Source organism: Spinacia oleracea, chromosome 1, assembly GCF_020520425.1.
Source record: "Spinacia oleracea cultivar Varoflay chromosome 1, BTI_SOV_V1, whole genome shotgun sequence".
Taxonomy (NCBI): Eukaryota; Viridiplantae; Streptophyta; class Magnoliopsida; order Caryophyllales; family Amaranthaceae; genus Spinacia; species Spinacia oleracea.
The window spans coordinates 94,899,668-94,971,756 of NC_079487.1; the positions used below are offsets into that span (position 1 = coordinate 94,899,668).

At 37.9% G+C, this 72,089-nt stretch overlaps 4 protein-coding genes across 8 annotated transcripts; all 4 read right to left on the reverse strand.

Annotated features, from left to right (window-relative positions):
- Positions 1-20,003: 20,003 nt before the first annotated feature.
- Positions 20,004-26,472, reverse strand: LOC130467804 (uncharacterized). Of its 2 annotated transcripts, XM_056836629.1 has the most exons (6): positions 26,344-26,472; positions 26,169-26,261; positions 23,212-23,313; positions 22,656-23,084; positions 22,487-22,561; positions 20,004-20,142 (listed from the first exon to the last, which is right to left on the reverse strand). In XM_056836629.1, exons 1-5 carry the CDS (start codon positions 26,344-26,346, stop codon positions 22,514-22,516), a joined length of 675 nt encoding a protein of 224 aa, XP_056692607.1. In that variant the 5' UTR covers positions 26,347-26,472; the 3' UTR covers positions 20,004-20,142; positions 22,487-22,513. The 2 variants fall into 2 exon arrangements, with proteins under 2 accessions (XP_056692607.1, XP_056692611.1); XM_056836633.1 differs by lacking the exon at positions 23,212-23,313.
- Positions 26,473-26,684: 212 nt separating this feature from the next.
- Positions 26,685-39,159, reverse strand: LOC130467808 (extensin-like). Of its 4 annotated transcripts, none has more exons than XM_056836657.1 (6): positions 38,584-39,159; positions 38,241-38,310; positions 35,046-35,216; positions 29,589-29,646; positions 27,204-28,213; positions 26,685-27,120 (listed from the first exon to the last, which is right to left on the reverse strand). In XM_056836657.1, the coding sequence occupies exons 5-6, from the start codon at positions 28,201-28,203 to the stop codon at positions 26,807-26,809; spliced, it is 1,314 nt and encodes a 437-aa protein (XP_056692635.1). In that variant the 5' UTR covers positions 28,204-28,213; positions 29,589-29,646; positions 35,046-35,216; positions 38,241-38,310; positions 38,584-39,159; the 3' UTR covers positions 26,685-26,806. The 4 variants fall into 4 exon arrangements, with proteins under 4 accessions (XP_056692635.1, XP_056692620.1, XP_056692629.1 ...); XM_056836642.1 differs by having other exon boundaries at positions 38,237-38,310; XM_056836651.1 differs by having other exon boundaries at positions 38,237-38,323; positions 38,584-38,716.
- LOC130467812 (uncharacterized) lies at positions 30,318-31,919 on the reverse strand. The gene is made up of 3 exons (XM_056836675.1): positions 31,428-31,919; positions 31,243-31,348; positions 30,318-31,165 (listed from the first exon to the last, which is right to left on the reverse strand). Exons 1-3 carry the CDS (start codon positions 31,895-31,897, stop codon positions 30,656-30,658), a joined length of 1,086 nt encoding a protein of 361 aa, XP_056692653.1. The 5' UTR covers positions 31,898-31,919; the 3' UTR covers positions 30,318-30,655.
- LOC130465526 (uncharacterized) lies at positions 31,972-34,189 on the reverse strand. The gene is made up of 2 exons (XM_056834322.1): positions 32,048-34,189; positions 31,972-31,980 (listed from the first exon to the last, which is right to left on the reverse strand). The coding sequence occupies exons 1-2, from the start codon at positions 34,187-34,189 to the stop codon at positions 31,972-31,974; spliced, it is 2,151 nt and encodes a 716-aa protein (XP_056690300.1).
- Positions 39,160-72,089: the final 32,930 nt, after the last annotated feature.

A 72,089-nucleotide genomic window follows, 5' to 3' on the forward strand; every position in this document is an offset into this window, starting at 1 on the left:
GACGATGAGGAACAACCAAATGAAGAAACTGCAAATCTCTGCCTTATGGCTAGAACAGAAGGAACTGATCAAGTTCCATCAGAAGAAGTAAGTTCCTCCACTCTTCAGTGTCTCTCAAAGTCAAAACTAATTGAACTGTTGCTAGAAACTCTAGATGATTACAAAAAGCTAAGTATATTAAAAGCACAAAGTGATAGAGCCTTGGAACTCAGTAAAGACCACATAAATTATCTGAACAATATTAGATCTGATGTCCAAGGCAGGTTCTTTGAATTACTAGATAGAAATACCTCTATTAATGAGTCATTCGAAAAAATTAGAAATGAAAACATCCTTCTACAAGTTCAACTCAGTCAATATAAGATGTTTAATTTAAGTTTAGATCCTACAAAATCCTTGGAAATCAACATGGGAATTTTTAACATCGACTTAGAAAATTTAAACAAAGATCTGATCACCACAAAGGAACAAAAAGAGAAACTGGAAAGGGAACTATCCATGGCCAGGGCACAGAGACAACCACCTAAAGTTCCTCCCAAATGGATTGAGAATGCTCAATCTAAGAGAACAGAAGGATTGGGCTTTAACCATAAAAATAGTCATAAGAAGAAGTATGTGGATCTTCCTAGTGTAAAAGTCTGCTTCTCATGTGGAAGTGGAAGTCACATAAGTACTGAGTGTTCCAAGATGAAGGAACAGGATCAAAGAAACATAAATTATGTAAAACAAAAATGGGTTAAGAAGTCTGAAGTTATAGTTGAAAAGGAACTCGAGGAAACCCGAGTTCCTGTAACTAACCTTTGATCTCTTTACAGATTCTAGTGAAGGGGAACAGCTCGTGGTATCTCGACAGCGGGTGTTCCAAACACATGACAGGAGACAAATCTAAATTCCTCTCACTAGAAGCCTACAATGGAGGAACTGTGACCTTTGGAGACAACATGAAAGGAGAAATTATTGGAATTGGAAAAGTTGGAAGGTCAAGTTCCTACGCCATTGAAAATGTATTTTTAGTCGAGGGTTTGATGCACAGTCTACTAAGCATCTCTCAATTCTGTGACAAAGGAAACTCTGTAAGTTTTACTTCTGAAAACTGTCAAATCATAAACAATAACACTGGGAAGGTTATTTTGGAAGGAACTCGTAAAGGGAACACATATTCTGTGGATCTCAATACAGTTCCCAGGAACAATCTAACCTGCCTCAGTGCCCTTGAAGAAAATTCCCTACTATGGCACAGGAGGTTTGGACATGCTAGTTTCTCGCTGCTTGACAAACTAAGATCAAAGGAACTGGTTCGAGGACTCCCCTCAATCAAGTTCCTAACTGATAAAGTGTGTGATGCATGTGCAAAAGGCAAGCATGTCCGAAGTTCCTTTAAATCTAAGAAATTGGTAAGCACCACAAAACCATTGGAACTCATCCATATGGACTTATGTGGACCAATGAGAATTCAAAGCAGAAGTGGAAAAAAATATGTATTAGTTATTGTTGATGATTACTCTCGCTTTACTTGGGTCATATTTCTAACAAGCAAGGATGAAACGTTTGATGAGTTTGTTACATTTTCAAAGAAAATCCAGAAAACCACAGGTCACCAACTGATCCATATAAGATCAGATCATGGAACAGAATTTGAAAACTACAAATTCGATGAATACTGCAAGGAACAAGGTATGGACCACAATTTCTCAGCTCCCAGAACTCCACAACAAAATGGAGTTGTTGAGAGGAAAAATAGAACCCTAGAGGACATGGCAAGAACCATGCTAATAGCCAGTTCCTTGCCTAGGAACTTCTGGGCTGAAGCAGTCAATACTGCTTGTTACATTATAAATAGAGTTATGATTCGAGCAATCCTAAACAAAACCCCCTATGAGCTACTAAAAGGTATAAAACCCAACATCTCTTACTTTAGAGCCTTTGGGAGCAAATGTTTTGTCCACAACAATGGAAAAAGGAACTTGGGGAAGTTTGATGAAAGAAGCGACGAGGCAGTGTTCCTAGGATATGCCTTAAATAGCAAGGCTTATAGAGTTTATAACAAAAGATCTATGTGTGTTGAGGAAAGTGTACATATAATATTTGATGAATCTAACAAAACTGACATAGTACAGGAACAAGAATTTTTCGAGATTGGTTTATCTCGTGCTGCAGAAAATGATGAGGAGTTCCAAATAAGCAAACACACAGCAAGAGGAACTGCTCAACAAAATCAAGAAGTTCCCGTACTAGAGGAACAAGCAGAAAACCAAGAAGATCCAGAAACAACACCAGAGGAACCCCAACAGGGAACTCAGGTCATAGAAGGAACTGACGAAAATGCCACAACACCAGTAGCTCAATTTCAACCTAAACCTTGGAAGCATCTAAAGTCCCACCCAATGGAACTCATTGTGAGTGACATCAGAAAAGGAACTCAGACAAGGTCACAACTAAGGAACTTTTGCGCATTCCACGCGTTCCTCTCCATATTTGAGCCAAGAAATCACACTGAGGCTCTGGAAGATGCTGACTGGATCATTGCCATGCAAGAAGAATTAAATGAATTCAAAAGAAACAAGGTATGGCACTTGGAACCCAAACCAAAGCACCAGAAGGTGATAGGGCTAAAATGGGTGTTCCGGAACAAGAAAGATGAACATGCAACAATCATAAGGAACAAAGCAAGGTTAGTGGTCAAAGGTTATAATCAACAGGAAGGCATTGACTTTGAAGAAACATTTGCACCTGTTGCTAGATTAGAAGCCATTAGAATCTTAATTGCTTTTGCTGCTTTCATGGGTTTTAAACTTTATCAAATGGATGTTAAATGTGCTTTCTTAAACGGTTTCTTAGAGGAAGATGTTTATGTGGAACAGCCCCCTGGATTTGAAAATCCCGAATTTCCAAATCACATTTACAAATTAGATAAGGCTCTCTATGGACTAAAACAAGCCCCTAGATCTTGGTACGAGAGATTATCAAAGTTCCTCCTTCAAAATGATTTTAAAAGAGGTAGAATAGACAAAACCTTATTCTTAAAATCTAGAGGAACTGACTTGTTAGTAGTTCAAATTTATGTTGATGATATATTATTTGGAGCAACTAATGAAAATTTGTGCAAGGATTTTGCAAGCTTGATGAGCAGTGAATTTGAAATGAGTATGATGGGGGAACTCAACTTCTTCCTTGGTTTACAAATCAAGCAAACCGAGGAGGGAATCATGATACACCAACAAAAGTATGTGAAGGAACTCCTAAAGAAATATGAGCTAGAATCAGCCAAAGTAAATCACACTCCCATGGGAACTGCTACCAGATTAGACACTGATCCAAATGGGAAAAGTGTGAATCAAACAAAATACAGAGGTATGATTGGATCTCTATTATATTTAACAGCCAGTAGACCTGACATTTCTTTTAGTGTAGGACTATGTGCAAGATTTCAATCAAATCCAAAGGAGTCCCATCTAACTGCGGTGAAAAGAATACTAAGATATCTCAAAGGAACTGATGACCTATGCCTTTACTATCCAAGAAGTGGATCCTTCGAGCTAAGAGGATATGCAGATGCTGATTATGCAGGTGACTTAGTGAATAGAAAAAGCACATCAGGTATGGTACAGTTCCTAGGTCCATGCATGGTTTCTTGGGGTTCCAAGAAACAGAATACTGTTGCTCTATCCACAGCTGAAGCTGAGTATGTAGCTGCTGCAGCTTGTTGCTCACAAATTCTATGGATAAAACAACAGCTAAGAGATTTTGGTATTATCTATGATTGTGTTCCTATCTATTGTGATAACACTAGTGCTATTTGTATTTCAAAAGATCCGGTTCATCATTCCCGAGTCAAACACATCCACATCAGACACCATTTCCTTAAAGATAATGTTGAGAAAGGTTTGATCAAATTAGACTTTTGCCAAACTGATCACCAAATTGCTGATATTTTAACTAAGCCTTTGAACAGAGAGAAACATGAGAAAATGAGAATGGAACTCGGAATGATCAAGCTAAGGTAATTGCCAAATTGGAGTTCCTCTAAGGCAAAAGCAAAAATCATGGTACATATAGACTATTACAAACACAAAATCTTGTGTGCAAACATAGTTGAAGCTTACCATCGTGGCAAATTCACTCACACTTCAAATGAGCAAGGTAAGCAGTTCCTTTCAAACTAGTTAAGTCAGAGATACGAAATTAAGCAAGTCAAAGTCAAACACAATTTTTTTTCATTTTCCTTTTATTTTTATCTATTTATTTTTTTAATTAAAAACCGAATACCCATATTCAAAGAATGTTTGGAACGGTTCCATTGGCAATAAATAGGAGAAACTCTTCACTTTCCACAATCAATCCATGCAACCCCCTTTCTCTCTCTCACACGCCTTCTCCACTGACATCACCTCTCCTTCCACCTATAAAAAAAAAAAAAAAAAAACCTCAACCATGGTTCTCACAAGCAACAACACTGATCTCACATCCCTCAAACGAAAGAGAAACCCTTCATCTCCTGTTCCCATGGATACCTCACCCATTCAATCGCCAATTCCTCTTCGATCCCACAATCCAATGCTCGCAATCACTCAGGGGGAACAAACCAACACTGACATCGAAATGAAATCCCCAATCTCAAACCCTAGATCCTCCACAAGAAAATCCAAAAAACGACGAGTGGAAGCTTCTGGTGAAAACATCGAGGAAACAGAGGAGAATGCTCACACTCAGGGGGAAGCAAAAGGGTCCAAGAAACTCACTGCAAAGGAAAACAATCTGGTCGAGGGGTTCGCAATCAACTCAACATGGTGTGAAGCCACGAAATTTAAAGAGTTGATGGAAATCCTTGAACAACAAAAGTGGGTAAGTCTGTTGAGTACCTATGCCAAATCCCCCTTAATTCCTGAAGCTATGAAAGAATTCTGCAAGAACTTTGCATGTGTTGATAATGTATGTTCAAGTAAAGTGAATGGAACTCGCATCGAATTTGATGCCTCTTATCTGGAACAGCTGTTTGGTACACCCAATAGGGGTTTTGATATGTGGCTCAAAGGTCAAATCACAGTGACCATAGATAATGTAGATGAGAAAGATATAGTTGGTTCCATTGGAGGAGATTCTAAAGTATCCACCTCCACCTCACACAACTGCTTTTCACCTCTTCAAAAATTACTGTTTAATATTGTGTGGAGAGGTGTAGTTCCTCGAACTCAGAAAAGGAACATAGCAAGTCTGTTTGATGCATGTCTCATGTATTGTCTTGAAAGGAAAATTCCCATAAACTTTCCTGCAATCATGATCAAACACTTATCCACCTGTATCCCCAAATTCAAAATTCCATACTCCTCCCTTCTTACAGAAATCTTCAAAAGCTTCTCAGTTGACCTTAGCCCATACTTTGTGATTCCCTTAAAATCCACCCAAATCCTTCAACTTGAAATGCTCCATCTATTAAATCTTAAAGTGGTTCAGGGTAAAGTCATTAGGGCTGGAAAGGAAGAGAAACAAGATGAGGAAGATCAGGAAGGAATTGCAGTTAAAGAAGAAGTGGAGGAGGAGGAGGAACTCGAACAAATAGAGGTCCCTTTACCTCGAGGGAACAGGAAGAGTGTAGGAAAAAGAAAGAGCATGAGGGTAGCAATGAAGGAGAACAAGAAAAGAGGGCCTGTCTTCATGGAAATAAATGAGGAAGGGGATGTCAAGGAGATGCCCATAGAGGAGGATGCTGTTCCACTGAATCAAGAGGAACTGCCTGAAACTGTTAGGCCAAGAAAAAGGACACCCAGATCCTCCAAAAAGTCCAAAGCTCGTCGTGTTCCATCTGAACAGGAACATGTTCAAGATCATGGGGGTGCCTGGAACACAAAGGATGATCAGATATTGGAGCTAAAGGCAACAGTTGCTCGTCTGGTGGAACTACAGGAGGGAACAGATCACAGGATTAGCTCAATGCAGGCCCACATAGGTGCATTGGTTACAAGTGTCAAGACTCTCCAAAACGATCTTCACCACTACTCAGAACAAGCCAATGCAACTCGTGCCACAATCCTCACCAAGATCAACAATCTGGAATCTTTTGAGGAGACTGTGATAGAAGAAACTGCTGGTTCTGGTTCCCCATCCCAAGCCTAAATCACCCTATCCCATGTTTCTTTTATCTTTTGCCATGGAAAAATCTTTTTAATTTGCTTTCGGTTTGTATAATTTTTAAACTTGGGTATTTGTTCCATCTTATTTTGACTTGCTTGGTTACACATATCTATGCTTTCTAGTCTTGATCATTACTGCTTGCTTTCAATTTATTGTATGAGTTAGTTTAATACTTTGAGGCTAGCTTAACTTGCCAAACGTTGATCGTGGGGCACTGTGTTTGGAATGGCTATATTTCGTGCTATGCTTTTTGTTGATGTCAACAGGGGGAAGTCATGGGTGCAAACTTCCAAGGCACACTCAATCCAGTTCCTGAATCAATCTCTCTGAATCTCTCTGTAAGCCAAGGGTGCTCCTCTTTCTTCTCTCTAATCTTTCTCTTTTGTTTTTCAATTTTTATGTTCTGTTTCACAATAGTCTGTATAAGTTCTTGTTTGTTTGTACTTACTCTCTTTGTAAAAAGTTTGCAAGTGTTGTCATCACCAAAAAGGGGGAATATTGTTGTTCCTAAGTTTTGGTTGATGACACACACATATTGCAAACTTCCTGATTATGGTTGCTAAATGACTTTGAACAGGCATATGCCCAAGTTTCTATTAGGATAGGAACTTGAATAAACTGGTGAAGTTCCTGAGGTACACTTGGAACAGTCAATGGAGTTTCAGAGCTGGAAGTTGTATCTGTTCCAGTTTGAAGTCACAAGAGGAGCAACACAGTTACATATCAAGAGTTCCGAATATCCACAAGAACTATTACAGACTCATAGCCAAGAGTTCCTGTGTTAGCTAGAGAGGAACTCATCAATGTTCCTTGGCTGGAACGTCTGAAGCTTCTGAGTTGCAAGTTCCAGACAAAGGGAAGACATGAAGTCTAGGTAGTCCACTGTACTTAGAATTTTATGTAAATATTAATTATGCTAATGGTATATAGAGTACTCAAGGAACTTATGATTTAATTAGGCCATTTATTTTATTGGAAGCGATTTTTATGGAAAACATTTTCATAAATAAAAACAAGTTTTGCATATTTAATATAAAATAGATTTACGTTTTATTTTATTTAAACAAAACTTATTTTCCTAAAAATTCTCCTAAGTTTTTGTAGATAAATAAAATCTGTTTTAAAGAAATATTTTAGGGTTTGATTGAGTCAAATCACTAACTGCTTTATGGCTGAACGTGGGAAGTGGTCTTCCCCTTGTTCCTCAAGTCAAGGGACGTGGAGACCAAAGTGCTGGCAGTTAGCAGTTGAGGTTTTGAAGGGAACTAACCCTAAGGATAAACACTATAAAAGGGAAATCGTTTTTGGTTTAAAGTACACAAACATTCTGAGAGTTCTTGCTTTCCTAAAAACGTTTTGTCTAAGATTTTCTAAAACATTTTGTGTCCTAGTTAATTCAAAGTTCCTAAGTTCCTTATATCCACACAAAAGCATTATTAATATCTAGAGTTATCCAAACACGAATTATATTTTGTATTAGTAAGGATAAAGTTATCCTGTTTAGACTTAGAGTTTAAGTCTGAGAGAGAGAAGTTAAGGAGTTTTAATCGAAGTAGATTACTGTGAGGAACGCGAGTTTGAGAGGAACTTGTGTTGGAGAGATTATTGTAATCGAGGCATTACCATAATAAAAGAATTCTCTTCTTGATTAGTATCAAGAAGTTTTCACAATTGTTGTTATTGTCTTCTCTATTCTCAGTTTCTTGATTGTTTCTTAAGTTCCGCAAGAAACTTTATCAAAGTTCTAATTACAATTCACCCCCCCCCTCTTGTGCGTGTTCCTACTGGAATAACAATACATGATAAATTCTTTTGCAGAATAATTCCCAATTGAATTATATTCATGTAACTTTAGCTCATCTAGTCTCAGTAGATACTAAATCCAGCTAAATTCTTTGACATATAATATAGGTTTAAGAATCTTACTTAGATTCTTTGATGTTTAACTTAGTAAATGCTTATACATAGTTCAAACATCCTTTACTTAGATTTATTCATATGGGTCGAATATCTCCAATGGAGTCTTTCGTGTTTGATTTAGTAAATGCCATTACTTAATCCAAAACAATATCATAAGATCTTTGTAAATAGATCTTAATACCCAGTATGTACTAAGTTTCGCCATGGTCCATCATTGATGAATAATTTCAAATCTAAGTCATTAGCATTTGAATGTTATTTCACAATAGAGAGATATGTGTGTGATACACATAGGACCAATTAAGTTTTACGTACTCCTACTAAACTTCTTATATATCTATAAGAATCATGTATATTTTATGAAACTAGAATGCTTATTAGCTTCACTTAAAATACAGTTCCAATTCCCAATTGCTTGTTTAAATCTGTACTTAGATTTTATAAGCTAGCTTTCTCTTTCAAGCATTTATTTGGATCCACAAATCCTATGACATACCATGTACATAGTTTATTCCAACATTTGATTGAGGAATACGTTTTGTCATCCAATTGCTATATGTACCAATATGCAATCATTGCTTGAATTATAGACTTGAGCATTACGATTATGCATGAGGTTTCAACACAATTCACACCATGAATTTGCTTGTAACCTTTAGCAACTAATCTATCTTTGTGTGTGAACACAATTCCATGTTTGATGGTTTTTATCCTTAAACCAAACTTGCAACCAATAGGTGTGAAACTATTCTTGCAAATCAACAAAATTTCAATTTTGTCATCAAAACATTGAGTATGTTTTATGGCCTTTAACCAATTAAACATATAGTCTATATATGGCCTCTAACCATTTTAGGGAATCTATATTTCGTCATAGCTTTCTTACAAGTCACAAACTCATTAATCTATATGATAATAGTTTGACTGCAAGTTGTAGGTTTCTTCACTATTTAATAGAAGAATCTCATAGTTTCATTGACCTGATCTCTATATTTCTTCACTATCTAATAGAAGAATCTCATAGTTTCAGTGACTTGAATTCTATGCCTACTTGGGTATAGAACATCAAACAATAGAATATCAACAGGCACTTTGAGAGTCCTTTGAATATTCTATTCTCTTTGAAGCACTTGTAAAGTCTTCTAAGAGATGTCTATTCTTTAAAGCCACTTCTAAAGTCCTTAAAGAATAAGTTCGGATTTTCTGAAGCACTTCGAAAAGCCTCCGGAAATGTCCGTTTATGTTTGTTGTTCGCCTCGAAGACTTTCGAGGTCTATTTTCTCCCACTTGTCATTTTGGAAACGAATTTCCAAAAGGACATTATTTCGAGCAAACAAACATTATGTTCTCAAAAATTCGTGGTAGAAACAATACCCTTGTGTTTCATTTGAATAAATCATAATGAAACATATATCTATACTTGAGCCTTAGTTTGTCGAATGACAAACACTAAGCTCCCACTGAGTTTTGCAACTCTCTAGATATATTTTATGAAACGTTATTCTGAAATTACTTTTCAATAGCTTTGACGAATTTGGTTTAGTTTGGTGGTAGTTGAGCATTTTGTTTTAGAAATTATAGGAAAAGTCTTTATGATTCATCATTAATCGAATCAAGTACTAATTGACTTCGATTATTCCAACTAAGATATGCCATATCTTATGGACCTAGATTGTGAAATTGCAACACACAATCATTGATGATCATATTTGGTCTCAAGTAATCATCAACATGATCTAACCTAGATCTTTATGATTTCTTGCCAAGTGGATTTTATACTTCTGAATCTTTGAACTAGCCAAACAGATTCAACTTATATCACATTTGAGTAAATAAACCTATATTCACTCAAATCCATGTGAAATAATAAAGTCATAAAATCTTTCTTTAGCTTTGAACTCTATTGTCTAGGCGTTCTAACAATAGTTCATATCTTTTGTTACTTTCAACAAGTAAGACTAGCTTGTCTTGAATTGATCTAGAAATCAATCATCTTTCAAAATTCCATTAAAATAGAGCTTATGAATGTTAACTTGTTGATATGGTCTAAGCAACAATGCCAAAGATTAGTGGAACTCAAATCAAGGGGTTGATTTGAACCTAGTAAAGTTCTTTAAAGAGTTGTTTGTTTTAATCAAGCATATTGACTCAACCTGTAATTGACCATTTCATTCAAATAAACAAACAAACATTGTTTTTGTTTTTCTTGAATGTGAGTCTTTCTGTGTTTGAAAAATAGAAATTTAGGTATGCTGATTATGGAACAAAATAGCCATTAAGTTCCAGCCTTTGAAAGGACTTAAAACAAACTAGATGATCCTACAACTAATGTAGCATTTCCATGCTTCATTTCCCACTTGTAGGTCATTAGTGTAGCCTAGCTTCCATTGTTTGAGTCATTACCGAAGTAAGAACCTCAAGCGGTATATGATACCAAGGAAGTTCGATTGCTAGGTCACTTCTCTTTAAACATAAACTTACAGGTAGAAACGGAATCGTAAATTCCTTTCATATGTTCCTTGTTTTCCTATTTCTTGTACCATTTCTTATAGTCTTAAGAATTGAATTCTATAGTGTTGACTTTTATACTTTGTTAGACATGTCCGATGTCATTCTAACAGAGTTCTTACCATTATGTTGAATATTCTGTTTCAACTAGATGATCTTACCAGAAGCTTGTAAAGTTCTCTAAGCATCGATCTATTCGAATGTCTAGGGACTAGACTCATTCGAGAATTAAATGGACAAAGATATTAGGTTGTTAACCATTGGTAAGGCTGAGCGTTTAAACTCAATGCTTCATGATTTCAAAACTACATTGTATTTTGATTTCACAAGCACCAATTGGTTCGCCATTCGATTTTGATACTCGAAAACAACCATAAAAGTCGATATAAGAAACGTACATTTTAAATTGCTCACTTTCTCTTATTTCCGTGAATCGTTCTTGGATTCATTACCAATCGAGGAAATTTACTGTTACCTTTCTAAAAGGATTTACCGCAGTGCAAGATATTTAATTATAAACAATAATTAAAACATTCATTGAAGCATGCAAAGTCTATACATTTATCATAAATAATAACTTAAAAATGAAAGCAATCATGCAATTTAAACAAGTCATTAGCATTTTATTCGAATTATGTGTTCCGGCAGGTGTGAATAAAATTATTCCAAGACCCTAAAACCATTGAAGAATTAAGCACAGTTTGTCGACTCAATTCTAAAACATTTTAGGTAAGCAAAAGCCTTTTTGCTAATAGTCTAGAAACTACTCTTGGTTGATAGGTACGTCTAAGAACTTATTAGGTAAACCTATCAATTTTTCCACGACATAAATGGACTCCTTACTTATATCGTTGAGTTTCACCAAAACTAACATGTACTCACAATTATTTGTGTACCTTGCCCCTTTAGGACCAATAAGTAACACCTCGCTGAGCGAAAACTATTACTAGATTGATGTAAAGGATATCCAAGCAAGTGTATATTTTGGCATGACACCTTTTAACTCAATTTTTAAGTTTGGAACTTAAGGCTCTTACTATGTTGGTTAGATTTTAAGTGAACTAAAATCCTTAATCATGCAACATAATCAAGCCGCGATCTCATGCATAATTAAGACATATTTAAAGCAATAAATAACTTAAAGCATGCATAAGATAAATGTGATCTAGTATGGCCCGACTTCATCTTGAAGTTTTAACTTCAAAGTCCGTCTTGAAAATCTCCGTGGGAGGCACCATTTTCTTCAAATAGGATAAGCTATAATTAAAACTAATTACAACTATTTGATGGTACGCAGACCATATTTGAATTGAAAAACAACTTTGGTACTTTAGACCAATTACATTCAAATTAATGGTACGCAGACCATATTTTCTATCCTATTTGGGCCATACTAGTCACTTCATAACCCGCAAAACAGTACATATACAATATATACCATTCACCCATTCATTATCACGAATGGCCCACATAGCTGGTTAGTAAAACACATTATGCATCACGTAAACATTTGTAGCAATTAATCAAGGGCACCAATAATCTACCAATTATTCAGTCCTTATTAATTCTAATCAAGTTGTTTTAACCTTAAGGATTTGTAGACCTAATCAAGAGTTTATGACTAAAAAGGGCTCCCACTTAAACCAATAAATTCATATGCTTTACTAATTTTAAACATAAAAATGTATTTCTAGTCTAACCGAAAACATACAAATTTAATTAAAATTTAAAGCTCATATAAATTTATAATTGAATCCAAAAGTTTAATTTAATTTCAGTCGTATTTAAATTAATTCATGATTTTAATTTTAGTAAAATCATTAGAATAAATAAAATTTATTATAATTACAATATTCAAAATTAAAATCCAAGAAAATAATTTAAATTATTAATTTTAAAATTAATTAAAATTACGTAAACTGAAAATTTCAAATTAAAATTTCAAAACGATCTAATCGCAACGCAACAACCCCACGCAACGCACGCCCATGGGCCACACGCACACAGCCATCGCTGGCCATGTGCGCGCAGCCCATGCGCTGCGTCGCATCGCTGTTGCTGCTTTCCTTCGCAAGCCATCACGCGAGCTGGTGCTCGGTGTGCGCGCGCCAGCGCTCGATGCACGCGAGCCATCGCTCGCTGCGTTCGCTCGCCATCGCTCGCTGCATGCGAGCCAGCGCTCGCTGCGCGCGCTCGCCAGCGCTCGTTGCGCGCGCTCGCCAGCGCTCGCTTTATGCGAGCCAGCGCTCGCTGCGCGCGTTTGCCAGCGCTCGCTGCGCGCGCTTGCTTGCGCTCGATCCTGCGAGCCATCGCTCGCTGCGCGCGCTCGCCAGCGCTCGCTGTGCGCGCTTGCCAGCGCTCGATCCTGCGAGCCATCGCTCGCTGCGCGAGGCATCGACGCTGGGCGTAGCGCTCGTGGCACGTGAGCTTGCGCTCGCTGCGCGCGAGGCTCCGCACGCTTGCGCGAGGCAGTGCGCGTTGTGGCGCAGCTCGCTTGCTGCCCACACGCGACTGCTGTGCCTTGCTTTCGCCCTCGCCCATTCGTCCATTGCTCACAGCCCACGACACAAGGCAGGGCGGCTGCCTTGTGCTCGTGCACCATGGCCTTGCTCATTGCATTCGTGCCGCATGGGCGACGAGCTCCCTTGCTCGTCGTCACATGCCCGCACTATACAACACCCCTTAAGGGTAACACGTAGCGTCCATTGCTTTGTGCGTGCAAGTTATATGAACGAATCGCATAAAATTTTAAAAAATTTATATTTAAAATTAATGACAAATTAATAAATAATATTAATTTCATAATTTTAGGGCGAAAAATCGAAAATTTATTATTCAATTGATTTCCGATTAACATGGATTCAAGACTAGGTCATAAAAATTTAAAATTTATCATAAATTTACAATTTTTATGGTGTTTTTTAATCATAGGTATCTAATTAAATTATAATTAATTATGAAAATCAAATTAATTCTAAATTATTCTAATTTTCAACAAATTAATCATAATTACAAATTAGATTGCATAATTAACAAGGCTAGGCATTCAAACTTGTTAAACATATACAGTAGGTCAATCAAAAATTCAAGATTTATCAACAAGAATCGCAAATATTTAATTTAACATCTTAAATTTACGAAATTTTGCATTCGAAAAACTAAAACCTCCGAAAAGTCATAGTTAGGCTTCGAATTTGAGAATTCTGGGTTCGGCAGAAAAAAATTACTTTTGTCAAAATTTTAGAATGTCTTTTACATGCGAAATCGACACAAAAATCACTCGATTTGGATGAGTAACGAAGAAACTGCCGAAAAACTGCGTACGTATAATTAAATAAACGCAATTTGAAATTAATTAACAATCACGAAAATTAATCACCCCTTTAATTCTTGCAAATTTGTAGTATTTAACCATGTTCATGCAATTTAGATTATGAAAATAATAAGAGGCTCGTGATACCACTGTTAGGTTATGATACATATGACAATTCATAAATCATACGGAAACAACCATTAAGCCAGGAATACATATTATTTACACATAATCATTTAGCATAGTTTAGATGCATACTCTTTGTTGCGTGCCTTCCCTAGCTGCGCCCGAACCGAACAAGAACAAGTCTTTAGGACTCCAAGTGTCGTCCCTCCGTAGATAGTCCACAGCACGTCCTGATCCGCCTTAAGATTGACCAACTAGAATCACCCTTAAGGTACTATTATTTTCGGCACTCTATAGGCAAGTGTATGACTGAATTTTGCTCTCAAAAACTCAATTTGAATACTTGAATAATCTCTGTAAATATGTGACCCTAGGCACCTATTTATAGAGTTATGGAAAAGGATTTGGAATCCTATTAGGATACTAATTTATTTAATTATAACCCTACTAGGACTCTAATTAAATAATCATTATCTAATAGTTTTAGGATTTAATCATATTTCGAATCCAGATTGCTTTAGGATTCCCGCACAAGCATTGCACGAGCACCGTACACCCGCGCAAGCCTTGCGGCCCACGCTAGGCGCACAGCGCTCGGCCCACTGCTGCTGTGCTCTCGCGCGCGCGCCCCAGGCCTTGGCTGGGCCTGGCCTTGCGCTGGGCCTGGTCGAGGCTTGGCACGCGATGGTGCGTGTTGGCTCGCTGGGCGATGGCCTGGCTTCATGCTGGGCCTTCGTCTAGCGGGCCTCGTCCGATGCTAATTCGTACGATACGCTTCCGATTAAATTCCCGTTTCCGGAATTCATTTCCGATTCCGGAATCAATTTCCGTTTCGAACAAATATTTAATATTTCCGTTTCCGGAATTATTTTCCGATTCCGATAATATTTCCGATTCTGACAATATTTCCGTTTCCGGCAATATTTTCGATTCCGGCAATATTTCCATTTCCGATAATATTTTCCGATACGTACCATGTTTCCGTTTCCGGCAACATCTACGACTTGGATAATATTTATATTTCCGATACAATCCATATTTCCGTTTCCGGCAATATCATCGTTTCCGGAGTATTCATTTCTTGCCTGTGACGATCTCAGCTCCCACTGAAACCAAGATCCGTCGATTCCGAATATCCATAGATGGAGTATTTAATGCCATTAAATACTTGATCCGTTTACGTACTATTTGTGTGACCCTACGGGTCCAGTCAAGAGTAAGCTGTGGATTAATATCATTAATTCCACTTGAACTGAAGCGGCCTCTAGCTAGGCATTCAGCTCACTTGATCTCACTGAATTATTAACTTGTTAATTAATACTGAACCGCATTTATTAGAATTAACATTGAATGCATACTTGGACCAAGGGCATTATTTCCTTCACTTATGTTCTTAGACTCCTTCGCTCCGGGGCCCCTGTTCAGCTCATTTAACCCCTCCATGTTCTCATTGCCATAACCCAAGAAACCATTACCTCGATTCTTGTTCTTGAACTTGTTGTCAACTGCAAACCATGTACGGCCATTGACACGTGCGTCATACCCATTATTTCCAAAGCCCAAACCTTCTCTTACACCACCATTAGTATAATGACCATATAACTTATTTGGATACATCCTTGAGCCGTCCCCATACTACTCATTGGCCTAGGTTGATGTAAACTCATGACACTAGCACGAGGCTGCAAATTGTGAGTCCTAGCAGATGTAATCCTCATGCTTGACTAATACCTATACAAATTATCCTATCTCATTCGACCCGTCTTCCAAGCCGTCTTGAGTCACGAATAAAAAAAAAAACAAATGAAGAGTACGCACTACGCTTAACGTAAAAAAACAAAAAAAATAAATTAAATAATAATAATAATAATAATAAATAATAATAATAAAAAAACTTTGCAAAGCGCACAAAAAAAAAGCATTTAAAAAAGGAAAAGAAGCATTTAGCGCACAAAAAAGATTCGCAAATATTTGGCACGAAACGAAAAGGAGCAGCGCAAAAAGGCAGCCCAGAACACGCTTTCAACGCCCAGACCTGGGCGCCGAAAATAATAGAGCCCAGCCCTGGGCGCCGTTCTTGCTTCCAACTCCCAATTCCTAAAAGTGTTCGTATATTTTCCTAAATACATGCGGAAGAATAACGAACACTTGGGGGGTAAAAGATCGTATAAAATACGCAAAATACACGCGCTCCAAAATTTTCGTACACTTATTTCACCCTTTTTCAAACATTACGAGTCCACTCGAACGTACTTGTTTAAAATCGGCATTCTAAAAAACCATTTTCTGGCTAAGAACTACGCAAGACCTGATTCCAAATTAAATCTATTTAAGGCGGATACGTAGGCAATCCATGATTCGGTCCAACCAATTTGCAAAAATATTAAAGCGTATAGAATAACAAGAATAAAAAAATAAAGTCCCTTATTGAAATTTAATTACTTGCAATCCAAGTCGAAAGAAAAATTTAAGTCAAAAAAAAAAAAAATCCAAGTTATCAAGATGCCAAAATTAATGAGCACACATCAAAAAATAATAAGGGCACGTACCCTGGCCAGAAGGAGCACTCACACTCCTAGGCACTTAGCCAATACTCAAAAGATCGCCTTGCCTCAATTGAATGGGGGCCAGCGCGAGCGTCCATGACATCTAAAACACTCGACTTGACCCTCCCTAAAGCAAAGTAACTCACTTAAAGACCTTCTTTTACCACTAGACATAGTCATAATCGCCAACAAGTAGTAAAGGCAGTAAGCTTGCAATAAAGAGGATAGTTCTACGGCATCGCCCCATCGTTCCTTCGAACTCAGGGCACACGTTCATGGTAATTCAAATGCTTGCGAATCCCCTTTGAAAAAAAATCAGATTTGTCAATAGGACTTGGCACTTAACCAAGGCTCACCCTACTCAGACATATGACACGGGCATCTAAAATCGAAATCTGAAAGCATCATTAATGGGAAGACATAATAGCAACTGGGCGCTAAAAAATTGAAATGAAAGAGCTAGGGAAAGAACTAAGCATACCTTGACCTTTTGTGCAGACATACACCAAGTAAATCTAAGTCAATTTGAAAACGGTTTATATTCCCGCAATTCTGGAAAAGATGGCCCTAAAAGCCTAAAGCATATGCCAAACGGGCACAAGTATATATTGACGCCTGCACCCTGGCTTCCAGCAAATCCTTAGACAACATTCAAAAAATCGTAACAGTATTTTGATTCACTCATGTAATCCTGTACGAACCCTTCAATAAGTTAACCTACTTAGGACACCTCGGATTGTACACAGTAGGACTCGGATTTCAAATAATTTTCAAAGACTTCTTCGAACCTAATAAAGTATCGTTGGTTTAATCTAAGTACGCGTTTATCTCAATGTTGCAAGTGAGTCAAAAAAGATTTCTACATATAATTATGGGTAAAGAAAGGCACCTAGCTTTTGGTCAAAGCATACTTCAACATGTGACTACCTTGACCATGGCAATATCGCACAATACGACATTTACAAGAGAAGTAGAAAATCACTACTCGAACGTACCTCGCACTAAACGAGTCTGGTTCAAACTGTTCATGATCCATGTCACCATGAATGCCTAAAAGCGTATGCCAAGCATTATAGCACCAAACCAATCCCGTAGCTACAATTGGGGGCTTGAGAAAAACACTCTAAAAATGCTCGAAATGACGATTTTATCGCAAATTCTCGACGCTAATGCTATACATACATCATAGGGGCACAATCCTAAGGTTTGATCGTGTAAAACGAACCTTAGAATGGCTACAACCCCTCCCAAATTCTAAGCGCTACTTAGAATATATAAAGTCACCCCACTAACAAGGGTAACTGAAAATCGCGAGTCACCAAAACTCCGATCAAACTACTGCACATAACGCTCGCCCTACAAGCGCCCGTTACACAGTCTACGCCGTTCCAAAGCAAAAGCGAAAGAAAAATCAAGGATAAACAAAAAAAAGGGAACATCTATGAATCCTCGCATCGAACGAAGTAATAAACCGTGCACACCCACGCAGAAGGTGCTACACTTGTTCGAACACCTGAACGAGGCGTGATGAAGTACTCCAATGCAAAAAATAATAATGATATCCCAACGCCTAAAGGAATGTTCTAAGACACGCTGTTAGGCCACACAAGCCTACGTTGCACCATAAATCCAACCATCCCGCGGTACAAGTCTAAAAAAAAAGGAGTAAGGCATATTGCACTAATGCAGGCACGACCAAGAGCATGTGTAAGAGAGGCAAAGACTACTTATCGCCCAAATTCAAAATACAAGCCACACGACTCCTACATTAAGGATTAAAGGTAGCAAAGTATTACCTACCACGGAAGGGATAGCTCGCACCTACACGAGCGGAACCCCAAGGCATCTCTCTCGAAAGAACATACAAAATCGTACGCCAAAAGGAAGCGTCCCAACATGCATACTTGGGGGCTCTAAGCTACGAAACAACCATAGCAAAATAAAAAAATCTCGAAGCAAATGTTTGAACAATCGAAAGGGCACGATGTTTGTGCCCACTTCATGAATGGGCCTGAACCCTATCAAGCTTCTAAGCAAACTATTCAAAATCAGTCATTGCTAAAAAAAAAAAAAAAATGATTCAAGCAAACTGATTAATGGACCGCACACAACGGCCATTCTATGAACGCCCGTTCGCACATACATCGAACATTCACGAACGCGTTCAAAAGGAAAATATATATATATACGAGCGATCAAAATATACGCCTCAAGGTATGTTCCTCGGGCCATATAGACTCGCCCAGCTATTGCAATAACTGTACACCTTAAAGAGCGACAGTTCCTTTAAATAATCGCCCCAAAGCGACAAACACCGTAGTCCACCAATCGGCTACGGCTTTTCGAGAAATCATCACGATCACTCAACTCATTATAATCTCTAATAAAATTCTACGTTCCAAAAAATAAAGAAAAAAACAAAAAAGAAAAGAATACGTAGAATTTCCAAGTGAAGTAGACGAACGAACGAACAAGAGGCCAACTGTGTCATCAAGAAACCTCGCCAGAAATCATTTTCAGCGCCCAGTGTTGGGCGCCGAAATCTTTAACGCCCAGGCATGGGCGCCGAAAACGATCCCAGACCCAAAAAGGCCCCTGACTTCTATAGGGCCCTGCCGTATCTGTTCGACTCGAAAATTACCGATTTCTGAAAGTCGCACCTCACGGCTTTGTTAAGAGTACACTACAAAAAAACGCGGCACATTGTGACGCTTTTTGGGACAAATTGTGACGCTCTACAGTGTCGCTATTTCACATAGCGACGCTTTGGGAGAGGGTCGCTATTTTCATTGCCGCTATTTACCGACGCTTTAGAGCGTCACAATTTGCAAAATATCGACATATTTCTCCGTCGCTATTTGGGATATAGTGACTCTTTAGAGAGTCGCAATATTTAGACTGTATAAAGCGTCACTATTTGCACGTGTATAGACACATTTTTCCGCCACTATAAACCACATAGAGACGCTTTAGACACCCGAAATATATAGACTCTTATTAGAGTCACTATATGTTCACTTTCGTGCGAGGTCCCCCCATTCCCTCCAAAATAATTTAGACCCTTTGGAGCGTCACAATTTGCATCATATTATTTTTCATATATACATAATAATTTAGACGCTTTGGAGCGTCACAATTTGCATCATATTTTTTTCATATATATATATATATATATATATATATATATATATATATAAATCTAAAATCATGAATTATCTATAAAAATATATATCGACCATAGATAATTAATCATAATCAAATACATTAACTTACTACGTACGTACACTATATATCTTAAAGCAACATATTAACTTGCTATGATTCATATATACTTAAGTAGTTAATTTAGGAAAAGTGATAAAAATCATCTATACATTAAATTAATTCGCAGAGTCTAGTCAAACTGAAATAAAAGCGATATTTTAAAACAAATAACTTTCTAACTAGCATTATCATTTTTTCTACAAGATAGTCCAAAACTAAATAAAAACAACTTCCTGACTACGAACAAGTAAACATATCGTTATGCTAGCTTAGCTTCAAGATAACTTGTTCATCTCTTGATCTACATTTACTATTACCACTTGAATCATCAATAATCTGCAAAGAAAATTTAATGTCAAATATAGTATGATGAACATTCCATAAAATCAAGGGAAAATTAACAGTAATCCTAACCAGCTTGATCCTAACTACTAGTCGTCTTCTCAAAATAATATCAACTATTAATCAAGGGAAAAATGCATGACTATTAGAAATATAGACATGAACAATGAATATATATATATATATATATATATATATATATATATATATATATATATATATATATATATATATATTATTGGTAAATTAGTTAACTTAATTACCAAAGGTAGAAACCCAAACAACAACCAACAGAAAACAACAAGGGAAACAAAAGCTAAGGGAGCACAGCCCGCACCCAAGCAAAAACAAAAAACACTAAAACATTCTACAACGACACCAGCCAAACTCGCAAAATTTGAGTTATAAAAGGTCATTTTTTACAAATTTGCAATGCTTGTATAATAACACTTTAAACATTAACATTTCATTTTTGCCTTGTTTTTTCCCTGTATGAATTAAAGGTTAGTTCCTACTTCCTAATCAATGGCGAAGAGACAAAAGTTAAAAGTGCTAAGTGTACTTGACGTAGCAAAGACACAATGGTACCACTTGAAAGTTTTCATGATTCTTGGTATGGGCTTCTTTACTAATGTCTATGAGCTTTTCTCCATATCTGTGGTGACCAAAATCTTAGGCCGTCTCTATTACACTGAGCCAAATCCAACTAGCCCAGGGTTTATACCCATGAATGTGGCCTTGTGTGGTACCTTTGCTGGGCAACTCATCTTTGGGTGGTTAGGTGACAAGTTAGGAAGGAAAAAGGTATATAGTCTTACCTTAGTCATAATGGCTTTCTTATCCTTAGCCTCTGATGTTCATTAACTTGCTGCTTAAACTGTGACTTTCTTTAATTATCACGCTTGCCCATTTGAAAACCAAAAAAAAAAAAACAAGACACCAGCCCAACAAGCTACACAGCAGAACCAGACTGAACAACACAAGGTTTGCACAAAAGAACTGCACAACAGCAAGCCAGCCTGAGCAGAACAGTATGCCTGACTGACTGCAAACCTGCAAAACTACGCAACACCAAGACTGAGCAGTAGCAGCAGCTAGAACAGCAGGACCTCAAGAACTTTCAGTTTTCAGATTCAGTAGCAGTAGCAGGACCTCAACATCAGGACCTCAACAACAGTAGCAGTAGCAGCAGATTCAGTTTTCTCATGTTATCAAAGCTGTAGATTCTTAATCTTTCGAGTTTAGTTCCTCTTGTCAGTTATAGATTTAGATTAAGACCCCAAGAACTTTCTTTTTTCCTTTGATATAATATTCAGGCGTGATGAGAAGCAAAGCAAGTGATGCTTACAAGTACAATAGCTAAAGAATTTGTACTTGGTATTCATTTATTGGTAATTGGTATTCATTTCTTATGATTTTCTTTTTACTGGTGATTTTAGATGGATGAGGAAATGCTAGAGGAGGAAGTTGGGGAAACAGAAGAAGAGACAAGTACCAAGAATATGTGGGAAAGTGTGGAAACTCTCACTAAATATTATAAGGAGGCTGTTTAACTGGGGATTATCAGACCATTACAGAATAGAGATCGCTGTTTACCGACTAGAAACAGAAAAGAACGAGTTGGTTGAGAAATTATCAACTTTGACAGAAGAGATAACTTCTGGAAAGGATAGATTTATCCGCCTGCAAGCTGACTTTGATAACTTTAGAAGGAGATCAGGTAAAGAGAGACTATCAGTTCGAAGCGATGCACAGGGAGAAGTAATTGAGAGTCTTCTTCCAATGGTGGACAACTTTGAGAGGGCGAAGCAACAGTTACAACCAGAAACGGATAAGGAAAAACAGATTGATACGATTTTTCTAAGATAGTACTATGAGTGAACAGACCAAAAACGAAACAGACTATAGAAGTCAATCAAACAGAAAACAAGCTTATACTATGAGCAATTTCTATGGCAACTAAAACTTTTTATAGTAGTTGATTTCAGACTTATCTCTCACTCATGGTCAGAGTTTGAATGAGGTTTTATTAGGAGAGTAAGTCGGAGTCGCTGCTGTCTTGGATTGACATTTAACACTGTGTTTTCTTTACGCGTTACAGAAGGAGCATCATAAATTAACTAACAGAAACCATAGTTTGTTAACAACCCAGACCTAACACCAAACTCGTGTTTCAGCTAATATCAACATAATACCTTATTATGATAATACTAAATCTAAACATCTACCTTCTAATCTCACCATCATCCATAAATAATCGACAACTATAAAGCTTGTTTCAGCTATAAGTTTATCTATAAAGCATGAAATGCAGTTAATTAATTCCATATGAAATTACCTTGCATTTGGCAATAGTGTCAAAGTCTCATTTCTCGGCCTGGTTGTCACCATTGCCACCAGAATCATCAGTAATCTACAAAAAGCATTTTAATATGTAAATTAGATATGCCACATTTCAGGTAATGATACATGATGCTCAATCAGAATAATTTCCAGAAATAACTAACCATATTTATTGCTGATTCCGCACCATCTAAAAGGTTCGATGAAACATTCCCTTTGCGTACTTCCTTCAAAACTTGTCCCAAAAAAGAAGCAATCATTTTAAATGATTGTGTTGTTTCTTCAAACTTGGTGTTTAGAACTTGATTTTGTTGCGCAAGGTCCTCATTTTGCTTCTTGACAACTGATATTTCACCTTTCATGTTCTCCACTTCCATAGCATTGTTGTTAACATAGCTTGACCCTTCTTTCCTCAGCAAACCTTCCACTCCAAAGATGTCGCTTTGCTTCACTCCAAATCCATAATTCAGAGGACGTTTAGGTACTTCACCTTTATACATGAGCTCATTAAAGACTGCATTCTCAATTTCAATTACGGGCTTTGAAGAAGAGGAACTCGCAAGATTTTCTTGGACCTTTTTGTTGGCATCCTCCTGTTATATAATATGAAAAGATCACTCAAAATCTATTAACCAAGAATACTATGTACAAGCAAAGAAAAAAATAAATAGACTTCAAGAGACAAGATTGATTTATAGAATTAGCTCAATGCAATGATACCACAAATTGATGAGGAAGTGTGCCCTCTTTAAATCTTCCATCTTCTTTGGCGTAAACTGATTTGAAAAATGCCAATTCGCTAAACACTCCTTTCTTCTCTTTCTGCAATTTCAGGAAAAAAATAAATTGAAAACTGAAATTTTGAAGTTCTTAAACCGACTATCACTATATTTGTTTAACACTTTGAGTTGTTATCCCCGTAGTAGGGTTGCTGGGTGCATTGCCACTTTGCAAGGGGTGACAGAGTCGGCAACAGAGGCAGTGACATCAGCAAGCTCTCTGCTAATTGTGTCAGGCTAAGGGGAATTCAGGAGTACGTTTCCGTGTAGATGCAGGGAAGATAATAAACAGAAGAAATATCAGCCAATAGTTGCTTTATACCTGTATTCAGTTTGTTTTGTTTCTGTAACAAGTGGCAAATATTAGTTCTAGTTATTAAGATATTAGGTAAATAAGTTTTTGCAAACTTGTTTGCAGGTACATTTTCTTTGCATTGTTTTTAGTTTATCTTACATGATCCAATAATTAAAATCAATATGGACATTGATGAATCCCATGATCCCAGCTGGCCTCTATGCTTTTGACAGAGGACTAACAGATAATCTATCGATTCTTATAATCTGATAATGTAAACATTGACAGATAATTTGACTACTAAGTGAGTAAATAAAATGAAAACCCAGACCAATTGGACGACTTCGACGCTGTCCCACGGGCACCATAGGGTTCCGATTTCCCCTCATAAGAAGGAGAAGGAGAAGGAAAAGCCTGACTCTTTGAAGGTTGTGAGGGCAGCGCCGAAGGCAGAGTCGAATACCGATGCTAAGAGTGGAGTTCAGAAGTTTAGGGTCAAGCTGTTGCCTGAAAGTGGTGGCCAAGAGTGTCATGGATGTTCTCTGTATGGTATGTTGTTCTTGCAGCCGTTTACATACGTTTTATTCTGTTATTGTTGTGTTTATTGATTTTGGCTTCTGTATATCCTTTAGCGAGCTTGGATTTCCTGTTGGTTTTCAGTTCTAGAACAATGTATTGTCATCATGAAGGGGATTAGAATTTCCTGGAACATATATGGTTTCCTGAATGAATACTTTATTGGTTTCGAGTCAGATGTTTGGGAAAGAACCGGATTAGTTGGTTGTTAACTTTTTATGTCAGCTAGAATTTAGCTAAATTAGTGAGTTTTAGTGCTGAATGGCTTGATCAATTATCAAAAGTTCTAGAACAATGTATGTCATCATGAAGGGGATTAGAATTTCCTGGAACATATATGGTTTGCTGAATGAATACTTAATTGGTTTCGAGTGAGATGTTTAGGAAAGAACCATATTAGTTAGTTGGTTGTTAACTTTTGATGTCAGCTAGAATTTAGCTAAATTAGTGAGTTTTAGTGCTGAATGGCTTGACCAATTATCAAAAACTCATTTTAAAGGATCAAAGACATTATTTCGGGAATAAATTATATGGTGGACTGGTGGTGGTGAGGTGAAGCTTTGTTATTTTGGTTGAAATGTTAATAGAGAAAGGAATGTTGTTGGTTGTTTGTTGATTGGATAGGTTTGAATTTGTGTAATTGATTTACTCGTGAATTAGTCATGTTTAGGCTGTTGTGCTTGATTAATCTCAAATTAGAAATAATAATGGTGTTGATTTGCAACATTTGCAGCTCACAAGGCCGCACTTCACATCATCTCTAATTTTATTTACATTATGCTATGCTCTTATTAATGCTGGTTTTGATGTCTCAGCCTTACTTCAATAGCTGGGAATATCATCAACTGAAACAAGTGAGAAAGTTGGGACATTTTCACTTGCATATGCAGCTCACAAGGCCGCATCTCCGATAAAGTTTCTGCCTACAGTTGCCCTAACTCCATTGTTGCTTCCTGGATTTCAAGAAAGTAGATAAAGATAACTAATCCCAGAATATATGACTACTCTGTATATGACTTTTCTTCCATTTGTGTAATACCAGAATATGTTATTGGATACGTAGCAGAATCAACTCTTTGTCATTTCATTGTGAATTTGCATTTTAGTGTGTTCAGAGCAAATGCAAGAACCATTAATTGCTGGTCTATCTCAAACATAGATCTCCATAACAATTTATCTGTTAACAGCTACTTACTTGATCTGTTCTCACTAAGACCAACAATGTAATTTACAGGCTACACCTACAGACTAACAGCTAAACATGTTTCGTTCACAATTAATTGATTATCATTGCAGGGTTTTTGTTGTAAAAATGCAGATCGAATAATGATTAGTTATGCTTAATTATGCATAATTTTTATTCTTTGTTATTGACTTTTAGTTAGAACTTTGTGAACAATTTTTTATCGCCTTAAGTTTATGGGGATAATGTAATAGAATGAAATACTGCCTTTGTTGTTTAAATTGAATAGTTTTTGCAGCTTCATGCACTGCAGATGGACTTCATTGCCTCTGCTTTCTGATTTTTTCTACTTTAAACTTGGAGTAGCCACGCACACCCGCTCCCATCCCCAGACCACCCTCCAGAATCATACTTCTTAGTTCCTGTTAAAAAGTTGACTCTATTTGACAGTAATAGTGTCAGGTAACCCCGTTTCCTGATCCTAAAAGCTCTAAGTTCATGAGAATCTAGGACAACTATCTCCAAAACGTTTGAAGAGTCACATAATGTATACTTCTGCAACATGGTTTATAACAGAAACGGAAAGTAGGAAGATTTTCCCAGCTGCTGCTTTCAATTCCATTTGCCCGCATAGCCAACTTTTCTACATTTCTCTACTTTAACATTAGAAAACTAAAGAATGTCCTTATGTGTGAGATTAGATATGCATATACGAGTAAATATTACTCTTATTTGTTTATGAATTTTAGACTTTTATATCACTCTTATTTGTTTATGAATTTTAGACTTAGCACCTATAGCAATTGAAATGCTACAAACCAAATAGCTAGGTTGAAAAGCATACCATATCAACTCTTCGATTAGCAAAGCTTGTAGCACCACTGTTGTGCTTATTGCCTTGTAAAGCTCGAGCATTTTTTCCCATTTCAGATTTTTCCTAGTTTCATGAAACCAATGTTAGCATATATAGGTGAAACAAATAAAACTTACTAAATTTAGGATATTTTGGGGTCACAAACCATGGCCTCTGGTAAAAGCCAATAATCTACCAATTCCGTCCAACTCCTAGTGGACACTCCATCAGGCACGTTGGCATAGTTCTCTTCTCAAGATTTATTCACTGGATCGAAAAAATCCCTCTTCAATTTGTATCGATGATTGTTCCATGGTTTGTCAATACGCATCACTAGTGCCTTGTTAACTAGAGGTCCATCAGGTAGCACAAAATGTTTCTTCAAAAAAAAAAAGGAAAAATTAAGTTACAATGTTAACAAAATAATTTGCCTAGCTAGTTCTGATCAGATCAGATCAGACTGATCTGTCTGATCTGATCAGCACTGATCTGATCAGAACTAGCTAGGTGAACTTAGTGATTCTGCAGAAACTTAACCCGGGGTCGGAACCCCCATGACCAAATAAAAACCTGAAAAACGGGCAACTGATTGATGAACACAGATGGAAACAGAATAAATTTAAAGCTAATTACACAGTTAACCAAGCTAAAATAAAACTACAATTAACATAAGTGTTAAGAACAATAAATCCACATACCCGAATCATTGTAACAACATTAGTTTTTAACTGATTGTTCACAGCACGCCAACTTGGGACTCCCACTGGACAAAGTGAATCATTTTTTGCAATATCTCCAAGGAAGCTCACAAGGATCTTCCCACCTTTTCGAATAGGTTGGTTGAATTCATTGAGCTTGACAATGTATCTGAACCCCTTTGCATCATGCCAAACGTCTCGAGGCAGAACTGGTCCCTTTACCAGATGTCGTATTCCATCAGCATCTGTCACAGGAGCTAAATCAGACTAAAAAATCACCAAGATCGATAATTTACAGTTTGCATATTTGATGTAGAGACATGTTTACCTATAGCTATAGCCTCCACCTTCTCATCAAACTCCCTCGATTCTGGCCAATTTGGAATAATGATTCGATGTCGAAGTGTTGCTTTCTTCACAGCAGTATCACTTCCTTCTCCTTGATCAAATTCATTTTCACTCTCAGAAGCCGATTCTTCAAATTCGTCCCAGTTGTAGTTTGGCATAACTTCACTCTCAACCTGATTGGATGGAGGAGATCGCAGAGGTTGAAATGCATTCTCACTCACATGCATGTATGTTGGAGGCAACTGACCTTCTTGCTTCCCGGTTCTCTTTTTCATTGCCATGGTGTCTGGTGGTGTAGGAGATTGTGACATCACATGTTTTGTTGCTCCCAAAGGTGCAACAAATGCTCTTTTCTCTAAATGTGGTTTGACACTTGTAAAAGAAGATACCGGCTGTTGTGTAGCTTTTTGAGGCTGTTGTGTAGCTTTGTGAAGCTGATGGGTAGTTTTTTGAGGCTGATTGGTAGCTGTTTGAGGCTGTTGGGAAGCTTTGAAAGGCTGCAAAGAAGGCTGCAAGGTAGCTTTGAAAGGCTGCAACACAGGCTGCATAGTAGGCTGGTGTGGATTCGGTGTTGACGCTTTTTGTGTTGCAATTTCAGTCAGATTGGGAAACGTAGGTCCTTTATACCATCTACTTTGTGTTGTTCCTGTAAGAGTGGGCGGAATTGGTTGTTGTAATGGGTTAGAGGATGGTTTTGTCTGGGTAAAGGATGGTTTTGATAATGCCTTCAGTTGTGGCTTTGAAACCATGGAAGTAGGCCGAGGCAAGGATGATTGTGGTGCAACCATGGTTTTTTTAGCAGCTACTGGTTGCTTAATGGGTTGTGATACCGTCCCAAATGTCTGTGACACTCCAAGTGTTGGAGGACTGAACGGTCCCCAGTTTTGGGTGGATGGATCAGAAGATTTTGGGGACTTGGATGCAGCAATGCTCGACCCTTCGTCAATAGCTACCAATGTTCTTTTAGTCCTGTAACTCATATTTTAGTTCCTGTTCAGAAAGTAAGAAACACAATCAGCCATGAATAAAAAGGTCATTAAACCAACTCAATTGCTACAAGAATGAATCACTAAATAGGATAATAGGTATTCACTCAAAGTGACAATCATACACGTTAAATCAGTTTAACATTTTCACATAAACAAGAATTACAATGAGCAGAAAACTCCGTAAATATAGAAGCAAAGTGCAAATCTGATTGAGAAAAAGAAATTCATCCTGGCTCTAATTGGTCGTTAGCTCACTAAGTGATCTAGAGTCTAGAATATACAAGTCATAGACTCAAAAGTCTGAAACCTTCAAGGAACTTGAAAACTTTATATTGGAAGGCCTTTTGCTCCGTTCATCCCTTTATTAAGTTTCATTATAACCTGTCACATTACAAGCATAAGCACGAAACAAGATAGAGAAGGCAAACCAGAAAGGAAACAACTAACGGAAATGCACTGAAGATATTATCAGAAAGTGAAGATATTAGCACTATGGAAACAACCAACCTCCAGGTGGCTACCAAATCTCCCTGGAGGTCGAATTAGCACTATGGCCCCTACGAATGTGGATGCGAATGAGTGTGTAGCAGCTTGGTGGAATGAGGAGGGTGATGGATGGCATTTGGAGGGATTGATCTCACATCTTTGGGTGCACGAACAGGAAGCTATCAAGATAATGAGGGTAGCAAGAATTTTGTTTATCTCCCTTGAACTCAAATTATCCCTTTATTGGTTTTAACATGTATTTTGTTTCTGCAGAGATACTTGAAATTTGAAGAATCTGCAGGTGACCCTGCGCGTGTTCAGATTCTATATGAACGTGCTATCACTGAGTTTCCTATATCTAGTGATTTGTGGACTGACTATGCACGCTATATAGAAAAGAAGCTCAAGGTACTTTCTCAATTTCTGATTTTAACTGTTTTGGTTGAGAAATCTGCTAGCTAGCTTATTGTCAGTTGCCAAAAAACAATTTTTTCAGTTCTGATGGATCAAAGAGATGATCTCATAGCTGGCACACTTCCTTTTTTTTTGGTGTAGTTTAGACTGAAGTTATAAGCAATATTTTAGTTGGCCTACACTCATTTACTACACTTTTGCTCTACAGTTATGAGGGAAAGGGCAAGATGAACCTGCTACACCCTCCTTTTCTGAGATTCAGACTACAGTGAAAACTCTCAATTTTTATATTATCATGGCACCAGGAAAAAGCTAAAGAACAATCTAAAACAAGTCATCAAACAAATCAGGAAGCTGTGAACCAGCAAAACAACATCAAGCAACAGTTGCATGTCTGACATGTATTAACAAAATGATTTGGCTACCTTATTAGTTATTCCCCATTCTGTTTTGAAAAGAAAGGAGGGGAACCATACCTAGAATAAAGATCTTTGCTGCTTGATTCAGAGAGCCTAAATCAGTAATATCCTGAGCCTGTAGTTTTAAGAAAATGATTATCAAGAGAGTTATACATTCCATAGGAGAGAAAACAGGCGATAAAAGGATCAATATTACAATACAAATGAGCTTAGAGAAGCTTGAAAAAAGCTAGCTATAATTATATAAAGTCGGTGGTCACATATGATTCTCAAAGTCAAAAGACATAGAAAGAGGATCCAATGGGTGATCCAGCAGCTTAGTATAGTAGTAAATGGCAGCTTTGAAGAGGTGGATGCACATTGTTAATTGTTAACATGAATGCAGAACACAAACATCTAAGGGAGAATCAAGCCTAAATTGCAGAACTCGAAACAGACAGAAACATAAATGAAGAAGTAAAGAGGTAACGTGTTGATACTTGTGTAATATTGGAAACTACTGGAGTGATGTTTACTGTTATAAACAATGAAATCTAGTGAATTGTTTTTAGCAATATTTTACATTGGAGTCATTTCATGATTAACTCATAGCATTTCACTAATCTTACAGATTCAAAACCGGTTTGTCTGTGTGGTTCTCCTTAGATAGCCAGGCATAATATTTTGGCAACTCTGACAGATACGCTTTGTCAAAGGGGGGTAAAACTTTCAGAACCAAGACAGATGCATACAAACAAGAATCAATCTTTTCCCAATAAACCTTATTGTTTAGTTATAATGGACCAACCCACCCCTGACACACATTTTCTTGTGTACCACAGGCGCAACAAAAAAGGGAAGAAAAGCAACAACAACACTGCAACAACAATGAACCAAATCAAATACAAAAGGGGGAAATCACAAAAAATAAAGATAAATTGCCCCCTTTTCACGGAATAACGGTATAAAAATATCTGTATCACCATCAAAGAAACTAGTAGTAGGGTACTTGGACATTAGTAGACAATAAAATAAGTGAGTATAGATTAAGTATATAACTCATTATTCAACCAGATTAAACAATATGACTCACAATGTCATGAACAAATACAAATCCAAAGCAAAACAATAAAAAATAAGCATGATCAATTGGTCCCACCCTCTTCCTCTACTGGTAAAGAATCCCCTAAATCAAACACATCTCTAGGCTTGTTCTTAACAACATGCAACCATCCCTTTTGTATCTCATCTTCTATGTAAAAAACTTGTTTTGCTTGAGATGAGAATACAAATGGATCATCTTGCAACAATCGTCCAGAATGCATCAATTTAGAGAAATTGACACATACTCCGCCATTTGGATATGCTTTTACACCCCTATGAATGTCTACCCAATCACAACGAAACAATACAACTTTGTAATCTCCGTAATAATCTAATTCATAGATATGTTTCACTTTTCCATAGTAGGCATCTCCATCCGCTTCGACCATAATTCCAGAATTTTGTGTCAAAAGACGAGAATCGCGATCCGTGGAAAGGAATTTGTATCCATTGATTATGTATCCTTTTAATTTTCTACCATAAGAATGCAAACCACCCGCCAAAGCTTTTCTTAGTTTCCCATCTTCGGTGGTTGCATCTATGTAATGTACCTACGATGATACATCATTAAATCAAATACATTTTTTTTAAAAGAAGTATGTATTCACATTAAAAGAACTTAAGTAACCTTATTTTGCAGCCACCCTCCAAACTCATTGATGATCCAGTTACTTTCATCACTCTCCGTGACAGGATTTTGTAAGTTCATTTGACGTTTCTCGGTTAAAAATTCACTTCATGGAAGAAGAACAAAATTAAAAATCATCTATTATAACAATTGATAATTCAAAAGAAAACCAACATAATACTTACTCCAGATCCCCTTTTATCTCATCAGAGTGAAGCAAAATGTAGCGATGAGCTTGTTTTAAGCTTTTGTCATCAAGGCGAATGCTGACCTCCTTCCCAATAACTCGACCACCAGAATTAAACAAGTAATCATTGGGATTTGGAATGTCATCATCCATCCTTTTAGGTATGTTGAAAATGGTCTTAACACCTTGAAGATATCTCGAACAAAACCTAATTGTCTCCTCTAAAAGGAAGCCTTCTGCAATAGATCCTTCAGGTTGGGCTTTATTGGTTACATGTGATTTCAAATGGGACAAGTACCTTTCAAATAAAACATTTGTACTTAATATATGATAAATGTGAAATATTAAATAAAAAGAATATAATTTAGACGTGTAAGATATTAACCTTTCAATGGGATACATCCATCTGTATTGCACTGGTCCACCAAGTTTAACCTCCTCCACTAAGTGAATCAACAAATGGACCATGATTGTGAAAAATGAAGGCAGAAACTCCTTTTCCAACTCACAAAGAGTTAAAATAATTTCATTTTGAAGACCATCTAAATCATCTGGATCAATAGTTGTAGAGCATAACTTCTTGAAAAAGGAAGACAATCTAGCCAACAAGTCAATTACTTTTGTAGCTTTAGAGGCCCTTAAGGCAACGGGAAGGATATCCTGCATTAGAACATGGTTGTCATGACTTTTGAGGTTAATCAACTTCCTTTGCTTCATATTCACACAACTAGAAAGGTTGGATCCATATCCATCAGGAACTTTAATTTTCTGCAAAACATTTAGGAACCTCTCCTTCTCCTCCGTAGACATAGAATAGGAAGCCGGAGGCATGCATTCACCTCCGTTAGGATTAGTACTCAGCCAAAGGTGAGACTTTATTCTCCATGCTTCAAGGGCTTCTCGATCATTCCTACTATCTCTACTCTTATCCATGCTAAGAAGAGTTCCCAAAATATTCTCAGACACGTTTTTCTCAATGTGCATCACATCTAAATTATGCCTTAGAAGATTATGCTCCCAATACACCAAATAAAAGAATATGCTTCTCTTGGTACCAAAGTCACTTTCATCTTGGACATCATCGTCATCATCGTGTCCTCTTTGCCTCTTTTTCGGTGGTGCCTTCGACTTTCCGTAAACATGCTTCACCTTTTCTTGCTGCCTCAATATATCAGTGCCGCTAGGACGAGATGGGGCTTTACCCCACTCATTAGTTCCAAACTTCTCACAAAACTTGTCACCTTGACATCGATATGGGTGATCTGCAGGTAACCATTTTCTATAGCTACAATAGCAAATCTTGCTCCCAAATCTATCAGAAGGCGTGGAATCTAAGCATATAGGACATGCATTGTAACCTTTTGTGCTCAAACCAGAGAGCATTGCATAGCCGGGAAAGTCATTAATAGTCCAAAGCAAAGCCGCACGCAAATTAAATTTCTCTCCGGCAAAAGCATCAAAAGCTTCAACCCCTGTCCACAGCAATTTCAATTCATGCACTAATGGCTGCAGATACACGTCAATATCATTTCCGGGACCTGATTTTCCAGGAATAAGCGTGGACAGAATGAAAGAAGACGGTTTCATACATAACCATGGTGGAAGATTATAAGGAATCAACATCACTGGCCACGTACTATAAGTGGTGTTCATTAAACGGTAAGGATTAAAACCATCACTCGCAAGACCTAATCGAACACTACGAGGGTCTAATGCAAAATCACTGTGACGCTCATCAAATTCCTTCCATGCTAAGCCATCTGAAGGATGCCTTAAAATCTTCTTATCATCTTCACCCAATCGCTCTGTATCATGCCATCTCATATCTTCTGCTGTTGATGATGACATGTAGATTCTTTTTAGTCTCGGTATAAGAGGGAAATATCGCATTACCTTAGCTGGCACACCTTTCTTACAAGTATCCGTACCTTGATCACTTACAACGTTGCCCCTATCCTTAGTTTTCTTCCACCTCGATGTACCACAAACATGACACTTGTCTTTCTTTAAAAATTCACCCCAATACAACATGCAATTATTCGGACAAGCATCAATCTTTTCATACCCAAGGCCCAAGTCTTTTATCATTTTCTTACTGTAATAATAAGATGAGGGAAAATCAAGTATTTGAGGAAATGCATCTAGAATTAGCTTCAACAACATATTGAAAGATTCTATGGACCAGTGATTCATACACTTCAAGTGAAACAAGTGTAACAGAAAAGATAACTTTGAAAAATTGATACACCCCTCGTACAATTTCTCCTCAGAAGCTTCAAGCAACTTCTTATATGTCACATCTTCTTCTATTGTAGAATAATCATATTCTACATCTGTGTCATAGGCCAAGGGCTCCTCAATCCATTCATCATCCTCTCGTGCTTCTAAATTTGGGCAATTGGGAGGCATATTAACACTAAATGCTGATCTTAATAGCCCTCCCATATTATCTCGACCTACAAACCCACTTTGGTTATCAAGGGATCCTTCACTAGTAATCCCTCCATCACTCTCAAACATACGCTGAAACGTATCCCCTTTACCATGAAAAATCCAATCCTTATATGGCTTATAAAATCCCTTAAACAAAATATGCCTCTCCACTTCATTTACGGAGAACCATTTCTCTACCTTACAGTTCTTACATGGACATCTAATTTTTCCTTCGACTAGATCTTGCTTGGCAAACTCAATAAATTTCATACAACCGTCGATATATTCATGATGACCAGTGGGTAGATCGATCCAACTTTTATCCATATCTATACGAAATTAGTTGAGTAATTAGTAATATACGTCGGTCGCAGAATAGGAAATTTTTATATGTACTTATTAAAATATTATAATCATTCTTAGAACCTTGATATATCACACGAGATTAATTTAAGTCACATAACACCTCCGTACACAACTCTTCTTAATTCATACCATAACTTATGGTTTTTTGTTTAATCATTCTTCCTTAGTGACTAATATTTGTGATCTATCTTCATCTTCTAAAAGTTATTACCCTATATCACTTCCATATTATATTTTCTTTTTGCGTACAAGATCATACTTTCAACTTCACATGAATTTGCAAGGAAAATAAAGCATGTGATTTTAGCGCACAAGGTGATATTTTCAACTTCACACGAAGACAACAATATAAATCCATTTTTTAAAAAGAGTAAGAGTACCTTAAGTAACGTGGCATCACATAATCAGAATTTATGGTAAAATTTCTTGGATTAAATGTAATTAAGCTAAGCAAAATTATGTAGTGGGGATAATGTAATTAGACAAACAATACCAACACAAAATGCCAAAGCTAACAAAAATACGTACTTACAAATTTGAAGCTATTATATCAAAACATTTGAAATTAAATCAACAGGAATACAATAGAAAGATCCAACTTTTGCATGATTGACGTAAGTTATGATAGCACAATAAACGTCGGTATATGCTCATTGTATATATATTGGACATCGAGGAAATGTAAAGCCACGGAAATTATATTCTAACACTTAACAAACCTAACTTGCAGAGTTGTAGCCCACCCTTGTCCATACAAAATTAGGGAAATAACAATTGTCCAATAAAAAACCTAAAAGGGACTTTATAGTATACATACCTCTAGTATCAAAGAGCATATGCAACGTACGAACCGATGCAGAACCTACGAACAACGCTAAAGACTTGCAGGAAACCTTGAACCGGTGTAGCAACGCACGAACTGATGCACGAACCTACGAACAACGCTAAAGAATCACAGGAAACCTTGAACCGGTGTGGTCGGCGAAACCTGATAATGTTGATAAATTATGGTCAAAATATAAGGACAACAACATTATCAGGAATTTAAAATCTAAAAAATATAGTAGATGAAGTTATCAACTTAAACAGAAAACACTACAAACATATCAATTCATGACCATGAATGCTCCATGAAAATGAACAAATGTAGGGAAGCAATGTGCTAAGCGCAGGTCAAAGAAGGGTGTTTTTTCTACATGGAAAGTAAAAGCAAATATTATCTGCAATCTACTCCGCGATAAGGGGATCAAGCAATTGAGTTTACGAAAGTCGTTATTGTGGGGCGACAAAAATACCAGAGGAGAGAGAAAGGAGATAGTGGTGAACGTAGAGGGACAGGAGAAGAAGTGAACTGATCAGAAGTGAACTGATCAGAAGTGAACTGATCAGAAGTGAACTGATCAGAAGTGAACTGATCAGAAGTGAACTGATCAGAAATGAACTGATCAGAAGTGAACTGATCAGAAGTGAACTGATCAGAAGTGAACTGATCAGGACTGATCAGGATTGATCAGTAAGGACTGTTCAGAACTGATCTGATCAGGACTGATCTGGACTGATCTGATCAGGACTGATCTGATCAGGACTGATCTATTTTCTATGTCGTCTGAGAGTGCAAGTGTCACCGTCCATAGAAAGCTAGCTATTCCATTTATTACTCAAAAGTGATCACCATACTCCGTATTAAGCAGCCATATTATCTCATATTCAAGGAAGTTGACAGAACACAACACATAATTAAAAAGACTCCCAAAAGTTTTATAATAATATTAATCCTACCTTGTTATGTCTAATCTAAATATTAGTCATTATAGATTACTCTTCTATTATGACTCATCAATTCCACGATCAATTATTTATAACTTGTACACCGTAGCAATCAGTATGTATTACTCCACTTCTTAAGCTCTTAGCTAGTGTTTGTTTGAATAATGAAATAAGAATAGTAATCACAATTTTGGATTAGATTCTATTAATTTGTTAAGAATAGAGTTATTCAAATAGAACGATAATCTCATGATTGAGCTTGAACTGATTTAGTGAAACACTCCTATCCGGTGCAATTGCATAGCCTCTAAAATGTTTTCTGTTAATGTTTCCCATTTTTTCCCGGTTATGCGCAACACATGATGTATATAGTTAAGGTTCGATAGTTATATTAGCAAACCAACATAAATTGGGATGTTTTCCAATTCCAATTACATTATTTATGTGTGGGATAAAGTAATTAAACCTAAACAACACCAACACAAATCAGGAGAAGAAGTGAACTGATCAGAAGTGAACTTATCAGAACTGATCAGGATGGATCAGTAAGGATTGATCAGGACTGATTTGATCAGGAATGATCCGATCAGGACTGATCTGATCAGGATTGATCAGAGCAGGACTGATCTATTTTCTATGTCGTAAATAGCCTAGGACTGATCTATTGTCATGTAATGCATGATCTATTGTCATGTAATGCATGATCTATTTTCTAAAATCAATAGAGATAAAAAGTTCAGGTATGTAATAAAAAATACTCTAAACAACTCTATAGAGAAGCACTAAAAAAAGCTAGGTAACGACTCTTTACTATAATTCCATAAACCCTTACTCGCAAGTTCAAAATAATTCAACAGAAGAATACAATGTCGTTCTTTCTAACAATAGAACCTAAAGTGTAGCCAAACCATCCATCTCAAAAATTTGCTACTGTTACTTTTAACTCGATACATGTTGAAACTAACTGATATGTTATTATCAAAGCTCGTAGTCATAAAAACCATTTATGCATGCTGTAGTTTATCGGGGCAAAGATGGGGGCCTCAGGACTACAAATACAAACAGAAAGTGGCCTAATTAGCATCCCTAGTAATATCTGATGTGTTGTTGTGAAATATCTTCCTAGAGGTGCCCTAAAGAAATACCTCATTGATAATCGAAGGAAGAAGCTAGCTTTTAAGGTTGTCCACCAGTTGGCGCTTGATCTTTCTAGAGTGACAAATAATTTTGCAAACTCAGATAAATAATACCGGATGATAAGCTATAGTTCAAAGCTACTCTCAACTTGGCATGATAAACCCAGATAAACAATAAGCTAGTGCTGATAAGATAATATTTGGTTAGCTATGACAGTTCAAAACCGGATGATAGAAACTCAGAAATGGTTATCTGAGTTTATCATCCCAGCTATGACAGTTCAAAAATCAAAACCGGATGTTCTATCCCTTAACTCAGTTAAGCTATAGTTCAAAGCTACTCTCACTTCTCTGTGTTTTGAACTGCATATATTCAGATTAGGGTGCTTACTGCATAGGTTTATTCCTTACTCCATACAACTGGTAGTCAAACCTATATTTGGTGCCAACTAAAGCAGGGAAAGGCAAAGAAATTTATAATAAAGACAAGCAAAGTGCTGATAAGATAAGATATTTAACACTGCGATACACTGCCACTACCTAATACTACAGTTATGACATATAGAAAGCATGCAGTAGCTTAACATAACGATGACAGACAGACAATGAGCTTATCAGTCGCCTAATACTAAGTTCTGCTTTGTAAAGCTCAGTTCTGTTTTGTGCAAAGTTTGTTCAGTTCTTTTCTACTTACAGTCAGTCCATCGGTCACACATTTCACATAATCAGTCACAGAAAACAGTGTAGCCTCAAAAGAAGTTATAGATAACAGTAGAAAATGCTAAGTGAAAGGGTTCAAATAATTAGTATAAGTTCTATAGCGACAAATAATTTTGCAAACTCATCCAACATGCTCATTTGATGCACCAAGTTTCTCACTAAAGACAACCTAAACTAACCAAGTACAGCTAGGTGTCTTAAAGATTGACAACAGATTTTTCATACTAAGTACCAGATATCTTGGTCAGAGATTATCACCTAAATCTCACTAAATGTCTGTGTGTCTTTATACAAAGCATTGCCATGTATCCAAATTTCAAAGATTCTAGGCCAACTAAAAGTTGCAAATTTAAAACTATGAAAATTAGAAATAGATAGACAATACCTACAGTAGTAACAACACGGAAGAAGAAGTCAGACGTTCACCACTTTCCAACTATCGTCCAAATTACCAACTATCTGCAATTGAAAACTAAAATAAATGAAATAGCAAACACTCTGTAAGCGGTATATAGAAAATCACAGAAACTAAGAAGACCCATTCTAGTTTTTTTCTTGAATTAAGGATGCAATATAACATGGAAAACTTAAAGGCATATGATTGACATTAGAAATTGACATGAAAAAACGTGAATTAACAATATATGACGGAAATTAAAATAGTGAATCAAACCTAAACATTGTTATATGATAAAAATCAAATAGTGAAGGCGTGAAGCAGACCAAAAATACCTGGCGAATATATCCGGCAACACCGAGGATGAAGCAGCAATTAAGAAACCAGAGTATGCTTGAATTTCTCCAATTAAAAACCAGAGAGAGCAACGAATTTATCTTGAATTTGTTGAGCGAATTGTGAATTCAATAATTGGGCTTTTTCATGAATTTATAGGATGATGAGTGAGATAGCTTATACTGGGAGATTTGACTTTGCTAACGTAAAGGTTGAAGACGGAATTCATGGAATTCGTTAATGGCCGGTGCTGAAGGTGAGGAGGAGAGATACGAATTCATCGGAAATCTGACGAGGGTGGTTAGTTTCAGCAAGGTATGTCGGTGGGAGGAGGTTGAGAGAAACGTGGGAGGTGGGTTGAGAGTTAGGCGGGATTCTGCGAAAAAAACAGAGAGTTAGGCGGGATTTTTTGCCCAAAAATTCAGTTGCATTGCTGCCTCACAAACACGTGCAACACACGTGTCTTTTTTTTTTTAAATAGCGACGCTTTAGAACGTCGAAATATTTTGCGGCTCTCTAAAGCGTCGCAATTTACAAATTAATATTCGCGCCCCAATTTCCTTGCGACTCTTTGTTAGACCGTCACAATAATTCCGTCTCAATATGTACCTCTTTTTTGTAGTGACAGGCGTCCTCTTGACTGAAAACTTAGATGGTCTCATATTAGATAGTGATTAACCTATGACCTACAAGAAAGCTATGACGAGCCCAAGGTCCACTAAATGGTTAGAGGACATGAAATCCGAGATAGACTCTATGTCTGAAAATCAAGTCTGGGATTTGGTAGATTTGTCGGATGGGTTTACACCTATCGGATGCAAATGGTTCTTCAAATTGAAGAAAAACAAAGATGGAATTGTATACATATACAAGGCTAGATTGGTAGCAAAAGGTTACAGGCAAGTTCACGGCGTTGACTACGATGAAACTCCAGTCGCTATGCTTAAGTCTATTCGGATAATCCTTACGATTGCCGAGTTTCATGACTATGAAATATGGCAAATGGATGTCAAAACTGCCTTCTTGAATGGTGTTCTTGAAGAGACTTTGTTTATGACACAGTCGAAGGGTTTTGTCGATCCAAAGAATCAAGGAAAGGTATGCAAGCTTAAGAAATCCATTCATGGATTAAAGCAGGCATCAAGGAGCTGGAATAAACGATTTGATGAAGCAGTCAATAAGTTTGGCTTCATCAAGAATCAAGACGAATCTTGTGTATACAAGAAGGTCAGTGGGAGTAAAATTGCATTCCTAGTCTTGTATGTAGATGACATACTACTTATTGGAAACGACATTCCTATGCTGGAGTCTATAAAGACTTGGCTTGGAAAGTGTTTCTCAATGAAGGACTTAGGAGAGGCACAGTACATATTGGGCATCAAGATCTATAGGGATAGATCTAAAAGGATGATTGGACTAAGCCAGAGCACTTATATTGACAAAGTGCTAGCGAGGTTCAATATGTTGGAAGCTAAGTGAGGCCACCTACCCATTACACATGGCACATATCTAACCAAGACTCAGTGTCCCAAGACATCTGATGAGCATAGAAAGATGAGTGGAATTCCATACGCTTCGGCTATTGGATCAATCATGTATGCTATGATTTGTACAAGGTCGGATGTTTCGTTCGCACTCAGTGCAACGAGCAGGTACCGGTCAGACCCAGGTGAGGCGCATTGGACTGCTGCAAAGAATATCCTAAAGTACCTGAAAAGGACTAAGGATCAGTTTCTGGTCTATGGTGGTACATATGAGTTTATTGTTAGAGGCTATACGGACGCAAGCTTTTAAACCGACAAAGATGATTTCAGATCACATTCTAGTTTTGTGTTATGCCTTAATGGCGGAGCAGTAAGCTGGAAAAGTACTAAGCAAAGCACTATTGCGGATTCTACAACTGAAGCCGAGCACATTGCTGCCTCAGAAGCAGCAAAGGAAGCTGTTTGGATTCGGAAGTTCATCGAAGAACTTGGGGTTGTCCCCTCCATTAAAGGATCAATGGCTTCGTATTGCGACAATAGCGGAGCCATTACCTAGGCAAAGGAGCCTAGGAGACACCAAAATTCCAAGCACGTACTGCGGCGATTTCACATACTTCGAGAAATCGTTGAACGGAAAGAAATCGAGATTTTCAAGGTTGGAAATGACGACAACTTCGCGGATCCATTGACTAAACCGTTGCCACAAGTGAAGCACAATGCACATGTAGCAACCATGGGAATCAAGCATGTTGGAGAATGGCTTTGATTTTCTAAGTTTTGTTTTAGAACATCTGTTAGATCTGTGTTTAAACACAATTGGTTTAACCATTTCATATTTATGAAATTTTATTTCATATTCATTTAATTTGGTTTAGTATTAAATGAAAAGTCCATGTGATTCAAAGCATTCAAATGGGATGTCAAGATGGATTCTTCGACAAAGAAAAACCCATAAGTGAACTTGAATATTAAAGTCACAAAGGGTCCCTAATCCAGGTCATTGAAAGGTGGACGACCAATGACTAATGAAGATTAAATTGCAAGTAGATTTGTAGTTCGGTTTCTTGAACTAGATTGACTGGATGTCATAATGTTTTGCATAGATACTTATTGGATCTTGTATCGGATTGACCATGAGAACACTTTAAGATATTAAAGTCATGTCATAAGCAGTTCTCATTAACGGTGATTATAACCATTCCTCAGAACATGAGTAATTATGATTGCTCGTTTGAGAATTAGTTTGCTCTAATGCTAGCAAAACGTCGCACCGTAAAAGGAGGCTATAAAAGAAGTTATTGGGCGTACTATGAATCAAAGTAGTGTTCATAGATTGCAAGAATGGATTGTCCTCCTATCTTTGAAAGGATATGGTGTTGTTGTGTAACAAGGCCTCTTGGAGAGTTATATACTGTGAAAATGTATGGCCGTGCTAAGTATGGTTAAGGCTTAACCTTCTGTAAAAGTTTAACAGTTGAACTCAGTAATCCGAGAAACACTTCTGGACCTAATAAGGATGGCTTGGATCTTACCTTATGTTCAGCAAGTAACACTAAGCGACAAAGGAATGTGAATGCACACTTGTCTGAATGACAAGTGGGAGACTGAAGGAAATGTGTCCTTCACCCAAGGTGCATTAAGTCTAATACCAAGGTTCAGATTAATTACGACCAATTAATTCAGTGAGATCAAGTGATCAGAACAGCTAGCTAGAGCAATGCTTCCGATCACTGAGTTCTAATCTATATTAGGCTCACAGCTTACTCTTGACTGAACCTATAAGGTCACACCAATATCATGTAACAGATCACCGGACTAAATGAATCGGAAATTCATTTAATAGCTTTTCGGGAATTAGTTCGGAAAAACATCATATACGATATGACGTCGGATCAGAATCGTATATCGTATCCCGTATATTCGTAAGCTAGGCGAAACGAATAATCGTATCGTACGACAGTGATTCATCGTGTACAATACGATAAATAATAGCCGCAAGGCGTTCGTCACTAATACGAGCCGCAACGGAGCTGCCGGCCTGTCGAGCCAAGCGCGCATGCGCGCAAGGCCCAACGAACCAGCAAGCTTGCGCGCAGCAAGCAGCCAGCCCGCGGCACAGCGTGTGCGCGCAGTTGGGCAGCAACGCAGCAAGTAAGGCAGCGGCCCACTGCTGCATTGCTTTGCTGCCGCACATATAAGCTTCGGTGAGTGTGGCCTTGTGTGGTCGGTTAGGGCTTGTGCCTTAGCCGGTTACACAAATATAACCTTAGGGTCACACACAAGTTGTTTTTCCTAATCAAAAACCCTAATTCTAATATTATGTAGTTTCGGTTTTGCTCTCTACACAAAACTGTTCTTCCCAAAAGCAAACACGCTTGAATATTGTCTAAGGTACGATTATCAAGACGGATCTAAACGTGTCGATGAACCAAATAGAGGAACGACAATTGGAGTTCTTTGTTCGTGTTCGTGAATCATAAACTCGGGAAAGCACGCTTTGAATGTAAGTCTGCGTAATATGTGCTTTATACATGTTTCCTGGCTTTGGGGATTGTTCCGTACATGTTATATGTATTTAACTATATTCCACTACAGTAAGGTTATGAACAATATAATTCATGCGGAAAAATCATAAAAGCCTGGTATCCAAATTAATTGCCACATAGTCAATTAGCATAATTTTGTATACATACTATGTGATGCGTGCCTTCCCTAGCTGCTCCCGAACCGAAGAAGAACAAGTAAAGGACTCCAAGTGTCGTTCCTTCGTAGCAAGTTACAACACGTCCGGATCTGCCTTAGATTCAACCGACTAGAATATTCTCTAAGGTTTTATGTGCACTCGGGAAACTCACAAATGTGATAAGAAAATATTAAATTCTCCCTTGAATATAATGTATTGAATGTGTTGTATAAATTGTGATCATGAACCACATACATATAGGGTGGGAAATAGAGATTTGTAATCCTACTAAGAATTAAATAACTAATCTATTAGGATTTAGTTACCTATTTCCATTAGAATGCTAGGATTAATTAAATACCTAGAAGTCCAATTGTTGTAGGATTAGGAAAACAACTTACTTACGACCCAAGTAACTTGGCCCCTAAGTAAATAGTGTGGGGCATCGGGCATTGGCGCGCAAGGCTTGTTTCCCGCCCGTGAACCCTTGCAGGCTCATTGAGCCTTGGCGCGCACTGCAGGCCCACGGCTATGGTTGTGTGTGCTCGCCGCCCATGCTGCCTTGCAGGCCACGCTGTGGCTGCTGGCCCATGGTTGCAGCTCCGCGCGTGCAGGCCTGCTACGCGCTGGGCCTGGCGCTTGCGCGGGGCCTTGTGTCTCGCATGCTTGCTCGTCGAGCAATCGCTCGTGGTGCCTCCAATTCGTTTTCTAATTCCGAAATTTATTTCCGATTCCGATAATATTTTCCGATTTCGAAAATATTTCCTATTCTTGTAATATTTCTGTTTTCGGCAATATTTCCGATTCCGACAATATTTCTATTTTCGATAATATTTTCCGATGCGAACCATATTTCTGTTTCTGGCAATATATTCGACTTGGATAATATTTATATTTCCTTCATGAACCATATTTCCGTTTCCGGTAACATCTTCATTTTCGGTAATACCCTTTCTTTGCCTTGTGATGATTTTAGCTCCCACTGGAACCAAGATCCATCATTTCCGAATGACCATAAATAGAGTACTTAATGAATATTATATTCACTTAAATACTTGATCTGTTTACGTACTATTTGTGTGACCCTACGGGTTCAGTCAAGAGTAAGATGTGGATTAATATTATTAATTCCACTCGAACTGAAGCGGCCTCTAGCCAGGCATTCAGATCACTTGATCTCACTGAATTGTTAACTTGTTAATAAATACTGAACCGCATTTATTAGACTTAGCATTAAATGCAAACTTGGACTAAGCGTATTATTTCCTTCAATCTCCCACTTGTGCTTAGGGACAAGTGTGCATTTCCTAATTCCTTTGTCTCTCGATGCCTGTCATGAACATAAGGTAAGAGTAGTCATCCTTATTATGTCCAGAGGTATTTCTCAGTGTTAGAGTTCAACTGATCAAATTAAAAGATAATCATAGCCTATGATTCATCGGAGGACGGCCATGCATTTTACAGTTTCTAGCTCTCCGAGTGGCCTTGTACAACTTTCGGCATCTCATCCTGATTTATGGGAGGACAATATCAATCTTGTGATTTTGAGGTTAGACTTCGTTTGATAGGTGATTACCTGAGCGTTGCCATTATAGTCTCCTTTTGAGGTGTGACGCTTGACAACGTCAAAGTAACCAGTTCTCAAACAAGTAATCTCAAATCACTCAGGTGTTGAGGATTAGTGTCTAATAATATAATGAAATTTACTTATGACAGATTTTCATTTCTTACAGTGAAGTTTCATAGGTAAGTCCAATACTAATCTTATCAAGTAAGTATCTATGAAATTGATTGCGACATTTCCATGTCCACATAGTTCAAGAAACAGAACTAATAGTCATCTTGCATTCTAGTCGTCTAGTGTTTTCTATGCGTCCACCTTTATAGAAAACTTCCGGCCATGGACCATTTTCAACTTTTGACATTCAAGTTCACTTGATAGACATTTCTTAGTCACAGGACTGGTCCTGACAGTCTATCTTGAATATATATTGTCAAATTGAAACGACTCATCATTTAATACTAAACCAAGATTAAATGGAATATGAAAATACATTTCATATATGATAAATGTTCAACCCCAATGTTTTACAACCATGGGTCTCTAACCCATCTTTAAAACAATTAATGGAATTCAAAGCTATGATTGATTTCCAGTGCTACAATGTGAGTGTTGCTTCTCACTTGTTGCATAGGTTTAGTTATCATGCTTCGCCACTGTGAGGGGGTCGAAAAAGCACGAGGCTAATGCGTGACCTCGTCCCTCTTGGGCATGACGTTGTCAAATCAAGTGTAATTGGATTTCCTATGAGTTTACACCCAATCGACTAGTAATATAGGAGTCATCATTCAGTTTTTAACGACAATGAGAAAAACTGACAAAACCCGATTATCGTGACATAAAGGGAGTGCCATTATGTTCGACCACGACGGCCATAGGTTCCCTTGTGATCCCTGGTGTGGGGATCGCTCAACGTACACCCGCGGGGCAGAGATTGAGAGTTCGAGGGACTGTAACTACCGAGAGGAGTGCTCATCGATAACTCCAGAGGCAGGTTATCCTTAGTAGCTCAGCATAAATAATTGAAGGTACATGCGTTAAAATATTAAACTATTCTGAATTGATTTTAGCAATATGCAACACATAGTACTAAATCGATCGTGATTATCTTATTTGGATTGATTTAAGGTACCTAGCATGATAATTCAATTGTCCAAGGTATTATCTTATTAGGCGTGATAGATCAATCAAATTAATAGTTTGACAGTTTTATAAAAGGGTGATGAAAGCGATTAAATCATATGAGGGACACATTACAACGCACCCTTGAGAGGTGCGTTGTGGTTCTCAGAAAACTAACCACTTTGGCTTTTGTTATTCCAGTAGGAACACGCACAAGAGGGGGGGGGTGAATTGTAATTAGAACTTTGATAAAGTTTCTTGCGGAACTTAAGAAACAATCAAGAAACTGAGAATAGAGAAGACAATAACAATAATTGTGAAAACTTCTTGATACTAATCAAGAAGAGAATTCTTTTATTATGGTAATGCCTCGATTACAATAATCTCTCCAACACAAGTTCCTCTCAAACTCGTGTTCCTCACAGTAATCTACTTCGATTACAACTCCTTAACTTCTCTCTCTCAGACTTAAACTCTAAGTCTAAACAGGATAACTCTATCCTTACTAATACAAAATATAATTCGTGTTTGGATAACTCTAGATATTAATAATGCTTTTGTGTGGATATAAGGAACTTAGGAACTTTGAATTAACTAGGACACAAACTGTTTTAGAAAATCTTAGACAAAACGTTTTTAGGAAAGCAAAAACTCTCAGAATGTTTGTGTACTTTAAACCAAAAACGATTTCCCTTTTATAGTGTTTATCCTTAGGGTTAGTTCCCTTCAAAACCTCAACTGCTAACTGCCAGCACTTTGGTCTCCACGTCCCTTGACTTGAGGAACAAGGGGAAGACCACTTCCCACGTTCAGCCATAAAGCAGTTAGTGGTTTGACTCAATCAAACCCTAAAATATTTCTTTAAAACAGATTTTATTTATCTACAAAAACTTAGGAGAATTTTTAGGAAAATAAGTTTTGTTTAAATAAAATAAAACGTAAATCTATTTTATATTAAATATGCAAAACTTGTTTTTATTTATGAAAATGTTTTCCATAAAAATCGCTTCCAATAAAATAAATGGCCTAATTAAATCATAAGTTCCTTGAGTACTCTATATACCATTAGCATAATTAATATTTACATAAAATTCTAAGTACAGTGGACTACCTAGACTTTATGTCTTCCCTTTGTCTGGAACTTGCAACTCAGAAGCTTCAGACGTTCCAGCTAAGGAACATTGATGAGTTCCTCTCTTGCTAACACAAGAACTCTTGGCTATGAGTCTGTAATAGTTCTTGTGGATATTCGGAACTCTTGATATGTAACTGTGTTGCTCCTCTTGTGACTTCAAACTGGAACAGATACAACTTCCAGCTCTGAAACTCCATTGACTGTTCCAAGTGTACCTCAGGAACTTCACCAGTTTATTCAAGTTCCTATCCTAATAGAAACTTGGGCATATGCCTGTTCAAAGTCATTTAGCAACCATAATCAGGAAGTTTGCAATATGTGTGTGTCATCAACCAAAACTTAGGAACAACAATATTCCCCCTTTTTGGTGATGACAACACTTGCAAACTTTTTACAAAGAGAGTAAGTACAAACAAACAAGAACTTATACAGACTATTGTGAAACAGAACATAAAAATTGAAAAACAAAAGAGAAAGATTAGAGAGAAGAAAGAGGAGCACCCTTGGCTTACAGAGAGATTCAGAGAGATTGATTCAGGAACTGGATTGAGTGTGCCTTGGAAGTTTGCACCCATGACTTCCCCCTGTTGACATCAACAAAAAGCATAGCACGAAATATAGCCATTCCAAACACAGTGCCCCACGATCAACGTTTGGCAAGTTAAGCTAGCCTCAAAGTATTAAACCAACTCATACAATAAATTGAAAGCAAGCAGTAATGATCAAGACTAGAAAGCATAGATATGTGTAACCAAGCAAGTCAAAATAAGATGGAACAAATACCCAAGTTTAAAAATTATACAAACCGAAAGCAAATTAAAAAGATTGTTCCATGGCAAAAGATAAAAGAAACATGGGATAGGGTGATTTAGGCTTGGGATGGGGAACCAGAACCAGCAGTTTCTTCTATCACAGTCTCCTCAAAAGATTCCAGATTGTTGATCTTGGTGAGGATTGTGGCACGAGTTGCATTGGCTTGTTCTGAGTAGTGGTGAAGATCGTTTTGGAGAGTCTTGACACTTGTAACCAATGCACCTATGTGGGCCTGCATTGAGCTAATCCTGTGATCTGTTCCCTCCTGTAGTTCCACCAGACGAGCAACTGTTGCCTTTAGCTCCAATATCTGATCATCCTTTGTGTTCCAGGCACCCCCATGATCTTGAACATGTTCCTGTTCAGATGGAACACGACGAGCTTTGGACTTTTTGGAGGATCTGGGTGTCCTTTTTCTTGGCCCAACAGTTTCAGGCAGTTCCTCTTGATTCAGTGGAACAGCATCCTCCTCTATGGGCATCTCCTTGACATCCCCTTCCTCATTTATTTCCATGAAGACAGGCCCTCTTTTCTTGTTCTCCTTCATTGCCACCCTCATGCTCTTTCTTTTTCCTACACTCTTCCTGTTCCCTCGAGGTAAAGGGACCTCTATTTGTTCGAGTTCCTCCTCCTCCTCCACTTCTTCTTTAACTACAGTTCCTTCCTGATCTTCCTCATCTTGTTTCTCTTCCTTTCCAGCCCTAATGACTTTACCCTGAACCACTTTAAGATTTAATAGATGGAGCATTTCAAGTTGAAGGATTTGGGTGGATTTTAAGGGAATCACAAAGTATGGGCTAAGGTCAACTGAGAAGCTTTTGAAGATTTCTGTAAGAAGGGAGGAGTATGGAATTTTGAATTTGGGGATACAGGTGGATAAGTGTTTGATCATGATTGCAGGGAAGTTTATGGGAATTTTCCTTTCAAGACAATACATGAGACATGCATCAAACAGACTTGCTATGTTCCTCTTCTGAGTTCGAGGAACTACACCTCTCCACACAATATTAAACAGTAATTTTTGAAGAGGTGAAAAGCAGTTGTGTGAGGTGGAGGTGGATACTTTAGAATCTCCTCCAATGGAACCAACTATATCTTTCTCATCTACATTATCTATGGTCACTGTGATTTGACCTTTGAGCCACATATCAAAACCCCTATTGGGTGTACCAAACAGCTGTTCCAGATAAGAGGCATCAAATTCGATGCGAGTTCCATTCACTTTACTTGAACATACATTATCAACACATGCAAAGTTCTTGCAGAATTCTTTCATAGCTTCAGGAATTAAGGGGGATTTGGCATAGGTACTCAACAGACTTACCCACTTTTGTTGTTCAAGGATTTCCATCAACTCTTTAAATTTCGTGGCTTCACACCATGTTGAGTTGATTGCGAACCCCTCGACCAGATTGTTTTCCTTTGCAGTGAGTTTCTTGGACCCTTTTGCTTCCCCCTGAGTTTGAGCATTCTCCTCTGTTTCCTCGATGTTTTCACCAGAAGCTTCCACTCGTCGTTTTTTGGATTTTCTTGTGGAGGATCTAGGGTTTGAGATTGGGGATTTCATTTCGATGTCAGTGTTGGTTTGTTCCCCCTGAGTGATTGCGAGCATTGGATTGTGGGATCGAAGAGGAATTGGCGATTGAATGGGTGAGGTATCCATGGGAACAGGAGATGAAGGGTTTCTCTTTCGTTTGAGGGATGTGAGATCAGTGTTGTTGCTTGTGAGAACCATGGTGGAGGTTTTTATAGGTGGAAGGAGAGGTGATGTCAGTGGAGAAGGCGTGTGAGAGAGAGAAAGGGGGTTGCATGGATTGATTGTGGAAAGTGAAGAGTTTCTCCTATTTATTGCCAATGGAACCGTTCCAAACATTCTTTGAATATGGGTATTCGGTTTTTAATTTAAAAAATAAATAGATAAAAATAAAAGGAAAATGAAAAAAAATTGTGTTTGACTTTGACTTGCTTAATTTCGTATCTCTGACTTAACTAGTTTGAAAGGAACTGCTTACCTTGCTCATTTGAAGTGTGAGTGAATTTGCCACGATGGTAAGCTTCAACTATGTTTGCACACAAGATTTTGTGTTTGTAATAGTCTATATGTACCATGATTTTTGCTTTTGCCTTAGAGGAACTCCAATTTGGCAATTACCTTAGCTTGATCATTCCGAGTTCCATTCTCATTTTCTCATGTTTCTCTCTGTTCAAAGGCTTAGTTAAAATATCAGCAATTTGGTGATCAGTTTGGCAAAAGTCTAATTTGATCAAACCTTTCTCAACATTATCTTTAAGGAAATGGTGTCTGATGTGGATGTGTTTGACTCGGGAATGATGAACCGGATCTTTTGAAATACAAATAGCACTAGTGTTATCACAATAGATAGGAACACAATCATAGATAATACCAAAATCTCTTAGCTGTTGTTTTATCCATAGAATTTGTGAGCAACAAGCTGCAGCAGCTACATACTCAGCTTCAGCTGTGGATAGAGCAACAGTATTCTGTTTCTTGGAACCCCAAGAAACCATGCATGGACCTAGGAACTGTACCATACCTGATGTGCTTTTTCTATTCACTAAGTCACCTGCATAATCAGCATCTGCATATCCTCTTAGCTCGAAGGATCCACTTCTTGGATAGTAAAGGCATAGGTCATCAGTTCCTTTGAGATATCTTAGTATTCTTTTCACCGCAGTTAGATGGGACTCTTTTGGATTTGATTGAAATCTTGCACATAGTCCTACACTAAAAGAAATGTCAGGTCTACTGGCTGTTAAATATAATAGAGATCCAATCATACCTCTGTATTTTGTTTGATTCACACTTTTCCCATTTGGATCAGTGTCTAATCTGGTAGCAGTTCCCATGGGAGTGTGATTTACTTTGGCTGATTCTAGCTCATATTTCTTTAGGAGTTCCTTCACATACTTTTGTTGGTGTATCATGATTCCCTCCTCGGTTTGCTTGATTTGTAAACCAAGGAAGAAGTTGATGTTATTCCAGTAGGAACACGCACAAGAGGGGGGGGGTGAATTGTAATTAGAACTTTGATAAAGTTTCTTGCGGAACTTAAGAAACAATCAAGAAACTGAGAATAGAGAAGACAATAACAATAATTGTGAAAACTTCTTGATACTAATCAAGAAGAGAATTCTTTTATTATGGTAATGCCTCGATTACAATAATCTCTCCAACACAAGTTCCTCTCAAACTCGTGTTCCTCACAGTAATCTACTTCGATTACAACTCCTTAACTTCTCTCTCTCAGACTTAAACTCTAAGTCTAAACAGGATAACTCTATCCTTACTAATACAAAATATAATTCGTGTTTGGATAACTCTAGATATTAATAATGCTTTTGTGTGGATATAAGGAACTTAGGAACTTTGAATTAACTAGGACACAAACTGTTTTAGAAAATCTTAGACAAAACGTTTTTAGGAAAGCAAAAACTCTCAGAATGTTTGTGTGCTTTAAACCAAAAACGATTTCCCTTTTATAGTGTTTATCCTTAGGGTTAGTTCCCTTCAAAACCTCAACTGCTAACTGCCAGCACTTTGGTCTCCACGTCCCTTGACTTGAGGAACAAGGGGAAGACCACTTCCCACGTTCAGCCATAAAGCAGTTAGTGGTTTGACTCAATCAAACCCTAAAATATTTCCTTAAAACAGATTTTATTTATCTACAAAAACTTAGGAGAATTTTTAGGAAAATAAGTTTTGTTTAAATAAAATAAAACGTAAATCTATTTTATATTAAATATGCAAAACTTGTTTTTATTTATGAAAATGTTTTCCATAAAAATCGCTTCCAATAAAATAAATGGCCTAATTAAATCATAAGTTCCTTGAGTACTCTATATACCATTAGCATAATTAATATTTACATAAAATTCTAAGTACAGTGGACTACCTAGACTTTATGTCTTCCCTTTGTCTGGAACTTGCAACTCAGAAGCTTCAGACGTTCCAGCTAAGGAACATTGATGAGTTCCTCTCTTGCTAACACAGGAACTCTTGGCTATGAGTCTGTAATAGTTCTTGTGGATATTCGGAACTCTTGATATGTAACTGTGTTGCTCCTCTTGTGACTTCAAACTGGAACAGATACAACTTCCAGCTCTGAAACTCCATTGACTGTTCCAAGTGTACCTCAGGAACTTCACCAGTTTATTCAAGTTCCTATCCTAATAGAAACTTGGGCATTTGCCTGTTCAAAGTCATTTAGCAACCATAATTAGGAAGTTTGCAATATGTGTGTGTCATCAACCAAAACTTAGGAACAACAATATTCCCCCTTTTTGGTGATGACAACACTTGCAAACTTTTTACAAAGAGAGTAAGTACAAACAAACAAGAACTTATACAGACTATTGTGAAACAGAACATAAAAATTGAAAAACAAAAGAGAAAGATTAAAGAGAAGAAAGAGGAGCACCCTTGGCTTACAGAGAGATTCAGAGAGATTGATTCAGGAACTGGATTGAGTGTGCCTTGGAAGTTTGCACCCATGACTTCCCCCTGTTGACATCAACAAAAAGCATAGCACGAAATATAGCCATTCCAAACACAGTGCCCCACGATCAACGTTTGGCAAGTTAAGCTAGCCTCAAAGTATTAAACCAACTCATACAATAAATTGAAAGCAAGCAGTAATGATCAAGACTAGAAAGCATAGATATGTGTAACCAAGCAAGTCAAAATAAGATGGAACAAATACCCAAGTTTAAAAATTATACAAACCGAAAGCAAATTAAAAAGATTGTTCCATGGCAAAAGATAAAAGAAACATGGGATAGGGTGATTTAGGCTTGGGATGGGGAACCAGAACCAGCAGTTTCTTCTATCACAGTCTCCTCAAAAGACTCCAGATTGTTGATCTTGGTGAGGATTGTGGCACGAGTTGCATTGGCTTGTTCTGAGTAGTGGTGAAGATCGTTTTGGAGAGTCTTGACACTTGTAACCAATGCACCTATGTGGGCCTGCATTGAGCTAATCCTGTGATCTGTTCCCTCCTGTAGTTCCACCAGACGAGCAACTGTTGCCTTTAGCTCCAATATCTGATCATCCTTTGTGTTCCAGGCACCCCCATGATCTTGAACATGTTCCTGTTCAGATGGAACACTACGAGCTTTGGACTTTTTGGAGGATCTGGGTGTCCTTTTTCTTGGCCTAACAGTTTCAGGCAGTTCCTCTTGATTCAGTGGAACAGCATCCTCCTCTATGGGCATCTCCTTGACATCCCCTTCCTCATTTATTTCCATGAAGACAGGCCCTCTTTTCTTGTTCTCCTTCATTGCCACCCTCATGCTCTTTCTTTTTCCTACACTCTTCCTGTTCCCTCGAGGTAAAGGGACCTCTATTTGTTCGAGTTCCTCCTCCTCCTCCACTTCTTCTTTAACTACTGTTCCTTCCTGATCTTCCTCATCTTGTTTCTCTTCCTTTCCAGCCCTAATGACTTTACCCTGAACCACTTTAAGATTTAATAGATGGAGCATTTCAAGTTGAAGGATTTGGGTGGATTTTAAGGGAATCACAAAGTATGGGCTAAGGTCAACTGAGAAGCTTTTGAAGATTTCTGTAAGAAGGGAGGAGTATGGAATTTTGAATTTGGGGATACAGGTGGATAAGTGTTTGATCATGATTGCAGGGAAGTTTATGGGAATTTTCCTTTCAAGACAATACATGAGACATGCATCAAACAGACTTGCTATGTTCCTCTTCTGAGTTCGAGGAACTACACCTCTCCACACAATATTAAACAGTAATTTTTGAAGAGGTGAAAAGCAGTTGTGTGAGGTGGAGGTGGATACTTTAGAATCTCCTCCAATGGAACCAACTATATCTTTCTCATCTACATTATCTATGGTCACTGTGATTTGACCTTTGAGCCACATATCAAAACCCCTATTGGGTGTACCAAACAGCTGTTCCAGATAAGAGGCATCAAATTCGATGCGAGTTCCATTCACTTTACTTGAACATACATTATCAACACATGCAAAGTTCTTGCAGAATTCTTTCATAGCTTCAGGAATTAAGGGGGATTTGGCATAGGTACTCAACAGACTTACCCACTTTTGTTGTTCAAGGATTTCCATTAACTCTTTAAATTTCGTGGCTTCACACCATGTTGAGTTGATTGCGAACCCCTCGACCAGATTGTTTTCCTTTGCAGTGAGTTTCTTGGACCCTTTTGCTTCCCCCTGAGTTTGAGCATTCTCCTCTGTTTCCTCGATGTTTTCACCAGAAGCTTCCACTCGTCGTTTTTTGGATTTTCTTGTGGAGGATCTAGGGTTTGAGATTGGGGATTTCATTTCGATGTCAGTGTTGGTTTGTTCCCCCTGAGTGATTGCGAGCATTGGATTGTGGGATCGAAGAGGAATTGGCGATTGAATGGGTGAGGTATCCATGGGAACAGGAGATGAAGGGTTTCTCTTTCGTTTGAGGGATGTGAGATCAGTGTTGGTGCTTGTGAGAACCATAGTGGAGGTTTTTATAGGTGGAAGGAGAGGTGATGTCAGTGGAGAAGGCGTGTGAGAGAGAGAAAGGGGGTTGCATGGATTGATTGTGGAAAGTGAAGAGTTTCTCCTATTTATTGCCAATGGAACCGTTCCAAACATTCTTTGAATATGGGTATTCGGTTTTTAATTTAAAAAATAAATAGATAAAAATAAAAGGAAAATGAAAAAAAATTGTGTTTGACTTTGACTTGCTTAATTTCGTATCTCTGACTTAACTAGTTTGAAAGGAACTGCTTACCTTGCTCATTTGAAGTGTGAGTGAATTTGCCACGATGGTAAGCTTCAACTATGTTTGCACACAAGATTTTGTGTTTGTAATAGTCTATATGTACCATGATTTTTGCTTTTGCCTTAGAGGAACTCCAATTTGGCAATTACCTTAGCTTGATCATTCCGAGTTCCATTCTCATTTTCTCATGTTTCTCTCTGTTCAAAGGCTTAGTTAAAATATCAGCAATTTGGTGATCAGTTTGGCAAAAATCTAATTTGATCAAACCTTTCTCAACATTATCTTTAAGGAAATGGTGTCTGATGTGGATGTGTTTGACTCGGGAATGATGAACCGGATCTTTTGAAATACAAATAGCACTAGTGTTATCACAATAGATAGGAACACAATCATAGATAATACCAAAATCTCTTAGCTGTTGTTTTATCCATAGAATTTGTGAGCAACAAGCTGCAGCAGCTACATACTCAGCTTCAGCTGTGGATAGAGCAACAGTATTTTGTTTCTTGGAACCCCAAGAAACCATGCATGGACCTAGGAACTGTACCATACCTGATGTGCTTTTTCTATTCACTAAGTCACCTGCATAATCAGCATCTGCATATCCTCTTAGCTCGAAGGATCCACTTCTTGGATAGTAAAGGCATAGGTCATCAGTTCCTTTGAGATATCTTAGTATTCTTTTCACCGCAGTTAGATGGGACTCCTTTGGATTTGATTGAAATCTTGCACATAGTCCTACACTAAAAGAAATGTCAGGTCTACTGGCTGTTAAATATAATAGAGATCCAATCATACCTCTGTATTTTGTTTGATTCACACTTTTCCCATTTGGATCAGTGTCTAATCTGGTAGCAGTTCCCATGGGAGTGTGATTTACTTTGGCTGATTCTAGCTCATATTTCTTTAGGAGTTCCTTCACATACTTTTGTTGGTGTATCATGATTCCCTCCTCGGTTTGCTTGATTTGTAAACCAAGGAAGAAGTTGAGTTCCCCCATCATACTCATTTCAAATTCACTGCTCATCAAGCTTGCAAAATCCTTGCACAAATTTTCATTAGTTGCTCCAAATAATATATCATCAACATAAATTTGAACTACTAACAAGTCAGTTCCTCTAGATTTTAAGAATAAGGTTTTGTCTATTCTACCTCTTTTAAAATCATTTTGAAGGAGGAACTTTGATAATCTCTCGTACCAAGATCTAGGGGCTTGTTTTAGTCCATAGAGAGCCTTATCTAATTTGTAAATGTGATTTGGAAATTCGGGATTTTCAAATCCAGGGGGCTGTTCCACATAAACATCTTCCTCTAAGAAACCGTTTAAGAAAGCACATTTAACATCCATTTGATAAAGTTTAAAACCCATGAAAGCAGCAAAAGCAATTAAGATTCTAATGGCTTCTAATCTAGCAACAGGTGCAAATGTTTCTTCAAAGTCAATGCCTTCCTGTTGATTATAACCTTTGACCACTAACCTTGCTTTGTTCCTTATGATTGTTGCATGTTCATCTTTCTTGTTCCGGAACACCCATTTTAGCCCTATCACCTTCTGGTGCTTTGGTTTGGGTTCCAAGTGCCATACCTTGTTTCTTTTGAATTCATTTAATTCTTCTTGCATGGCAATGATCCAGTCAGCATCTTCCAGAGCCTCAGTGTGATTTCTTGGCTCAAGTATGGAGAGGAACGCGTGGAATGCGCAAAAGTTCCTTAGTTGTGACCTTGTCTGAGTTCCTTTTCTGATGTCACTCACAATGAGTTCCATTGGGTGGGACTTTAGATGCTTCCAAGGTTTAGGTTGAAATTGAGCTACTGGTGTTGTGGCATTTTCGTCAGTTCCTTCTATGACCTGAGTTCCCTGTTGGGGTTCCTCTGGTGTTGTTTCTGGATCTTCTTGGTTTTCTGCTTGTTCCTCTAGTACGGGAACTTCTTGATTTTGTTGAGCAGTTCCTCTTGCTGTGTGTTTGCTTATTTGGAACTCCTCATCATTTTCTGCAGCACGAGATAAACCAATCTCGAAAAATTCTTGTTCCTGTACTATGTCAGTTTTGTTAGATTCATCAAATATTATATGTACACTTTCCTCAACACACATAGATCTTTTGTTATAAACTCTATAAGCCTTGCTATTTAAGGCATATCCTAGGAACACTGCCTCGTCGCTTCTTTCATCAAACTTCCCCAAGTTCCTTTTTCCATTGTTGTGGACAAAACATTTGCTCCCAAAGGCTCTAAAGTAAGAGATGTTGGGTTTTATACCTTTTAGTAGCTCATAGGGGGTTTTGTTTAGGATTGCTCGAATCATAACTCTATTTATAATGTAACAAGCAGTATTGACTGCTTCAGCCCAGAAGTTCCTAGGCAAGGAACTGGCTATTAGCATGGTTCTTGCCATGTCCTCTAGGGTTCTATTTTTCCTCTCAACAACTCCATTTTGTTGTGGAGTTCTGGGAGCTGAGAAATTGTGGTCCATACCTTGTTCCTTGCAGTATTCATCGAATTTGTAGTTTTCAAATTCTGTTCCATGATCTGATCTTATATGGATCAGTTGGTGACCTGTGGTTTTCTGGATTTTCTTTGAAAATGTAACAAACTCATCAAACGTTTCATCCTTGCTTGTTAGAAATATGACCCAAGTAAAGCGAGAGTAATCATCAACAATAACTAATACATATTTTTTCCCACTTCTGCTTTGAATTCTCATTGGTCCACATAAGTCCATATGGATGAGTTCCAATGGTTTTGTGGTGCTTACCAATTTCTTAGATTTAAAGGAACTTCGGACATGCTTGCCTTTTGCACATGCATCACACACTTTATCAGTTAGGAACTTGATTGAGGGGAGTCCTCGAACCAGTTCCTTTGATCTTAGTTTGTCAAGCAGCGAGAAACTAGCATGTCCAAACCTCCTGTGCCATAGTAGGGAATTTTCTTCAAGGGCACTGAGGCAGGTTAGATTGTTCCTGGGAACTGTATTGAGATCCACAGAATATGTGTTCCCTTTACGAGTTCCTTCCAAAATAACCTTCCCAGTGTTATTGTTTATGATTTGACAGTTTTCAGAAGTAAAGCTTACAGAGTTTCCTTTGTCACAGAATTGAGAGATGCTTAGTAGACTGTGCATCAAACCCTCGACTAAAAATACATTTTCAATGGCGTAGGAACTTGACCTTCCAACTTTTCCAATTCCAATAATTTCTCCTTTCATGTTGTCTCCAAAGGTCACAGTTCCTCCATTGTAGGCTTCTAGTGAGAGGAATTTAGATTTGTCTCCTGTCATGTGTTTGGAACACCCGCTGTCGAGATACCACGAGCTGTTCCCCTTCACTAGAATCTGTAAAGAGATCAAAGGTTAGTTACAGGAACTCGGGTTTCCTCGAGTTCCTTTTCAACTATAACTTCAGATTTCTTAACCCATTTTTGCTTTACATAATTTATGTTTCTTTGATCCTGTTCCTTCATCTTGGAACACTCAGTACTTATGTGACTTCCACTTCCACATGAGAAGCAGACTTTTACACTAGGAAGATCCACATACTTCTTCTTATGACTATTTTTATGGTTAAAGCCCAATCCTTCTGTTCTCTTAGATTGAGCATTCTCAATCCATTTGGGAGGAACTTTAGGTGGTTGTCTCTGTGCCCTGGCCATGGATAGTTCCCTTTCCAGTTTCTCTTTTTGTTCCTTTGTGGTGATCAGATCTTTGTTTAAATTTTCTAAGTCGATGTTAAAAATTCCCATGTTGATTTCCAAGGATTTTGTAGGATCTAAACTTAAATTAAACATCTTATATTGACTGAGTTGAACTTGTAGAAGGATGTTTTCATTTCTAATTTTTTCGAATGACTCATTAATAGAGGTATTTCTATCTAGTAATTCAAAGAACCTGCCTTGGACATCAGATCTAATATTGTTCAGATAATTTATGTGGTCTTTACTGAGTTCCAAGGCTCTATCACTTTGTGCTTTTAATATACTTAGCTTTTTGTAATCATCTAGAGTTTCTAGCAACAGTTCAATTAGTTTTGACTTTGAGAGACACTGAAGAGTGGAGGAACTTACTTCTTCTGATGGAACTTGATCAGTTCCTTCTGTTCTAGCCATAAGGCAGAGATTTGCAGTTTCTTCATTTGGTTGTTCCTCATCGTCTTCTGAGTCTGTTGCTTCGCCCCATGCAGCTATCATGGCCTTCTTGAAGTTTGGTCTGTTGAAGGTAGACTTGTTAAAGCGATCTTTGACCTGTTCCTTCCCTTTTCCTCTGGTCTTGTCGTTCTCCCACAGAGGGCATTCACGAATTTGATGATCAGTTTCTCCACATTTGAAGCAACCTTGCTCAGTTTTGGAACTAGTGATTTTCTTGGCAAAGTTCCTTCCTTTCTGGTTTCCTGGTTTGAAGTTCCTATAGAGCTTTCTCATTCTTCTGACCAGCATGGCAGCCTCTTCTTCATCTGGTTCAGATTCATCGAGTTCCTCAGCCTTTAGAGCAAGTCCTCGACTTCTTGAGCTCTCGGGAACAGCAGCTCCAAGATGCAGTTCGTGTGTCATCAAGGAACCAGCAAGTTGTTCAATGTTGAACTTGGTGAAGTCCTTGGTCTCAAACAGTGCAGTGACCTTTGTTCTCCAGCGATCATCTTGTGGCATGCTTCTTAGTATTTTTCTTACCTGTTCATCTGTGGGAATGATTCTACCAAGAGAAACTAATTCATTGGTTATGTTAGTAAATCTAGTGAACATTTCTTGAATAGTTTCTTTTGGAAGCATCTCAAATCTTTCATATTTAGACATCAAAAGGTCAATTTTGGAACGCTTAACTTCATTAGTTCCTTCGTGGGTTACTTGAAGTAGTTCCCAAATCTGTTTTGCGTTCTTGCACCCCATGACTCTGTTGTGTTCATGAGGTCCAAGCCCGCAATGCAAGATTTTGACAGCCATGGCATTCATCTCATATTTATCAAAGTCTTCTTTAGAAAATTCAGACATTGGTTTAGGAACTACCTCGTTTTCAGCATTGGTCTTTGTTACCTCGAAGTCTCCAACTTCAATTACACGCCAAACTTGGTAATTTTCAGCTTTGATGAATATCTCCATTCTATTCTTCCAGTATGAGTAGAACTTGCCATTGAACATAGGTGGCCTTTGTGTCGAGTAACCTTCTTCCAGTTTCTCTTGTGAGTTCATACTTTCAGGAACTTGACTCAAACAGGGTTTCCTGTGTTTTAGTGAGTACTGGCTCTGATACCAACTGTTATTCCAGTAGGAACACGCACAAGAGGGGGGGGGTGAATTGTAATTAGAACTTTGATAAAGTTTCTTGCGGAACTTAAGAAACAATCAAGAAACTGAGAATAGAGAAGACAATAACAATAATTGTGAAAACTTCTTGATACTAATCAAGAAGAGAATTCTTTTATTATGGTAATGCCTCGATTACAATAATCTCTCCAACACAAGTTCCTCTCAAACTCGTGTTCCTCACAGTAATCTACTTCGATTACAACTCCTTAACTTCTCTCTCTCAGACTTAAACTCTAAGTCTAAACAGGATAACTCTATCCTTACTAATACAAAATATAATTCGTGTTTGGATAACTCTAGATATTAATAATGCTTTTGTGTGGATATAAGGAACTTAGGAACTTTGAATTAACTAGGACACAAACTGTTTTAGAAAATCTTAGACAAAACGTTTTTAGGAAAGCAAAAACTCTCAGAATGTTTGTGTGCTTTAAACCAAAAACGATTTCCCTTTTATAGTGTTTATCCTTAGGGTTAGTTCCCTTCAAAACCTCAACTGCTAACTGCCAGCACTTTGGTCTCCACGTCCCTTGACTTGAGGAACAAGGGGAAGACCACTTCCCACGTTCAGCCATAAAGCAGTTAGTGGTTTGACTCAATCAAACCCTAAAATATTTCCTTAAAACAGATTTTATTTATCTACAAAAACTTAGGAGAATTTTTAGGAAAATAAGTTTTGTTTAAATAAAATAAAACGTAAATCTATTTTATATTAAATATGCAAAACTTGTTTTTATTTATGAAAATGTTTTCCATAAAAATCGCTTCCAATAAAATAAATGGCCTAATTAAATCATAAGTTCCTTGAGTACTCTATATACCATTAGCATAATTAATATTTACATAAAATTCTAAGTACAGTGGACTACCTAGACTTTATGTCTTCCCTTTGTCTGGAACTTGCAACTCAGAAGCTTCAGACGTTCCAGCTAAGGAACATTGATGAGTTCCTCTCTTGCTAACACAGGAACTCTTGGCTATGAGTCTGTAATAGTTCTTGTGGATATTCGGAACTCTTGATATGTAACTGTGTTGCTCCTCTTGTGACTTCAAACTGGAACAGATACAACTTCCAGCTCTGAAACTCCATTGACTGTTCCAAGTGTACCTCAGGAACTTCACCAGTTTATTCAAGTTCCTATCCTAATAGAAACTTGGGCATTTGCCTGTTCAAAGTCATTTAGCAACCATAATTAGGAAGTTTGCAATATGTGTGTGTCATCAACCAAAACTTAGGAACAACAGTTGAGTTCCCCCATCATACTCATTTCAAATTCACTGCTCATCAAGCTTGCAAAATCCTTGCACAAATTTTCATTAGTTGCTCCAAATAATATATCATCAACATAAATTTGAACTACTAACAAGTCAGTTCCTCTAGATTTTAAGAATAAGGTTTTGTCTATTCTACCTCTTTTAAAATCATTTTGAAGGAGGAACTTTGATAATCTCTCGTACCAAGATCTAGGGGCTTGTTTTAGTCCATAGAGAGCCTTATCTAATTTGTAAATGTGATTTGGAAATTCGGGATTTTCAAATCCAGGGGGCTGTTCCACATAAACATCTTCCTCTAAGAAACCGTTTAAGAAAGCACTTTTAACATCCATTTGATAAAGTTTAAAACCCATGAAAGCAGCAAAAGCAATTAAGATTCTAATGGCTTCTAATCTAGCAACAGGTGCAAATGTTTCTTCAAAGTCAATGCCTTCCTGTTGATTATAACCTTTGACCACTAACCTTGCTTTGTTCCTTATGATTGTTGCATGTTCATCTTTCTTGTTCCGGAACACCCATTTTAGCCCTATCACCTTCTGGTGCTTTGGTTTGGGTTCCAAGTGCCATACCTTGTTTCTTTTGAATTCATTTAATTCTTCTTGCATGGCAATGATCCAGTCAGCATCTTCCAGAGCCTCAGTGTGATTTCTTGGCTCAAATATGGAGAGGAACGCGTGGAATGCGCAAAAGTTCCTTAGTTGTGACCTTGTCTGAGTTCCTTTTCTGATGTCACTCACAATGAGTTCCATTGGGTGGGACTTTAGATGCTTCCAAGGTTTAGGTTGAGATTGAGCTACTGGTGTTGTGGCATTTTCGTCAGTTCCTTCTATGACCTGAGTTCCCTGTTGGGGTTCCTCTGGTGTTGTTTCTGGATCTTCTTGGTTTTCTGCTTGTTCCTCTAGTACGGGAACTTCTTGATTTTGTTGAGCAGTTCCTCTTGCTGTGTGTTTGCTTATTTGGAACTCCTCATCATTTTCTGCAGCACGAGATAAACCAATCTCGAAAAATTCTTGTTCCTGTACTATGTCAGTTTTGTTAGATTCATCAAATATTATATGTACACTTTCCTCAACACACATAGATCTTTTGTTATAAACTCTATAAGCCTTGCTATTTAAGGCATATCCTAGGAACACTGCCTCGTCGCTTCTTTCATCAAACTTCCCCAAGTTCCTTTTTCCATTGTTGTGGACAAAACATTTGCTCCCAAAGGCTCTAAAGTAAGAGATGTTGGGTTTTATACCTTTTAGTAGCTCATAGGGGGTTTTGTTTAGGATTGCTCGAATCATAACTCTATTTATAATGTAACAAGCAGTATTGACAGCTTCAGCCCAGAAGTTCCTAGGCAAGGAACTGGCTATTAGCATGGTTCTTGCCATGTCCTCTAGGGTTCTATTTTTCCTCTCAACAACTCCATTTTGTTGTGGAGTTCTGGGAGCTGAGAAATTGTGGTCCATACCTTGTTCCTTGCAGTATTCATCGAATTTGTAGTTTTCAAATTCTGTTCCATGATCTGATCTTATATGGATCAGTTGGTGACCTGTGGTTTTCTGGATTTTCTTTGAAAATGTAACAAACTCATCAAACGTTTCATCCTTGCTTGTTAGAAATATGACCCAAGTAAAGCGAGAGTAATCATCAACAATAACTAATACATATTTTTTCCCACTTCTGCTTTGAATTCTCATTGGTCCACATAAGTCCATATGGATGAGTTCCAATGGTTTTGTGGTGCTTACCAATTTCTTAGATTTAAAGGAACTTCGGACATGCTTGCCTTTTGCACATGCATCACACACTTTATCAGTTAGGAACTTGATTGAGGGGAGTCCTCGAACCAGTTCCTTTGATCTTAGTTTGTCAAGCAGCGAGAAACTAGCATGTCCAAACCTCCTGTGCCATAGTAGGGAATTTTCTTCAAGGGCACTGAGGCAGGTTAGATTGTTCCTGGGAACTGTATTGAGATCCACAGAATATGTGTTCCCTTTACGAGTTCCTTCCAAAATAACCTTCCCAGTGTTATTGTTTATGATTTGACAGTTTTCAGAAGTAAAGCTTACAGAGTTTCCTTTGTCACAGAATTGAGAGATGCTTAGTAGACTGTGCATCAAACCCTCGACTAAAAATACATTTTCAATGGCGTAGGAACTTGACCTTCCAACTTTTCCAATTCCAATAATTTCTCCTTTCATGTTGTCTCCAAAGGTCACAGTTCCTCCATTGTAGGCTTCTAGTGAGAGGAATTTAGATTTGTCTCCTGTCATGTGTTTGGAACACCCGCTGTCGAGATACCACGAGCTGTTCCCCTTCACTAGAATCTGTAAAGAGATCAAAGGTTAGTTACAGGAACTCGGGTTTCCTCGAGTTCCTTTTCAACTATAACTTCAGACTTCTTAACCCATTTTTGCTTTACATAATTTATGTTTCTTTGATCCTGTTCCTTCATCTTGGAACACTCAGTACTTATGTGACTTCCACTTCCACATGAGAAGCAGACTTTTACACTAGGAAGATCCACATACTTCTTCTTATGACTATTTTTATGGTTAAAGCCCAATCCTTCTGTTCTCTTAGATTGAGCATTCTCAATCCATTTGGGAGGAACTTTAGGTGGTTGTCTCTGTGCCCTGGCCATGGATAGTTCCCTTTCCAGTTTCTCTTTTTGTTCCTTTGTGGTGATCAGATCTTTGTTTAAATTTTCTAAGTCGATGTTAAAAATTCCCATGTTGATTTCCAAGGATTTTGTAGGATCTAAACTTAAATTAAACATCTTATATTGACTGAGTTGAACTTGTAGAAGGATGTTTTCATTTCTAATTTTTTCGAATGACTCATTAATAGAGGTATTTCTATCTAGTAATTCAAAGAACCTGCCTTGGACATCAGATCTAATATTGTTCAGATAATTTATGTGGTCTTTACTGAGTTCCAAGGCTCTATCACTTTGTGCTTTTAATATACTTAGCTTTTTGTAATCATCTAGAGTTTCTAGCAACAGTTCAATTAGTTTTGACTTTGAGAGACACTGAAGAGTGGAGGAACTTACTTCTTCTGATGGAACTTGATCAGTTCCTTCTGTTCTAGCCATAAGGCAGAGATTTGCAGTTTCTTCATTTGGTTGTTCCTCATCGTCTTCTGAGTCTGTTGCTTCGCCCCATGCAGCTATCATGGCCTTCTTGAAGTTTGGTCTGTTGAAGGTAGACTTGTTAAAGCGATCTTTGACCTGTTCCTTCCCTTTTCCTCTGGTCTTGTCGTTCTCCCACAGAGGGCATTCACGAATTTGATGATCAGTTTCTCCACATTTGAAGCACCCTTGCTCAGTTTTGGAACTAGTGATTTTCTTGGCAAAGTTCCTTCCTTTCTGGTTTCCTGGTTTGAAGTTCCTATAGAGCTTTCTCATTCTTCTGACCAGCATGGCAGCCTCTTCTTCATCTGGTTCAGATTCATCGAGTTCCTCAGCCTTTAGAGCAAGTCCTCGACTTCTTGAGCTCTCGGGAACAGCAGCTCCAAGATGCAGTTCGTGTGTCATCAAGGAACCAGCAAGTTGTTCAATGTTGAACTTGGTGAAGTCCTTGGTCTCAAACAGTGCAGTGACCTTTGTTCTCCAGCGATCATCTTGTGGCATGCTTCTTAGTATTTTTCTTACCTGTTCATCTGTGGGAATGATTCTACCAAGAGAAACTAATTCATTGGTTATGTTAGTAAATCTAGTGAACATTTCTTGAATAGTTTCTTTTGGAAGCATCTCAAATCTTTCATATTTAGACATCAAAAGGTCAATTTTGGAACGCTTAACTTCATTAGTTCCTTCGTGGGTTACTTGAAGTAGTTCCCAAATCTGTTTTGCGTTCTTGCACCCCATGACTCTGTTGTGTTCATGAGGTCCAAGCCCGCAATGCAAGATTTTGACAGCCATGGCATTCATCTCATATTTATCAAAGTCTTCTTTAGAAAATTCAGACATTGGTTTAGGAACTACCTCGTTTTCAGCATTGGTCTTTGTTACCTCGAAGTCTCCAACTTCAATTACACGCCAAACTTGGTAATTTTCAGCTTTGATGAATATCTCCATTCTATTCTTCCAGTATGAGTAGAACTTGCCATTGAACATAGGTGGCCTTTGTGTCGAGTAACCTTCTTCCAGTTTCTCTTGTGAGTTCATACTTTCAGGAACTTGACTCAAACAGGGTTTCCTGTGTTTTAGTGAGTACTGGCTCTGATACCAACTGTTATTCCAGTAGGAACACGCACAAGAGGGGGGGGGTGAATTGTAATTAGAACTTTGATAAAGTTTCTTGCGGAACTTAAGAAACAATCAAGAAACTGAGAATAGAGAAGACAATAACAATAATTGTGAAAACTTCTTGATACTAATCAAGAAGAGAATTCTTTTATTATGGTAATGCCTCGATTACAATAATCTCTCCAACACAAGTTCCTCTCAAACTCGTGTTCCTCACAGTAATCTACTTCGATTACAACTCCTTAACTTCTCTCTCTCAGACTTAAACTCTAAGTCTAAACAGGATAACTCTATCCTTACTAATACAAAATATAATTCGTGTTTGGATAACTCTAGATATTAATAATGCTTTTGTGTGGATATAAGGAACTTAGGAACTTTGAATTAACTAGGACACAAACTGTTTTAGAAAATCTTAGACAAAACGTTTTTAGGAAAGCAAAAACTCTCAGAATGTTTGTGTACTTTAAACCAAAAACGATTTCCCTTTTATAGTGTTTATCCTTAGGGTTAGTTCCCTTCAAAACCTCAACTGCTAACTGCCAGCACTTTGGTCTCCACGTCCCTTGACTTGAGGAACAAGGGGAAGACCACTTCCCACGTTCAGCCATAAAGCAGTTAGTGGTTTGACTCAATCAAACCCTAAAATATTTCTTTAAAACAGATTTTATTTATCTACAAAAACTTAGGAGAATTTTTAGGAAAATAAGTTTTGTTTAAATAAAATAAAACGTAAATCTATTTTATATTAAATATGCAAAACTTGTTTTTATTTATGAAAATGTTTTCCATAAAAATCGCTTCCAATAAAATAAATGGCCTAATTAAATCATAAGTTCCTTGAGTACTCTATATACCATTAGCATAATTAATATTTACATAAAATTCTAAGTACAGTGGACTACCTAGACTTTATGTCTTCCCTTTGTCTGGAACTTGCAACTCAGAAGCTTCAGACGTTCCAGCTAAGGAACATTGATGAGTTCCTCTCTTGCTAACACAAGAACTCTTGGCTATGAGTCTGTAATAGTTCTTGTGGATATTCGGAACTCTTGATATGTAACTGTGTTGCTCCTCTTGTGACTTCAAACTGGAACAGATACAACTTCCAGCTCTGAAACTCCATTGACTGTTCCAAGTGTACCTCAGGAACTTCACCAGTTTATTCAAGTTCCTATCCTAATAGAAACTTGGGCATATGCCTGTTCAAAGTCATTTAGCAACCATAATCAGGAAGTTTGCAATATGTGTGTGTCATCAACCAAAACTTAGGAACAACAGCTTTGCTATTTCTCCTTTTATTTAACGAATCTCGGGTTTCCAAGCAATGTTCCAGTATGCAGGCTTAATTCTTCAGCTACAAGGGGCAGGATGCGTTCTGTTCGACTTTTGGGTCGATTGCGACAGAACGCGGGATCAATTTCGCAGCGTGAGGCTTAGGCTTAAGGCTAGAGTCAATACTCAGATTATGGAATTGTGTATTATTTTCACGTCAGTTTTTAGGCTGTATTTATAGGGAAAGGGTGTGTGAAAAGATAGATTTTAAGATACGAATCCAAAAAGAATCTGGATATAAAACGGCCCCAGGCACTTTCAGGGCCCAGGGCTGGGAGCCGAAGATTTCGGCGCCCAGATCCAGGCGTTGAAAATGGGATCTGGGCCGAGTTCTTTGTCAGATTTGGACTCTTAGAACATGGAGCTTTTGAGATTTATCCGAGTCTTTTAGTGCGTATTAACTTATGACAGAATGCGTCTGGGCCCGTTACGAACTCTAGGTTCGTTATGAATTTAATTAATACATAACTCTTATTTTCGAACTATACCAGGAATAGAATTCCTTTGTAAATTCTATCTCTTTTAGGATTTATGTTGGAGTGCAACACCTAATTCTGACAGGTTTCTATCTTTTATGATCTTTCCACTTTTAACAACTACCTTTTACGGCAGTTACTATTCTTAGCATGTTTCTATAAATAGCAGCTTTGGCTGAAATGAAAGGGTGATTGAGATTCGTTATTTTTTAGGAGATGCGTTGCCAAGTGGAGATTTATGTTCTCATCATCGAACCTTCCCTTTCGGGAATGGGGACAAAAGTAGGCGTCTACACTATGTTCCTAGTATCACCATAAACATCATTTCCGTTTCAAGTTTGGATTCTAAAGTTTTTAGTTTACAATTTAAAGACAATAGTTGTTCTTTTTCTTTGAATGAAATGTTTTATGGTTCAGCACATCAACAAGAAAATGGTCTATATGTGCTAGATACGGGCAAACACATTTATAACATAAATACCGAAAAGGCTAAAACTGGTGATTCCGATCTCACATATCTGTAGCATTAACGATTAGGCCATATAAACAGAAAACGCATGGAATTACTTCAAAGGAAGGGCATTCTAGAATCATTCGACTCAGAAGATTGATCAATGCGAATCTTTTTTACTTGGCAAAATGATAAAGAGACCTTTCTCAAAGGTGGGAGAAGGAGCAAGCAAACTACTAGGGCTAATACATACGGACGTATGTGGGCCTATGAGTACGAAAGCTAGAGGTGATTTCAGCTATTTCATAACGTTTACGGACGATTTTAGTAGATATGCCTATATTTACTTAATGAAACACAAGTCTGAATCGTTTGAGAAATTCCAAGAATTTCAAAATGAAGTAGAGAATCAACATGGCAAGAAAATCAAAGCTCTAAGATCAGATCGAGGAGGTGAATATCTTAGCCACGAGTTTGATGACCATCTAAAAGAATGTGGTATTCTTTCTAAATTGACTGCTCCGGGGACACCTCAATATAATGGAGTGTCGGAACAGAGAAACAGGACCTTACTCGATATGGTCAGGTCAATGATGGGTCAAGCTGAACTTCCTTTACAATTTTGGGGACATGCGTTGCAAACAGCAGCACTCACACTGAATCGTGCTCCATCAAAAGATGTTGAAAAGACTCCATACGAATTATGGAATGGGAAACTTCCAAAGTTGTCTTTTCTAAAGATTTGGGGTTGCGAAGCATATATCAAGCGATTAATTTTGGACAAGCTCGAACCAAAATCTGACAAATATTTCTTCGTTGGGTATCCAAAAGAAAAAAAGGGGTATTAATTCTACAACAAGTCAGAGAACAAAGTATGTGTTGCTCGTGACGGTGTCTTTTTGGAAAGAAATCATATTTCCAAATTGACAAGTGGGAGAATAATAGACCTCGAAGAGATTCGAGACGAACAACGAACCAAGAACTCTTTAGAAGCAGTTCAAGGTGAAGAACCTCCAAGGCCTTCAGAAGAGCCAGAGGGAGTAGTTCCTCAAGACGTTGTTGCCCCTCGTAGATCACATAGAACTAAGGTTCAGCCGGACAGATGGACAGGCGTCCTCTTGACTGAAAACTTAGATGGTCTCATATTAGATAGTGATTAACCTATGACCTACAAGAAAGCTATGACGAGCCCAAGGTCCACTAACTGGTTAGAGGACATGAAATCCGAGATAGACTCTATGTCTGAAAATCAAGTCTGGGATTTGGTAGATTTGTCGGATGGGTTTACACCTATCGGATGCAAATGGTTCTTCAAATTGAAGAAAAACAAAGATGGAATTGTATACATATACAAGGCTAGATTGGTAGCAAAAGGTTACAGGCAAGTTCACGGCGTTGACTACGATGAAACTCCAGTCGCTATGCTTAAGTCTATTCGGATAATCCTTACGATTGCCGAGTTTCATGACTATGAAATATGGCAAATGGATGTCAAAACTGCCTTCTTGAATGGTGTTCTTGAAGAGACTTTGTTTATGACACAGTCGAAGGGTTTTGTCGATCCAAAGAATCAAGGAAAGGTATGCAAGCTTAAGAAATCCATTTATGGATTAAAGCAGGCATCAAGGAGCTGGAATAAACGATTTGATGAAGCAGTCAATAAGTTTGGCTTCATCAAGAATCAAGACGAATCTTGTGTATACAAGAAGGTCAGTGGGAGTAAAATTGCATTCCTAGTCTTGTATGTAGATGACATACTACTTATTGGAAACGACATTCCTATGCTGGAGTCTATAAAGACTTGGCTTGGAAAGTGTTTCTCAATGAAGGACTTAGGAGAGGCACAGTACATATTGGGCATCAAGATCTATAGGGATAGATCTAAAAGGATGATTGGACTAAGCCAGAGCACTTATATTGACAAAGTGCTAGCGAGGTTCAATATGTTGGAAGCTAAGAGAGGCCACCTACCCATTACACATGGCACATATCTAACCAAGACTCAGTGTCCCAAGACATCTGATGAGCATAGAAAGATGAGTGGAATTCCATACGCTTCGGCTATTGGATCAATCATGTATGCTATGATTTGTACAAGGTCGGATGTTTCGTTCGCACTCAGTGCAACGAGCAGGTACCGGTCAGACCCAGGTGAGGCGCATTGGACTGCTGCAAAGAATATCCTAAAGTACCTAAAAAGGACTAAGGATCAGTTTCTGGTCTATGGTGGTACATATGAGTTGATTGTTAGAGGCTATACGGACGCAAGCTTTTAAACCGACAAAGATGATTTCAGATCACATTCTAGTTTTGTGTTATGCCTTAATGGCGGAGCAGTAAGCTGGAAAAGTACTAAGCAAAGCACTATTGCGGATTCTACAACTGAAGCCGAGCACATTGCTGCCTCAGAAGCAGCAAAGGAAGCTGTTTGGATTCGGAAGTTCATCGAAGAACTTGGGGTTGTCCCCTCCATTAAAGGATCAATGGCTTCGTATTGCGACAATAGCGGAGCCATTACCTAGGCAAAGGAGCCTAGGAGACACCAAAATTCCAAGCACGTACTGCGGCGATTTCACATACTTCGAGAAATCGTTGAACGGAAAGAAATCGAGATTTTCAAGGTTGGAAATGACGACAACTTCGCGGATCCATTGACTAAACCGTTGCCACAAGTGAAGCACAATGCACATGTAGCAACCATGGGAATCAAGCATGTTGGAGAATGGCTTTGATTTTCTAAGTTTTGTTTTAGAACATCTGTTAGATCTGTGTTTAAACACAATTGGTTTAACCATTTCATATTTATGAAATTTTATTTCATATTCATTTAATTTGGTTTAGTATTAAATGAAAAGTCCATGTGATTCAAAGCATTCAAATGGGATGTCAAGATGGATTCTTCGACAAAGAAAAACCCATAAGTGAACTTGAATATTAAAGTCACAAAGGGTCCCTAATCCAGGTCATTGAAAGGTGGACGACCAATGACTAATGAAGATTAAATTGCAAGTAGATTTGTAGTTCGGTTTCTTGAACTAGATTGACTGGATGTCATAATGTTTTGCATAGATACTTATTGGATCTTGTATCGGATTGACCATGAGAACACTTTAAGATATTAAAGTCATGTCATAAGCAGTTCTCATTAACGGTGATTATAACCATTCCTCAGAACATGAGTAATTATGATTGCTCGTTTGAGAATTAGTTTGCTCTAATGCTAGCAAAACGTCGCACCGTAAAAGGAGGCTATAAAAGAAGTTATTGGGCGTACTATGAATCAAAGTAGTGTTCATAGATTGCAAGAATGGATTGTCCTCCTATCTTTGAAAGGATATGGTGTTGTTGTGTAACAAGGCCTCTTGGAGAGTTATATACTGTGAAAATGTATGGCCGTGCTAAGTATGGTTAAGGCTTAACCTTCTGTAAAAGTTTAACAGTTGAACTCAGTAATCCGAGAAACACTTCTGGACCTAATAAGGATGGCTTGGATCTTACCTTATGTTCAGCAAGTAACACTAAGCGACAAAGGAATGTGAATGCACACTTGTCTGAATGACAAGTGGGAGACTGAAGGAAATGTGTCCTTCACCCAAGGTGCATTAAGTCTAATACCAAGGTTCAGATTAATTACGACCAATTAATTCAGTGAGATCAAGTGATCAGAACAGCTAGCTGGAGCAATGCTTCCGATCACTGAGTTCTAATCTATATTAGGCTCACAGCTTACTCTTGACTGAACCTATAAGGTCACACCAATATCATGTAACAGATCACCGGACTAAATGAATCGGAAATTCATTTAATAGCTTTTCAGGAATTAGTTCGGAAAAACATCATATACGATATGACGTCGGATCAGAATCGTATATCGTATCCCGTATATTCGTAAGCTAGGCGAAACGAATAATCGTATCGTACGACAGTGATTCATCGTGTACAATACGATAAATAATAGCCGTAAGGAGTTCGTCACTAATACGAGCCGCAACGGAGCTGCCGGCCTGTTGAGCCAAGCGCGCATGCGCGCAAGGCCCAACGAACCAGCAAGCTTGCGCGCAGCAAGCAGCCAACCCGCGGCACAGCGTGTGCGCGCAGTTGGGCAGCAACGCAGCAAGTAAGGCAGCGGCCCACTGCTGCATTGCTTTGCTGCCGCACATATAAGCTTCGGTGAGTGTGGCCTTGTGTGGTCGGTTAGGGCTTGTGCCTTAGCCGGTTACACAAATATAACCTTAGGGTCACACACAAGTTGTTTTTCCTAATCAAAAACCCTAATTCTAATATTACGTAGTTTCGGTTTTGCTCTCTACACAAAACTGTTCTTCCCAAAAGCAAACACGCTTGAATATTGTCTAAGGTACGATTATCAAGACGGATCTAAACGTGTCGATGAACCAAATAGAGGAACGACGATTGGAGTTCTTTGTTCGTGTTCGTGAATCATAAACTCGGGAAAGCACGCTTTGAATGTAAGTCTGCGTAATCTGTGCTTTATACATGTTTCCTGGCTTTGGGGATTGTTCCGCACATGTTATATGTATTTAACTATATTCCACTACAGTAAGGTTATGAACAATATAATTCATGCGGAAAAATCATAAAAGCCTGGTATCCAAATTAATTGCCACATAGTCAATTAGCATAATTTTGTATACATACTATGTGATGCGTGCCTTCCCTAGCTGCTCCCGAACCGAAGAAGAACAAGTAAAGGACTCCAAGTGTCGTTCCTTCGTAGCAAGTTACAACACGTCCGGATCTGCCTTAGATTCAACCGACTAGAATATTCTCTAAGGTTTTATGTGCACTCGGGAAACTCACAAATGTGATAAGAAAATATTAAATTCTCCCTTGAATATAATGTATTGAATGTGTTGT

Excerpts from the sequence above, each read along its gene's own strand:
- LOC130467812 (XM_056836675.1), bottom strand. The coding sequence starts at position 31,897 with ATGGTCCATTTGTTGATTCACTTAGTGGAGGAGGTTAAACTTGGTGGA. Across the intron at positions 31,349-31,427 it reads GAGATAAAAGGGGATCTGGA|TGAATTTTTAACCGAGAAAC; the intron begins GTAAGTATTATG and ends TCTTCCATGAAG. Across the intron at positions 31,166-31,242 it reads GAGGGTGGCTGCAAAATAAG|GTACATTACATAGATGCAAC; the intron begins GTTACTTAAGTT and ends GTATCATCGTAG.
- LOC130465526 (XM_056834322.1), bottom strand. The coding sequence starts at position 34,189 with ATGGATAAAAGTTGGATCGATCTACCCACTGGTCATCATGAATATATC.
- LOC130467808 (XM_056836657.1), bottom strand. The coding sequence starts at position 28,203 with ATGAGTTACAGGACTAAAAGAACATTGGTAGCTATTGACGAAGGGTCG. Across the intron at positions 27,121-27,203 it reads GGTGGAGGCTATAGCTATAG|ATGCTGATGGAATACGACAT; the intron begins GTAAACATGTCT and ends CTCCTGTGACAG.
- LOC130467804 (XM_056836629.1), bottom strand. Across the intron at positions 23,085-23,211 it reads CACTTCCTCATCAATTTGTG|GAGGATGCCAACAAAAAGGT; the intron begins GTATCATTGCAT and ends ATTATATAACAG. Across the intron at positions 22,562-22,655 it reads CGGAATCAGCAATAAATATG|ATTACTGATGATTCTGGTGG; the intron begins GTTAGTTATTTC and ends TGCTTTTTGTAG.